This window comes from Oncorhynchus keta, chromosome 20, assembly GCF_023373465.1.
Source record: "Oncorhynchus keta strain PuntledgeMale-10-30-2019 chromosome 20, Oket_V2, whole genome shotgun sequence".
In the NCBI taxonomy this organism is placed as follows: Eukaryota; Metazoa; Chordata; class Actinopteri; order Salmoniformes; family Salmonidae; genus Oncorhynchus; species Oncorhynchus keta.
Window position 1 is genome coordinate 21497178 of NC_068440.1, and position 72089 is coordinate 21569266.

Genomic DNA, 72089 nt, shown 5'->3' on the forward strand with positions numbered 1-72089 from the left:
TGGCCCACTTTAGCTGAGGATGTGAGGATTTATGTTTCTTCCTGTTCGGTGTGCGCCCAGTGCAAGGCTCCTAGACACCTGCCCAGAGGTAAGCTACAACCTCTACCCGTTCCTCAACGGCCATGGTCGCACCTGTCGGTGGATTTTTTGACTGATCTTCCACCTTCACAGGGTTACACCACGATCCTGGTCGTTGTGGATCGGTTTTCAAAGTCCTGTCGTCTCCTCCCTTTGCCCGGTCTCCCTACGGCCTTACAAACTGCAGAGGCCCTGTTTACACACGTTTTCCGGCACTATGGGGTGCCTGAGGATATAGTGTCTGATCGGGGTCCCCAGTTCACATCAAGGGTCTGGAAGGTGTTCATGGAGTAATCTGGGGATCTTGGGTAGGTTTTACCTTATTGCCAGGTGGTTTCTGTAGCTCAGTTGGTAGCATGGGCAGGTGGGTAGTGGGTTTGAACCACCCATACGGATGTGGACTGTAGGTTTGGATAAAAGCGGTCTTAAATGCCAGGATCGGCCGTGGGAGTGGGCGAAGTTCGTGCCCTTGGCAGAGATGGCTCAGAACTCGCTACGTCACTCCTCCACTAACCTTACTCCCTTTCAATGTGTATTAGGGTATCAGCCGGTTCTGGCTCCTTGGCATCAGAGCCAGACCGAGGCCCCTGCGGTGGACAATTGGTTTCGGCACGCTGAGGAAACCTGGGAGGCAGCCCACGTCCACCTTCAGCGTGCCATAAGGCGCCAGAAAATTGGCGCAGACCGTCGGGGCAGTGAGGCCCCAGTGTTCGCACCAGTGGACAGGGTCTGGCTCTCGACCCGAAACCTGCCCCTTCGCCTGCTCTGCCGGAAGCTGGGTCCGCGGTTTGTGGGGCCGTTTAAAGTCCTGAGGAGAGTGAACGAGGTATTGTTATAGGTTACAACTACCCACTCATTACCGTATTAATCCCAGCTGACGCTAATTACCGTATTAATCCCCCTGACGCGCAGCTGGAGCCGCGCGTCAGGGGGGGGGGGTACTGTCACGACTTCTGCCGAAGTCGTTGCCTCTCCTTGTTCGGGCGGTGCCTCTCCTTGTTCGGGCAGTGCTCTGCGTTCGACGTCAACCGGTCTTCTAGCCATCATTGATCCTTTTTTCATTTTTCCATTGGTTTTGTCTTGTCTTCCCACACACCTGTTTTCAATCCCATTCATTACCTGTTGTGTATTTAACCCTCTGTTTCCCCTCATGTCTTTGTCAGAGATTGATTTGTTGTCAGTGTAGTGTTATTGTTTGTATAGGTGCGCGTCGGGTCTTCGTACCCATGTTTTGTTTGTTTGTACATTTAGTGTTATGGAGCATACTTGTGGAACTTTATTAAAAGACTCCATATTTACACTCCATTTGACTCTCCTGTGCCTGACTTCCCTGCCACCTATTACACCTATGCTTGACACATGCCTCTTGTGTCTGAGCCGTTGAATTGAGATTCTACTTTGTCTCTGTACTGACGCTTAGCTTGTTTGATAGCCTTGCGGAGGGAATAGCTGCACTGTTTGTATTCGGTCATGTTACCAGTCACCTTGCCCTGATTAAAAGCAGTGGTTCCCGCTTTCAGTTTCACGCGAATGCTGCCATCAATCCACGGTTTCTGGTTAGGGAATGTTTTAATCGTTGCTATGGGATCGACATCTTCAACGCACGTTCTAATGAACTCGCACACCGAATCAGCGTATTCGTCAATATTGTTATCTGACGCAATACGAAACATATTCCAGTCCACGTGATGGAAGCAGTCTTGGAGTGTGGAGTCAGCTTGGTCGGACCAGCGTTGGACAGACCTCAGCGTGGGAGCCTCTTGTTTTAGTTTCTGTCTGTAGGCAGGGATCAACAAAATGGAGTCGTGGTCAGCTTTTCCGAAAGGGGGGCGGGGCAGGGCCTTATATGCGTTGCGGAAGTTAGAGGAACAATGATCCAAGGTTTTTCCACCCCTGGTTGCGCAATCGATATGCTGATAAAATTTAGGGAACACTGCTACTCCAGCTGCTCTTTCTTCATCTGACTATGTTTTCTCTCATAGTCCGAGAGCATCTGGTTGTCACGGTGCTGGAGATTTTCTATTTTCTCTCTCTCTCTCACCTGTCCATCTCCTCATTTGAATTCCATGCTATCATTGTCACCTGTCCACTCAAGCTTAATATTATTGTCATCTATCGCCCACCAGATGCCCTTGGAGAGTTCCTCAATGAGCTTGACACCTTGATAAGCTCACTTCCTGACGATGGCTCACCACTCTTCGTACTTGCTTACTTCAACCTTCCGACATCTGCCTTCAATTAATTTATTCCAACTCTCTCTTTCCCCTTCTAAACTCGTTTGACCTTACCCTTTCCCAATCCCCTCCAACTCACAAGGCAGGCAATTTGTTTCCTCTTCTGTCTCCTTTTTCTTCAACCCTAACCACTCAGCCTCTACCCAGATGGTCATGTGCCATCGCAATCTTCGCTCTCTCTCTCCCACTACTCTCTCTGAGCGAAAATGGAGAACTAAACTCTCTCAGAACAATCTTCTTAACCAGTCAGGCTTCAAGACGGGTCGCTCAACCGAGACTGCTCTTCTCTGTGTTATGGAGGCTCTCTGCACAGCCAAAGCTGACTCTGTCTCCTCTGTTCTCATCCTACTATATATATCCGCTGCCGTTGACACTGTGAGCCATCAGATCCTCCTGTCCACCCTCTCAGGGATGGGTGTCTCAGGCAATGCACACTCTTTGATTGCATCCTACCTGGCAGGACGCTCCCACCAGGTGACATGGAGAGGATCTGTATCTGCACCACGTACTCTCCCTACTGGTGTCCCACAGGGCTCGGTTCTAGACCCTTTACTCACCTCGCTATACACCAAGTCACTCAGCCCCGTCATATCCTCACAAGGTCTCTCCTATCATTGCAATGCGGATGACACTCAGCAACTTTTCTCCTTCCCCCCCTTCTGACACCCAGGTGGCAACACGCATCTCTGCGTGCCTGGGAGATATATAAACTTTGATGTCGGCCCACCACCTCAAGCTCAACCTCGACAAGGCGGAACTGCTCTTCCTCCCGGGGAAGGCCTGCCTGCTCAAAGACCTCTCCATTATGGTTGACAACACCAGTGTCGCCCTCCCAGACTGCAAAGAATCTTGGCGTGACCCTGGCCAACACCCTGTCGTTCTCTGCAAACATCAAAGCAGTGACCCGCTCCTGCAGGTTTATGCTCTACAACATCCATAGAGTACGATCCTATCTCACACAGGAAGCGGTGCAGGTCTTAATCCAGGCACTTGATCTCCCATCTGTACTGCTGCAACTCGCTGTTGGCTGGGCTCCCCGCTTGTGCCATCAGGCCCCTGCAACTTATCCAGGTTCCAACCTTCCCAAGTTCTCTCATGTCACCCCACTCCTCCGCACACTCCACTAGCTTCCATTTGAAGCTTGCATCCACTACAAGACCATGGTGCTTACCTACGGAACAGCAAGAGGAACTACCCCTCCCTACCTTCAGGCTATGCTCAAACCCTACACCCCAACCCGAGGACTCCGTTCTGGCTCCTCAGGTCTCTTAGTCCTCTCACCGCTACGGGAGGGCAGCTCCCTCTCAGTCCAGTCCAAGCTCTTCTCTGTCCTAGTACCCCAATGGTGGAACCAGCTTCCCCCTTAAGCTAGGACAGCAGTCCCTGCCCATCTTCTGAAAACATCTGAAACCCTACCTCTTCAAAGAGTATCTTATATAATACTCCTCCTCACCTCGACCCCCCACCAAATTAAAATAAATAAACAATAATCATTAATAAACAGCACTTTTCCCCCTAACCCCCTTTCTAGCTCTGATTCTGCTAATAGGTACATTACTGAGGAAAATGTACTTTCTATGCCTGTGCTATGTGGTTGTCCCACCTAGCTATCTAAAGATTAATGCACTAACTTGAAGTCGCTCTGGATAAGAGCGTCTGCTACATGACTAAAATGTAAATGCAAAGATAAAAGCGCCTGCTAAGTGGTACAACTATTATATTTAGGTTTGGCTGGTAATGCTACCTAAGCTCCACTAGAGGGAGTGCGTCGTCTGTAAAATGCAAACAAAAAATATTTAGAGCTGTCTTGATGTTCGCTCATTGGAGGGGAACTCTTAACTGATGCGAGACGAGACTGATGCGTGGAGAACGGACACCAAATTAGAACAGATTAATTTTGGTCCGTGCTCGGGTGGAGTGTGAGACATAAAATGGCCTATTTTCTAATTGGCTAAACAGATCAAATCACATTTTATTCGTCATATGTTTTGTAAACAACAGGTGTACATTAAGTGAAACGCTTTCGGACCCTTCCCAACGATACAGACAAAAATGTGAAATAATAGAAAAGTAATAACACGGAATAATAAATACACAATGAGAATCGATTATATACAGGGATAGCCTATCAGTACCGAGTCGATGTTGGTTCCAGCCTTTGTGCATCTTTACCGCTTGCCGTGCCGCAGCAGAGCAAACGGTCTCGTATTTATTTTTATTTTTTATTTCACCTTTATTTAACCAGGTAGGCCAGTTGAGAACAAGTTCTCATTTACAACTGCGACCTGGCCAAGATAAAGCAAAGCAGTGCGACACAAACAATAACACAGAGTTACACATGGAATAAACAAACGTACAGTCAATAACACAATAGAAAAAAAAATCTATATACAGTATATGCAAATGAAGTGAGATTAAGGGGGTAAGGCAATTCATAGGCCCTAGTGGCGAAGTAATTACAATTTAGCATTTAAACACTGGAGCTATAGATGTGCAGAAGATGAATATGCAAGTAGAGATACTGGGGTGCAAAGGAGAATAAAATAAATTGCAATATGGAGATGAGGTAGTTGGATGGGCTATTTACAGATGGGCTATGTACAGGTGTAAGATCTGTGAGGTTCTCTGACAGCTGATGCTTAAAGTTAGTGAGGGAGATATGAGTCTACAGCTTCAGTGATTTTTGCAATTCGTTCCAGTCATTGGCAGCAGAGAACTGGAAGGAAAGGCGGCCAAAGGAGGAATTGGCTTTGGGTTACATATTCGTCCCATATCCGGATGGTTACATTTCCGTTGTATACCAGACTGGCCTCGCCCTAATCCAGTCATTTCATGTCTGTCTGTGCATGTTGAAGGAACTATGGGAAGGGAAGGGGTCTAGGAACAGAAATGTAACTGGGCCCAAGAGATCTGGGGAATGGGTTTAGCAACAGAAATGGAACTGGGACCAATAGTTTTGGGGAACAGACACATGCTCAATAGTGTATTTCTTCTGATTATGTCTGTCCAATATGAAATATCTTCAATTATGTCTGTCTAAATAATATCTCTTTCTGATGCATGTCTGTTCTACATAATGCATTTCTACCAGTGTATATCCCTATGATGAGTTCAGACAACAATCCCATAATCATGCCCTAACCCTGTCCTGCCCTCTCTTGTTTTTGACTGTGCATTTCTCCTCGTCTTTAATTCTTCCCCCCCATTTTCCTTATTGAAGGATTCCATATTCAGCCCTATTCCATAGATACGTGTATCTGAACGGAGCTCATTGGAATAGGCTACTACTACAGCCAATGCTACGAGATCTGGACCTTAATGACACAGGTGGTAGTGTACTTGCTCCATGTGCAAACCTCGCTTCATCTTTCCCCTCAATCGCTAGGAATATGTACCCAATACATGTTCTAAGCATGTATGGGAGAGTGATTGACCTAATTAAGCAATAAGGCACGAGGGGGTGTGGTACATTGGCCAATATACCACGGCTAAGGGCTGTTCTTAGGCACAACACATCGCAGAGTGCCTGGACACAGCCCTTAGATGTGGTATATTGGCCATATATCACAAATCCGAGAGATGCCTTATTGCTATTATAAATGCACCTACACACAGTATATTATCTTCTTAAACAAGGCATGTCAGACATGGGGGTTTTCTGGAACACATCACTGTTGCATACATGCCGATCATATACCGTACATGTCATACATTTAGTTAGTGTGTTGTTTCCAACTGTGACAAAGCTTCCTGTTGGTTATTTGAGTCAAGTCATTTATCGACACCCCCACACCGAACAATTGTTTTTCCTTGAAGCCCCCATTTTTAGCCAAATTAGTGATAACTTTGCAGAAAATGTAGACAGGCTCGCTGGGCTGAGAATGGACCAGCCCACCTGGAATTTGCCAGAATTGCCCTATGACCAGTTCGTCCCTGACATACACACAAGCACACACGGAGATTTATGTAATATCAAATAAGTAAATCTACAGGGGATTCATGTGTCCCCATTGAACCCATCGATCAGTGACTTTAGCATAAATGTTTACAAAAAGACAGGTGCTTCTAATGGAAGAAAGTTGCATTGTTATTTATGTAATTTAACTAAGCAAGTCAGTTAATAACAAATTCTTATTTACAATGATGGCCTAGGAACAGTGGGTTAACTGACAGCTCGGGGACTCAAACTAGCTATCCTTCGGTTACTGGCCCAACCCTCTAACCACTAGGCTACCTGCCGCCTCAAGTTATTACAACAGGCTAGGCTACAACACATTCATTCATCTAAATTGTTTTACAAGAGGTCCTCCAGACTTGGAGTCGGGGAATAAATAAAATTCTAAATCACCTGTCTGGAAACGTTTATTTATTTTTTGAAAATGTAATTTGCCTGAGCCTACAGCACACGTCCATCACAATGGCAAGAGCCTCCGGAACCCCTCGCCCCCATTCGCAGCACAAGCAATAAACCAAGCCCCTGTCCGTTTCCCTTCCTCTCTCTTCCACTCCACTCCCCTCCCCTCCTCCCAGCCAGGACGGAAGTGTGTGTCCATTCCTCCCAGTAGGATTAAAGCGGTTGGAGGATCAGTCAGCAACACGCGCCCATAAACAAGGACGGGACGAGCGCGTGGCCAGCAATAGGATCGCACAGTGTTGTGTATGTGTCTGTGTTTCAGAGCGCGTTTACCAGAACAGAAAACAGAACTACAGATAGAAAAATTGGGACTACAGAATCGCTATAAAACGGCCTTTCAATTGCAATTTCGGAGTTCCTCCAGGCTTATGCGATTGGAGTGACTCGGAGGCTCGTGCCTTTCCCCCTTTCAAGGTTCCAGAGAGGCGCTTAGAAAAGCCCTGTGCATTCCTCCTCTCGAAGAGAGGGAGGGAGGGAGAGAGAAAGAAGGGGGATACGCATACGTAAATGCATACGTGCCTGGAGCAGGTTTCGACTGTGGGACTGTGCATATAGAAGGGGGGGTTTAAAAACGGAGACGGTTGGGGGTATTTTGTCGCCAAACGGACCTATAGAGCGGCAATCAGATCGAGTTGCTGTTGAGCCAATGCTTTGATGAATAATTTACGGTCTTGTCGGCGGAGAGAGAGCGAACCGAAACCACCGTCTTCTGCAAGCCTCTGACGGCGTTGGAGAGGGCCCGGATGGTGGACTAGAGGGCCGACAACGTTGACGCGAAAACGGGACGAAATATTTGCATTGAGTAGTGTGATGCTGTGTTGGTTGGGGAGGAAAAAGGAGCTTTGGGCACTTTGAGGGGGATCCTGTACAAAATCTGTTTTCGGACTATTCTATAAACCCGCCAGGCCGCGACATCTACAACAAAAACAACAACAAACGAATGAATGAATAAACAAAAACCAGTGAACTCTAAATGTGGCTCTTTTGGTTTTGCCCTCATGAAAATAGCCCACACAAAAAAAGACAGAATAGATTTTAGGCCTATGTAAAGTTGGCCATAATTGTAGTGAGTAGCCTGTAATAATTATTCTAAAGCCGTATCCAAGTGAAGATATTGTATCATTGTGAACTGAAATTAATGTTGCTAATTTGATTTGAAGAGAATCTTCTAAAAGGGCGGACTTTATTTGCGTATCTGGCGTCAGTTGACGGTTGTTTTTGGGAGATAACACCTATAGGGTCTATCCTGTGTATGTGGAGCATTTTGACTGTAAAAAACGACCAACCTCAAGAACCTGTTTTCCACAGAAGAGAACACAAGGGGAGAAACAAACGTACGTTTCCCAAATGAATACCCCAGTAATACCTGAGTGGATGTTCTTATAAAGTGTAGCCTTGTTTAAAACTCCTCAGATGGCTTCATACTCAGACTCCGACCTACAAACCTGTCCTCTCTGCAAGGAGCTCTGTGGCTCCTCCTCCACTCCTATTTCCTCCAACTCCTCCACCTCATCCTCCTCATCTCATTCCTCCTCCTCGTCGTTCTCCTCCCGGCGCCTCCATGTCCTCCCCTGCCTCCACGCCTTCTGCAGGCAGTGTCTGGAGGGCCAGCGCAGCCCTGGGGACCCTCTCAAACTCAGCTGCCCCACCTGCAATCAGAAGGTCTCCATCTCTGAAGCCGGAGTGGACTCCCTCCCTTCCTCCAACTTCCTCTTCAATAACCTTCTGGATGTGGTGGTGAGCTCCGAGGAGCAGCTCCAACTCGCCCAGAATATCAACGGCCACCACCGGGGGGTCAGCGGGGGCTCCATACCCGGGTTCCACCACCCCCACGGCGGACTCCTCCGCCCACACCGCCTGGGAGAGCCTACGTGTAGCTCCTGTGACGAGGGGAACCCGGCCGGCTCCCACTGCCTGGACTGCCAGGAGTACCTGTGTGATAACTGCGTCCGTGCCCACCAGAGGGTCCGGCTGACCAAGGATCACTTAATTGAGAGGCTAGCTGAGAGCCTGCACCAGCACCAAGCGGGTCGAGGCAAGATCATCCCCATCGGAGGAGGTGGAGAAGGGGGGGGAGGCGTGGGCATCTCCCTGGCCCAGTCCTTTCACTACAACTTCTCCCTGCTACCTTTGTTCCAGGACAGGATGAGCTTCTGTCAGAACCACGACAACGAGGTAGGGACACAAACACACACACACGCACACACACACACACATTCAAATGGAAATGAGGCCTTGGCCAACAGTGTATGGAACAGGAGGTAGTGCCTTCACTCTGTGGATCCACAGGGTTTCTGGTTCGAGCACTGCTTCACTACACTGTTACACTACTACACTGTTCTCCCTAAATCACTACACTGTTCTCCCTAAATCACTACACTGTTCTCCCTAAATCACTACACTGTTCTCCCTAAATCACTACACTGTTCTTCCTAAATCACTACACTGTTCTCCCTAAATCACTACACTGCAGCTATAGGTTTAGTCCTTACAGCTGGTCTTCATATGGCCATAGGTGTGGACTTTAGACACTCTCACATTAGCACACACACACACACACACACACACACACACACACACACACACACACACACACACACACACATGTCAAAAATAAACACTAACATTAACTGTCTAAAGCCCAGCAGTTCTGTCTGTAATGCCAGCTAGTTGAGTGATACCAGGCAGCTTTACCCCTGACCCCCTGGTACCACAGTGTAATAGCATTATGTGTGTAGTAACCACACACACAGCTTCCTGCCCTGTAATAGCATTATGTGTAGTCACACACACAGTGTAATAGTATTAGAGTAAGTGTGCCGTAGCCTGGGCCTCACAGAGGGCCATATGGCCTGGAGTTCAAAGACGAGCTCAGTGGCTCTTCACCTACTTCCCTGGAGACACAGGCATGCACGTGCACTGTACACACACTGATTACGCTGTACCCCACCGGCCAGAGGGAGAGGCCCCTCACTCCAACACCACACATGTTTCGCTGACGGCAAAGAACCCCTAGGCAGAGGGAAGAGAAGACTGTAGTGGCTCAGCGAGGTAGTAGAGAGGGCGTCCAATAAAACATTAACATTGGAGCAAATGTAAACCATGCTGTTTTCACATGCAACTGCACCTTGGTGTCTGTGATATCTGTAATGGTCAAGCAGAGACATTCCACAAGAGCAACATTACTTAAAATCAAGTCTTGGTTGTCCTCACTCGTTATTATACGTCTAGTTTACCAGATGGCCTCTGTTGGAGGGAGTGACTCACACACATACATACAGAAATGTCAAATTGTCAGTAAGAGTTCAAGTTTCCAGTAAGGGCTCTGTTTTCCAGTAATGTCTCACTCATGACTCACTCAATGGTGTGTTTGAACCGTGATGTGACTGCCTCTTGTCCTCTAGCTGATGATTAGTTCTCGTGGTTTTGTTTATTTTAGATGTCACTGCCTATCTCACCCCTCCTCTCACCCTGCCTCACCCCTCCTCTTACCCTGCCACACCCCTCCTCTCAGCCTGCCTCACCCCTCCACTCATCCTGCCACACCCCTCCTCTCAGCCTGCCACACCCCTCCTCTCAACCTGCCACACCCCTCCTCTCACCCTGCCACACCCCTCCTCTCACCCTGCCACACCCCTCCTCTCACCCTGCCACACCCCTCCTCTCAGCCTGCCACACCCCCTCATCCTCTCAGCCTGCCTCACCCGTCCTCTCACCCTGCCACACCCCTCCTCTCAGCCTGCCTCACCCCTCCTCTCACCCCGCCACACCCCTCCTCTCACCCGTCCTCTCACCCTGCCAGACCCCTCCTCTCAGCCTGCCTCACCCCTCCTCTCACCCCTCCTCTCACCCCTCCTCTCACCCTGCCTCACCCCTCTTCTCACCCAATCTCACCCTGCCACACCCCTCCTCTCAGCCTGCCTCACCCCTCCTCTCAGCCTGCCTCACCCCTCCTCTCACCATGCCACACCCTTCCTCTCACCCGATCTCACCCTGCCTTATCCTAACTCCTCTCTCACTCTCTCCCTGCCTCACCCCTCCCCTCACCCTATCTCACCCCTCCTCTCACCCTGCCTCACCACTCCTCTCACCCTACCTCACCTCTCCTCTCACCCCTCATCTCACCCTGCCTTATCCTAACTCACCTATCCTCTCACCCTGCCTAACCCCTCCTCTCACCCTGCCTTACCCTACCTCACCTCTCCTCTCACCCAGCCTCACCCTACCTCACCTCTCCTTTCCAGATACAGATACACACACAGTGACCCAGTTCTCCAACCTTTGCCGTACACACTGGGGTCTGTACGCAGATGAGGAACATCAGTACAAAGAGGAAAAGTGACCTTTAGATCTGTAGAGACTCTGGAACTCCATCAACCATACTGACCAGATGGCTGCACACTGCCCCCTCGCCAGCACACTGCCCCCTCGCCAGCACACTGCCCACTCGCCAGCACACTGCCCCCTTGCCAGCACACTGCCCCCTCACCAGCACAATGCCCACTCGCCAGCACACTGCCCACTCACCAGCACACTGCCCCCTTGCCAGCACACTGCCCCCTCGCCAGCACACTGCCCCCTCGCCAGCACACTGCCCCCTCGCCAGCACACTGCCCCCTCACCAGCACATTGCCCCCTCACCAGCACACTGCCCACTCGCCAGCACACTGCCCCCTCACCAGCACACTGCCCCCTCGCCAGCACACTGCCCCCTCACCAGCACACTGCCCCCTCACCAGCACACTGCCCACTCGCCAGCACACTGCCCCCTCACCAGCACACTGCCCACTCGCCAGACACACTGTCCCCTCGCCAGCACACTGCCCACTCGCCAGACACACTGTCCCCTCGCCAGCACACTACCCACTCGCCAGACACACTGCCCCCTCGCCAGCACACTGCCCCCTCGCCAGCACACTGCCCACTCGCCAGACACACTGCCCCCTCACCAGCACACTGTCCCCTCGCCAGCACACTGCCCCCTCGCCTGCACACTGTTCCCTTCGCCAGGCACACTGCCCCCTCGCCAGGCACACACATTCACAAACACTATATGCACACACATTAGACACAGACAAACTAGACACACGTTCACACACACACAACACACTGGAGTTGGAGGCAGGTGTTGGGGGTAGAGTTGAGTAGTGTAAAGGGTTGGTTGGCATTCAAGTGGGGGTGGTCTCTTTTACAGGCCAACGTGGAATGCGAGTTGTTTGGAAATGGACAGCTATGTGTCTAGTGTGTGTGTGAGCGTGCACTCACACACCACACACGTGTAACCGACTCCCCTCTTAGAAGTCTTGATCGAAGAGAGGGGAATGTTTGGGGGGTGGGGCAGAAAATCTATTGTGGGGAATGCTGTGTGTCCGGAATTCACACACATACACACACCAGTACACAGTAAATATTACTCAAATTGAATACAATTATACTCTACAAAAGATAACATTTGGTCCCAGTCTAAATAGAGTAAAAATTACTCTTGTTACAGAGTTCAATTTTCAGAGTTATTTCTACTCTATTCGGTGTCTATTCGGTGTTTAACTCTACAAACTGTAATTTACTCTATTTAGCTTAACATGGAAACAACTCTACTGCCAATTCGCTCAATATAGAATTTTATATTATCTGTGGAAAGTGTCATTTCTTACTCAAATTGAATACATTTTTACTCAAAGATCACATTTGGTCCCAGTCTAAATAGAGTAAAAATGTATCTTGTTGCAGAGTTCAATTTTCAGTTATTTCTACTCTATTCATTGTTTATTACTCTATTTTGCTTAAAATAAAAACTCTGCCAATTCACTCAATATATAATTTAATATTATCAGTCAAGAGTGGCATTTGTACAACTAAACTTAACGTCAATAAATCACAAGTCCGTATTTAATCTTATGGCTTAGATCCCGCTAACGGGATTGATATGACAACAGCCAGTGAAAGTGCAAGGCGCCAAATTCAAAACAACAGAAATCTCATACTTAAAGTTCCTCAAACATACAACAGTATTTTACACCATTTTAAAGATAAACTTGTTGATAATCCCACCACAGTGTACAATTTCAAAAAGGCTTTACAGCGAAAGCACACAAAACAGAAAAACAGCCATTTTTCCAGCCAAAGAGAGGAGTCACAAAAAGCAGGAATAGAGAGAAAATGAATCAATAACTTTTGATGATCTTCATCAGATGACACTCATAGGACTTCATGTTACACAATACATGTATGTTTTGTTCGATAAAGTTAATATTTATATACAAAAATCTGAGTTTAAATTGGCGCGTTATGTTCAGTAGTTCCAAAACATCCAGTGATTTTGCTGAGAGCCACATTAATTTACAGAAATATTAATCATAAATGTTGATGAAAATACAAGTGTTATGCATGGAACTTTAGATAAACTTCTCCTTAATGCAACCGCTGTGTCACATTTAAAAAAAGCTTTACCGAGAAAGCACAGCATGCAATAATCTGAGTACAGCGCTCAGACAACAAAATAAGCCATACAGATATCCGCCATGTTGTGGAGTCAACAGAAGTCAGAAATAGCATTATAAAAATGCTTCTTGTTCTTCATGATGCTCTCTTCGCTTTTAACGGACCTCTGAGACTATCACAGTGCAAGTGCATTTATACAGAGACTTGATTACACACAGGTGGATTGTATTTATCATCATTAGTCATTTAGGTCAACATTGGATCATTCAGAGATCCTCACTGAACTTCTGGAGAAAGTTTGCTGCACTGAAAGTAAAGGGGCTGAATAATTTTGCACGCCCAATTTTTCAGTTTTTGATTTGTTAAAAAAAGTTTTAAATATCGAATAAATGTCATTCCACTTCATGATTGTGTCCCACTTGTTGTTGATTCTTCAAAAAAAAAATACAGTTTTATATCTTTATGTTTGAAGCCTGAAATGTGGCAAAAGGTTGCAAAGTTCAAGGGGGCCGAATACTTTCGCAAGGCACTGTATATGCATTAAAATGCTAATCAAGACATATTGTTATTGCAAAAGTAACCAACAGTAAGTAACCTCTCATCTTTAACAACAACATGGTGGATTTTCTGAAAAACTGGCATCTCACAATGTTCTTTAAGACAAACAACTAAACCTGAACGATACATATGTCCATGGTGTTTGGCCCATTTAACATTTAAAACCGTGGTGTCAATTGGTACCTGAAGAGTCTCAGCCATCTTACAGCCACAGTCCACCACATTTAAAGATAACATTTTACCTGGACCGATCATGACTCTGTTGGGGTCAAATGTCTGCCAACTGTCTGCTATTTGACTTTGGTGTTTTTTTGCCAATGTTTTAGTTACATTTTTAAAGCTTTTTAATTGTTAAAAAAAAAGAAATGATGCTTTGCTTCATAGCGGATGCACCAGCTATGCAAAACTGGTCCAATTTTAAGCCTACATGTGGGGTAATGCACCATAAAATGATGCTTCGGTAGCAGCCTCTTTTTTGGAAACAATTGCTTGAATAACCTGTGGTGCTCTGCGATTAAGAAAAATTGTAATAACCTTAGTAAACATTTAATTTTCTCCATTGATATCAATCTGAAGCAACAGCAACAGTAAAAGCAGTGTAGATCATTGGGACAAACTAAGTCTCCAAAGAGAAGTGGTAGATTGAGAAGTAAACACCAGGACTGGATAGCGTTTAACCCCAAGTCATTAGTCCTCTCCTAAATTCACTACAGGAGGTGTGTTGTTTTGCTCCATGTAACCATAGTTAAAGCTCTTTATTCTCCTGCCTGTTTCATTTGATGTTGTGTACTTGTCTATCAAGTGCAGTATTAGCAGTTATGTCATATTGTGCCAATCCCTCCCAGATATCATGGATAATATCAACAAGGAAGTTTTCAGATGTATTCAAGTACTGTAAGGAGTTTAGAATGCAAGAACGTTTAACACCCATCACAGAGGGAAGACTGGGATTTGGCTCATTTTTGGGGCAGAGTCCTGCATGAAGTGCTTGAGTTCGCATAACTATCTTGGGTGAATCTTCATCAAATGCAGTTTGAAAGTCCTCTTTCTCAGCAAGACAAAAGCAGCAAAAATATCTGAATGATTCAACAAAACCAGTAACTTGGACAATAGTTCCATACACTGGTTGATCATACAAGGGGACCATAATTACATCCCTCTCAAGTACTGTAATATCCTGCACAACTGGATCAAGTATTTTAGAAAAGCCATATGTTTTAATGTCTTGGGCATGAAATAAAGCCCACCAAATGAATATTAAGCAGAAATTAGTTGAACTTTGGAGAAAAATTCCGTAAATTGACGTCGTTTGCTCCTAATGTATGTATTCCCCGTTATGATCCAAGAGGATTTGCAGTTTCAAAATCATCATAGAGAAGCTGTATCTGAATTGCATGCTTCTGTTTTGAAAACAGAGCATGGCTCTCCATCACGTCAGTCATAAAGTCTTCTTGAACTGGAATCAGTCTGCATTATCTCCTTTATGTTCAGGGTGTTTGTAAATAAACTGTCATGTTTTCAAAATGGGGATGTAAACAAATGGATCAGTAACAACAATTTGATCATAGCCTCCAGTAGTCAGTGTCGTGTATCAAATCTAGTACCAAGAACGTATTCAACTGGGTCTACCCTTCCCCACTTTTCTGTAAAATACTGCATTCTCTTACTTTCAGAATTTAATACACCAAAAGGATTTGACATTTTTTCAAAACACTGATCAATTTTACACTCAATGTCACTTTTAATAGGCTCCTGTATAGACACACTTCTTCACAGATTCTTTAGCTTGAATATCATCAACCGTCTCTTCCATGGAAATGACCAAAGAGTTAATGGTTGTTTCACCTACACCTGCCACTGTAAGGTCAGCTATGGTTGCAGCGCAGCTGTCTACAAGACTCTTATTGACAAGGACTGAGTCAGAAGGGGAACTTGTTGATGGCAAGTCATCAAAATGACTTAGTGCTACATATTCAGCTGTAGAGGGGCCTTCACCATGATCAGAACAAGGCTCATGTGCTTTATACAGATGCTTTGTACGAGGTACCGAAGACAAAATGAGCTTTGAAAAGCTCATCAAAACAGGCAAGAGAGTCTGGTGACTTACAAGGTATTGCATGTTTATCAATCACAATGAATTACTTGTGAATCGCACTCCTCTGGGTCCCCACAGCAAGCAGATAGGGTTGAAGGCTTTCCATGACGCTCTCCAGATGCCCCTGGATGCTGGTCCCAGTCTGGGACACAAGAACTTCATTAGTGTGCTATTAAAATGAATCACGGTTCGCAAACATTGTGAAAATGTAAATTACAGCTACACACGATCTTACCATGATTTGTCCATAATCTTAAAAGTAGTTATTAGGATTAGGAATGGGGACAGAACAGTCAACTGTAACCTCATCTTGATAAACTTCACAATGTGGTCACTGGTGTGTCTGGCTGTGGTCTTTCCTGGTTTCTTGCGGCCATGAGGGGACGGTGGCAGAAGGTGAACAAGGACCAAAATGGAGGACATGTCACTGTCCCGTCCTGAAAGTACACATCATTCCATTCTGCTTTCAAAAACAATGCTCCCTTCCATTAGTATAATCATTTTATTCCAGCAGACCATTTTCCACTTCTGTTGTGGATCCAGCATTTTGAACCAGGTCTTGCAGGTCGCCTGTCTGTGTGAGGCCACTGCTTTGGTCAATGACTTCCTGCTTATAGAGAGTAGGCCACTTCTCCAGGAACTTTGCAGAGGTTGCATTACCAAACATCAGACTGAAATCTTGCTCAATCTGCAGACAAGATGGAATAAGTCAAGACAGAACAGTAAACATTATGGTGTGGCACTATCATCATGTAATATATCACAGTCCTAATCAGACTGTTGTAGAACAGTAAACATTATGGTGTGGCACTATCATCATGTAATATATCACAGTCCTAATCAGACTGTTGTAGAACAGTAAACATTATGGTGTGGCACTATCGTCATGTAATATATCACAGTCCTAATCAGACTGTTGTAGAACAGAAAACAATTGTCCTGATAGTTTCAAGGCAGTCGAAGATCCACATACCATTCCTGCTATGTCTTGGAATCTTGGAAACTGTGAATATTTCAGAGGACTTCACTGGGTCATGAACCATCTTTTGGCGATATGCGAAGGTCTGCTTCATCTTCTCCTTTATAATTGGTTCAACAGCTGTATTCTTCATCAGGGCAATGGCCTCAACACAGGCTTTCTGTTGTTGGATAGTTTCTCTCTGAAGGGGTCTATCTGCTTTTGGACCACCTGTAATATGGTGAAACATTGACAGATTACTGGGTTTGTCTGCTCTATACAAGTATATGGTAATGTGTCATAAGATATAAAAACTAGGCTCAGAAACTCTGCAAGGGCGGCCATGCATGCAGTAAAGCCACCAGATGAAAAGTAGGATTTATTTGACTCAGAAACAGAATTAATACTAAGTATCTTACTCTTCAGTATTCAGTATTTCTAAGAAACACTTGCTTATACAAATCAAATTTATTTATATAGCCCTTCGTACATCAGCTGATATCTCAAAGTGCTATACAGATGTTTACATACAACTATTCTCTGGTCATTTGTCATGAATGAGACTTAACTACAATCAAAATCCCTTACACGTCAGTGACTGATGCATGGTCTTCTGTCGTCTGACGCTTCCCTTTGAACAGATTCCAGTCTACATGCTAGATATCCACTCCCATCTTCTGCATTGTAATAATGCTCCTAAAGTAAAGTACACTGCTAAAAAAAAGGGAACACTAAAATAACACATCCTAGATCTGAATGAATTAAATATTCTTATTGAATACTTTTTTCTTTACATAGTTGAATGTGCTGACAACAAAATCACACAAGAATTATCAATGGAAATCCAATTTAGCAACCCATGGAGGTCTGGATTTGGAGTCACACTCAAAATTAAAGTGGAAAACCACACTACAGGCTGATCCAACTTTGATGTAATGTCCTTAAAACAAGTCAAAATGAGGCTCAGTAGTGTGTGTGGCCTCCACATGCCTGTATGACCTCCCTACAATGCCTGGGCATGCTCCTGTTGAGGTGGCGGATGGTCTCCTGAGGGATCTCCTCCCAGACCTGGACTAAAGCATCCGCCAACTCCTGGACAGTCTGTGGTGCAACGTGGCGTTGGTGGATGGAGCGAGACATGATGTCCCAGATGTGCTCAACTCTATCACGTCTGTCAGATGTGCTCAGTGTGAAGAGCACAGGGCACCAGTGGCGAATTTGCCAATCTTGGTGTTCTCTGGCAAATGCCAAACGTCCTGCACGGTGTTGGGCTGTAAGCACAACCCCCACGTGTGGACGTCGGGCCCTCATACCACCCTCATGGAGTCTGTTTCTGACAGTTTGAGTAGACACATGCACATTTGTGGCCTGCTGGAGGACATTTTGCAGGGCTCTGGCAGTGTGCCTCCTGCTCCTCCTTGCACAAAGGCGGAGGTAGCGGTCCTGCTGCTGGGTTGTTGCCCTCCTACGGCCTCCTCCACATCTCCTAATGTACTGGCCTGTCTCCTGGTAGCGCCTCCATGCTCTGGACACTACGCTGACAGACACAGCAAACCTTCTTGCCACAGCTCGCATTGATGTGCCATCCTGGATGAGCTGCACTACCTGAGCCACTTGTGTGGGTTGTAGACTCCGTCTCATGCTACCACTAGAGTGAAAGCACCGCCAGCATTCAAAAGTGACCAAAACATCAGCCAGGAAGCATAGGAACTGAGAAGTGGTCTGTGGTCACCACCTGCAGAACCACTCCTTTATTGGGGGTGTCTTGCTAATTGCCTATAATTTCCACCTGTTGTCTATTCCATTTGCACAACAGCATGTGAAATTTATTGTCAATCAGTGTTGCTTCCTAAGTGGACAGTTTGATTTCACAGAAGTGTGATTGACTTGGAGTTACATTGTGTTGTTTAAGTGTTCCCTTTATTTTTTTGAGCAGTGTATAATTCAGTTTGAGTGAGCAGGTTAAAATATCTTCATGTTCATTCTTATCCTTAAAACTACAGACACGCCCGTAGATGAAGAATTGCTCATTCAACAGGTCTGACTCTCGCAGTGCAGAACTTAACTAGGCTTTTATACCACCAGAGTTGAGCTTAGGAGAGATGGCAGATATGGTGGGCATACAGACATCTTAACAGATCTTTAGTTTAAATAAAAACATCACCCAACAGTAAAACAACCATTTGAATATTGACATTCTGAAAAATGTTTAAGGTGTAAGAGAGTTGAAAAGGTTAGACTTAATTAATTAATTTACTTACATAACTTGCTCCTAGGATCAGCCAGGCAATGATGACCATGGCGTGGTCCTCTTTAACATGCCTTGTCCTAGACACACACACACTTTACTGTTTGAGATCCAAACAAAAATATTGATGTGTAAATCACAACTTCTGCTAAAAATTGTGTTAGGTGGTAAGGTACAGTATGTAATGAGTATATGACATATACCCATGTTCACTTGTCATTTGTGCAACCAATATCTTGACCACATCGTGTCTTCTGCTATCTGTTAGGCTTTTTGTCCGAGCATACTCATTCATGATCCTCTCTCCTCCAGGTTTGTTCTTCAGAATGTCTTCAATCGTCTACGTTGGAGTAATTTAAAAAAGGAACACACTAACACATTTAAAACAGCAATGAAATAGCAAGTATAATAAAACACACCATGATCATCCTCTCACAACTTTCATTGGTCATTTATCACTCAATCTTCAAGTTTGGCATTTGTTTAAACTGGAAATGTGCAGTACTTACATGAGAGACGATTATCCTCGGCTGTCTGTCTTGTAGCAGGACTCTGCTGCAATATAATGGTGTCCTCGGAGTCCCCCTCATTGTCACTGCATTTTGATAAGGAGCTGCTTGCAGAGGAGCTCAACGAATCTAGCAATCATGTTAACATTTAACTGGTGTAATTAACACTGTAATTATAACACATTTAGGTGGAAACATCCATTATCATGATTAGAGGACTTTTGTTGATGACAGGCGGAATGCAAAAATGTAACATTTTGAATTGATTAGGCCCACTACTGTTCTAAAAGGGGTGGGAGAGGTCAGTACAGAAACCAAAAACCATTTTAAAACATCAAAATGAGAAAAGAAATCAGCAGGTATATCTGCTTGTCTCACATATTCAGAACATGTGTTAGTCTAGCCAGGACTGTATGGATGAATGTGAAGCTCTAAGCTCATATGCAACTCACCATCGGGATTTGGGTTTTGGGGTCAACAAACCTCCAGCACACCAAGATTTTGTTTCTTTAGAAGAAACTCAAACACCTCCTCATCAACTTCGGTCTTCAATTCATCATAGACTTTTAAGTCCAAGGTTGGAATGTCAAATTTATTGGCAACTGTGAAGACAAAAATAGATTGCACAACATTATTGATTAAATATGTTGTGTATTTTTAGAGAAAAAAAAAAGAACAGAAGACAGAAATCAAGAGGTCACCTTACGTGAACATCGTAACCCCAAAACTGACTTTGTGCTCCTTTCCTTGTCAATTCCAATTATATGCCGTCTACAGCCTGTCTACTACTGCCACGTACTGAATTGTTACAACAGCAGTCTGAGTATTATAGCAATACACCACAGATAGCTATCAACACTGAGAGTCAGTATAAGTATGTTGTTCCATAGGATATTGTGTGAAATTTGAAATGTTTCACTCACCACAATCCAAAAAGGATTTGAAGGTCAGTTGCCCCTCATAACAAATGTATTTCTGACAATCCCTGTACTTCACGCGTACAGCCTGCAACCTTGATGACAAGAAAAAAAGGTTTATTTAAATTGCATTAACACAAATATACACATTACAAGAGAGCAGTGCTCTGTTTAGAGTAAAACACACGTGTTGCACCAACCAAACAACAGCTAAATACTGTCTACTAACAGCTCTCTTTTCAGAGTAAAACACACGTGTTGCACCAACCAAACAACAGCTAAATACTGTCTACTAACAGCTCTCTTTTCAGAGTAAAACACACGTGTTGCACCAACCAAACAACAGCTAAATACTGTCTACTAACAGCTCTCTTTTCAGAGTAAAACACACGTGTTGCACCAACCAAACAACAGCTAAATACTGTCTACTAACAGCTCTCATTTCAGAGTAAAACACACGTGTTGCACCAACCAAACAACAGCTAAATACTGTCTACTAACAGCTCTCTTTTCAGAGTAAAACACACGTGTTGCACCAACCAAACAACAGCTAAATACTGTCTACTAACAGCTCTCTTTTCAGAGTAAAACACACGTGTTGCACCAACCAAACAACAGCTAAATACTGTCTACTAACAGCTCTCATTTCAGAGTAAAACACACGTGTTGCACCAACCAAACAACAGCTAAATACTGTCTACTAACAGCTCTCTTTTCAGAGTAAAACACACGTGTTGCACCAACCAAACAACAGCTAAATACTGTCTACTAACAGCTCTCATTTCAGAGTAAAACACACGTGTTGCACCAACCAAACAACAGCTAAATACTGTCTACTAACAGCTCTCTTTTCAGAGTAAAACACACGTGTTGCACCAACCAAACAACAGCTAAATACTGTCTACTAACAGCTCTCTTTTCAGAGTAAAACACACGTGTTGCACCAACCAAACAACAGCTAAATACTGTCTATACTGTCTACTAACAGCTCTCTTTTCAGAGTAAAACACACGTGTTGCACCAACCAAACAACAGCTAAATACTGTCTACTAACAGCTCTCATTTCAGAGTAAAACACACGTGTTGCACCAACCAAACAACAGCTAAATACTGTCTACTAACAGCTCTCTTTTTTCAGAGTAAAACACACGTGTTGCACCAACCAAACAACAGCTAAATACTGTCTACTAACAGCTCTCATTTCAGAGTAAAACACACGTGTTGCACCAACCAAACAACAGCTAAATACTGTCTACTAACAGCTCTCTTTTCAGAGTAAAACACACGTGTTGCACCAACCAAACAACAGCTAAATACTGTCTACTAACAGCTCTCTTTTCAGAGTAAAACGCACGTGTTGCACCAACCAAACAACAGCTAAATACTGTCTACTAACAGCTCTCATTTCAGAGTAAAACACACGTGTCGCACCAACCAAACAACAGCTAAATACTGTCTACTAACAGCTCTCTTTTCAGAGTAAAACGCACGTGTCGCACCAACCAAACAACAGCTAAATACTGTCTACTAACAGCTCTCTTTTCAGAGTAAAACACACGTGTCGCACCAACCAAACTGCTCTAAAACTGTCCATTAGCTCTGTTCAGAGTAAAATGCAGGTGTCGCACTGACCAAACTGTTCTAAAACTGTCCATCAGCTCTATTCAGAGTAAAATGCAGGTGTCGCACCGACCAAACTGTTCTAAAACTGTCCATTAGCTCTGTTCAGAGTAAAATGCAGGTGTCGCACCGACCAAACTGTTCTAAAACTGTCCATCATCTCTGTTCAGAGTAAAATGCAGGTGTCGCACCAACCAAACTGTTCTAAAACTGTCCATCAGCTCTATTCAGAGTAAAACACAGGTGTCGCACCGACCAAACTGCAGCTAAAAACTGTCTAATAGCTCTAAACTTGAGTGAGAAACACATGTAGCACAGACCAACTGCCGCAAACTGTCTGCTAACAGCTCGCTTTTCAGAGTAAAACACATGTTGCACTGACTAGCCTGCTGCCAGAAGTCAGTAAAGTCCGCTAGCTACTGATAATAGCTAATACCGCTCTGTTGAAAATTTAAAACAGGTGATGCACTGATCCACCGGGTGTACATACTGTCCATAAACCACTAAAAGTGGTATAACTTAATGTTACTGTAGCTAGCTAGCTAATTAGCTCTAGCTAGATGCTCACATGAGCATCTGACTATTCAAATCGTGCAGTAACAGTAAGCCTTCACTACAATGCTAGCTAGCTGTAATGTTGCTCAACAGTTTTAATTTGCACACAACGTTGACCAATGACAGTGAACTTACCTGGAATTCTAATTAAGTTTAGAAATGAAGAAATTCTGTGGTTCTGTGAATGACTTCTGATGTTTGGCGGATCCTCACTCTCGATCTGTCCACTCTTTCCATGGGCAATGGCAGCAAAATCTAAATTCAACCAACATTAGTGGGCGTAGTCATGCTGTTTTACTCCAATATAATTTATTCTGTATTTTTGCCAGATGTGAATGTCCTTGGCTGGCGTGGTTACACGTTGTCTGTGGTTGTGAGGCCGGTTGGAGGTACTGCCAAATTCTCTAAAACGACAGTGGAGGCAGTTTATGGTAGAGACTTTCCTGCAGTCAGCATGCCAATTGCGCGCTCCCTCAACTTGAGATGTCTGTGGAATTGTGTTGTTTGACCAAACTGCGCATTTTAGAGTGGCCTTTTATTGTCCCTAGCTCAAGGTGGGCCTGTGTAATGATCATGCTGTTTAGTCAGCTTCTTAAAATGCCACACCTGTCAGGTGGATGGATTATCTTGGCAAAGGAGAAATGCTCACTAACAGGGAGGTAAACATGTTTGTGCACAGACTTTGAGAGAAATACGATTTTTGTGCGTTTGGAACATTTCAGGGATCTTTTATTTCAGCTCACGAAACATGGCACCAATACTTTGCGTTTTATATTTTTGTTCAGTGTAAACATACATGTAAAATGTAACATCTCGCAAGAGACATGGAGAGTTTGAATTCCACACACTGGGTTTCACTTACTCTACCTGTTTGAAAACTTGGCCAGAATGTTAGTGAACAAATATGGCATAGGCATGATTTTAATCACAAACTCATATTCCTCACAATTGATCAATTAGTCCCTCAAACTCAACTCTGCACCTCAATGCCAGTTCCACTGAGTTTTCACCTTGTTGACCTCTCACCACTAAGACACAAATTTCAATAGAGATATAACTTCTGCAGCTTGGGGAATGCGTAATATTTGTGTTTAAAAAATCTCACTACAAGTAGCTTGTAGCTCACTACAAGTCCAAATAACCAGTTCAGTTGGTCAGATTGATTATTTGATTCATTGCAGAATAAAGGGTTTGCCATGAGAATGTTGTTGTGCTTTATAGTTAGTCGTCATGGTGGTCAGCTTCTCTCTAGTCAACATCTTTTCCGTTATATGATATCTACTTGGTTGTGTAAGATGGAGTAGCCCACACACTGAGGGGATTAGATCAATGCCCCGGGCCTGCCCCGCATGAACCGGGTTAGCTTTGATTGTGGAATTCCGGCCTTGAGCCAGGTACCCCGTTTTGGCCGACAAAGCAAAAGTGACATACAATAGGTTAAGCACGTGCAGTAATGAGTAGGATTCTGGGTTTTCACATCCAAAATTGAAATGCTTTATCTGCCTTCCCAATAAAAAGTAGTTTGAAAATTCAAATATATGCTTAATATATAAAACGCTTTTGCCCAGTCACTTCACCAGCCATAGCCCGGTTCACTGCGGTTCAGCTTTATCAAACTCCCTCGCTGATAAGCGTGTGTGTGTGACAGATCCCTGTCATCCCTTCTTCTCATGGGCTCTGTCATGCAAGCAATGGTGATTGAAAATTGGACACACACACACACACAGCTCTGTCCAAAGGAGGAGCTATGCTATTGAAAGGACGCCATTATTTTCGCCCCCAACACACACTTCCCATCTCTGGGTCTTTTTTTAGCTGGGGGTCAGAGGTGAGGGGTGAAGTGTCACTGGGTTAGGCTGGGGGATGGACAGATGCGCGTGCTCGGGCGCACACACACACACAAAATCTGCACTGTACGGGTGAGGCCAAATGTTTTAACTAATCGGTTTCATGCTCTTCCCCCTGTCCCATGGGAGGTAGGTTTTACACATGGGCCTATTGTTTTAATGAAGAAGAGTGTCCTTGTATTGTAGCTCAGTGTAACATTCATTTCCACATCAACACACAAGTCACTCTCATTGTTACTCTTTCTTCACACACCTCCCCCAACCTCCATTTCCTTGTCTACTTGTTGATCAGTATGTTCAGCTACTTCTACTACTGGTTGTTAGGCTAAAACCAGTTCTAGAGATTAAAAAAAAACACTTGCACACATTTCGCATAACACAAGCATTTCGCTGCACCCACTATAACATCTCCTAAATGTGTGTATGCAACAGATACAATGTGATTTGATCCACACCATTGTGTTGTTAGTGCCCAGCAGGATTGGATTGCAGCTATCGGGCCTCCCACAGAGTCTATTTCTTTGTCGTGCTGAAATGATTCCCCAAGCGAATGACTGGTTTTAGGTTCCTACTGCCAGAACACGATCAGAGAGAACACATCAGAAAGGAGAGCTTTATCTGACAAACACACACACACACGCAGAGTCAGTTTGTGAGGCCTTAGGTGGAAACTCGACCCAGAACTGAGACCGATACAAGAGCAAAGGAATTCCCGTAACTGAATTTGGGCCTCCTCAAGTTCTCTCTCCCTTTTACACACACACACACACACATATATATATATATATACACACACAAAAACACATCTGCGATTTCCCCAGCTCTCTGCAGGCCTGTGTTTCTCATCAGCAGTTTGTTGAAGACAATTGTGATTATTCCTTGGAGGGGCTGTTGACTGTCAATACACCTCATGGAAATGTCTTTCTGTCTGGCCTGGGTGTGTTTGTGGAGGGCAGGCATTGAAGTTTCAGAGTTCCTTCTTCGTGTATCTTCCATCTGTGGGCATTTATCCTCTGAAGTGTGTGTGTGTGTGTGTGTGTGTGTGTGTGTGTGTGTGTGTGTGTGTGTGTGTGTGTGTGTGTGTGTGTGTGTGTGTGTGTGTGTGTGTGTGTGTGTGTGTGTGTGTGTGTGTGTGTGTGTGTGTGTGTGTGTGTGTGTGTGTGTGTGTGTGTGTGTGTGTGTGTGTGTGTGTGTGTGTGTGTGTGTGTTTCTAAGCGGCCAGCAGAGTTAGATTATGTGGAGTTGGAATTCCAGGGCCTTAATTCACAACATGTGCCTCACAATTAGAGAACTGCCCCAATGTGTGCGTGTGTGTGTGTGTGAGTGAGTGTGTGTGTGTGTCCCTTTGTTGCGTTCCCCTCTGACAACACACTTTCTCTGTCTTAGAGAGATTATTTTTCTTAGTCTACTCTTCTTCTTTTGTCATAATTTCTTTAACCTGGTGATCTCATTGGGAGTAAAAAAAAATCTGTAGTTTTGTTTGTGTTGTTGGTGTGTACACACACACACTGTCATTAAATGAAGCTTATTTATATCGACTGCTCATTTTTCTGTGTGCGTCTCTTCCATGCATGTGTGTGTACTATGATACTCTTTGCTCACCGAGGCATGCACTCACGTGGAAGTGTCAGCTTCCTTGTGTAAGCAGGACACTTCCATGTACGGATCAATCTCTTTAGGCTGACACGCTGGTGTGTGTGTGTGTGTGTGTGTGTGTGTGTCAGGTCTCATGGTGTCACTGATGGAGGATATCTGCCTGACCCTTGACCTCACAGACCCAGCTCCTGCACACACACTCAGTGTGCATGTCAGACAAGCAAAACAAAATACCTACCAGCTGCTTCAGTTCTCTTTCACTCACCCAACTTTGCTCCGTTAGAATGGTCTGTGCCTCCTCACACCAGGAGCAGGTACAGTGCAATTTGGAAAGTATTCAGACCCCTTCAATTTTTCTAAAATGGATTAATCAATCTACACACAATACCCCATAATGACAAAGCAAAAACTGTTTTTTAGAAGGAAAAAAACAGCAATATAACATTTACATAAGTAATCAGACACTTTACTCAGTACTTTGTTGAAGTACCTTTGGCAGTGATTACTGCCTCAAGTCTTCTTGGGTATGACGCTACAAGCTTGGCACACCTGCATTTGGGGAGTTTCTCCCATTCTTCTCTGCAGATCCTCTCAAGCTCTGTCAGGTTGGAACGGGAGCGTCGCTGCACAGCTATTGTCAGGTTTCTCCAGAGATGTTTGATCGGGTTAAAGTCCGGATTCGAGCTGGGCCACTCATGGACATTCAGAGACTTGTCACGAAACCACTCCTGTGTTGTCTTGGCTGTGTGCTTATGGCCTTTGTCCTGTTGGAAAGTGAACCTTCGCCCCAGTCTGAGGTCCTGAGTGCTCTGGAGCAGGTTTTCATCAAGGATCTCTCTGTACTTTGCTCCATTCATCATTCCCTCGATCCTGACTAGTCTCCCAGTTCCTGCCGCTGAAATACATTCTCACAGCATGATGTTGCCACCACCATGCTTCACCTTAGGGATGGTGCCAGGTTTCCTCCAGACGTGACGCTTGGCATTCAGGTCAAAGAATTCAATCTTGGTTTGATCAGACCAGAGAGTCTTGTTTCTCATGGTCGGAGAGTCTTTAGGTGCATTTTGGTCAAACTCTGAGCAGGCTGTTATGTTTTTAAATATATATTTTTTTATTGCACCTTTATTTAACCAGGTAGGCCAGTTGAGAACAAGTTCTCAAATGCAGGCAAACTTAAATCCATTATACCTAATTTCTTCCAGCCAGGGGGAAACTCTTGTGCAACCAGGGGGGGAAACTCTTATGCAACCAGGGGTGGAACTCTTATGCAATCAGGGGGGAAACTCTTATGCAACCAGGGGGGGAAACTCTTATGCAACCAGGGGTGGAACTCTTATGCAACCAGGGGGGAAACTCTTATGCAACCATGGGGGGGAAACTCTTATGCAACCAGGGGGGAAACTCTTGTGCAACCAGGGGGGAAACTCTTGACCACCTTTACTCCACACACAGAGACATGAACAAAGCTCTCCCTCGCCCTCCTTTTGGCAAATCTGACCATATTCTATCGTCCTGATTCCTGCTTACAAGCAAAAACTAAAGCAGGAAGTACCAGTGACTTGATCAGTGCGGAAGTTGTCGGAAGATGCGGCTGCTTTGCTAGAGGACTGTTTTGCTAGCACAGACTGGACTATGTTCCGGGATTCATCCAATGGCATTGAGGAGTACACCACCTCAGTCACTGGCTTCATAAGTGCAGAGACGACATCGTCCCAACAGTGACCGTACGTACATATCCCAACCAGAAGCCATGGATTACAGGCAAGGTCCACAGCGAGCTAAAGGCTAGAGCTGACGCTTTCAAGTAGCACGACACTAATCCGGACTCTTATAAGAAATGCTTATTAGCAGACCCCCATAGTCCCAGTGGCCAAGAAAGCGAAGGTAACCTGTCTAAATGACTACTGCCCCGTAGCACTCAGGTCGGTAGCCATGAAGTGCTTTGAAGCACTGGTCATGGTTCACATCAACCCCATCATCCCGGAATCCCTAGACCCACTCAAATTCACACACACACACACACACACACACACACACACACACACACACACACACACACACACACACACACACACACACACACACACACACACACACACACACACACACACACAATTCGCCCCAACAGATCCACAGATGAGGCAATCTCAATCGGACTCCACACTGCCCTTTCCCAACTGGACAAAAGGAATACCTATGTGAGAATTCTGTTCATTGACTACAGCTCAGCGTTCAACACATTATTGCCCACAAAGCTCATCACTAAGCTAAGGACCCTGGGACTAAACACCTCCCTCTGCAACTGGATCCTGGACTTCCTGATGGGCCGGCCCCAGGTGGTAAGGGTAGGTAACAACACATCTGCCATGCTGGGGCCCCTCAGGGGTGCGTGCTTAGTCCCCTCCTGTATTCCCTGTTCCCCCACGACTGTGTGGCCAAGCACAACTCCAACATCATCATTAAGTTTGCTGACCACCCAACGGTGGTAGGCATGATCACCGACAACGATGAGACAGCCTATAGGGAGGAGGTCAGAGACCTGGTAGTGTGGTGCCAGTACAACAAGGTCTACCTCAATGTGAGCATGACAAAGGAGATGATCATGGACTACAGGAAAAAGTGGGTTGAACACACCCCTATTCACATCAATGGGGCTGTAGTGATTTTCAAGTTCCTTGGTGTCCACATCACCAACAGATTATCATGGTCCACACCAAGAAAGTTGTGAAGAGGGCACGACAACGCCTTTTCCCCCACAGGAGACTGAAAAGATTTGGCATAGGTCCCAAGATCCTCAACTAGTTCTACAGCTGCACCATCGAGAGCATCCTGACCAGTTGCATCACCGCCTGGTATGGCAACTGCTCGGCATCCGACCGTAAGGCGTTACAGATGGTAGTGCCCCAGTACATCATTGGGGCCAAACTTCCTGCCATCCAAGACCTATATACTGGGCAGTGTTAGAGGAAGGCCCCCAAAAAACTTTACCCCCACCTACGTGTACAAATGACCTTTTTAGTAAATATTTTCTTAACTCTATTTTCTTAACTGCATTGTTGGTTAAGGGTATGTAAGGAACCTTTTCACGGTAAGCATTACACCTGTTGTATTCGGCGCATGTGACAAATAACATTTGATTTGATATGACCCCCTTTCAGACCTCCACTTATTTACACCCATTTTATGGGGGGGGTGTTATATCATGGAGTCTGTTTTGTATTTCAAATGAGGGAGGTGTTAAACACTAGAAGTATAAATTAATTTACCTGCTAAAAAACAGAGAACCATTCACACAGACTCAACGCCTGTATTTTGGTTACAGGGTCTGTGAAAATGCAGGAATCATGACTAGGTCTTTAGTGGGGTTCAATTTACCCTGTTTTTGTTTTTTTACCCCATTCCTCTTTGAGATATACAACAAAGCAGACATGGTACATTTGTGGGATGTTGGTCTGTGTATGAAAGGGATAATGTGAAGCAGTCATGGTTGTTCTACAATTCTTTTTTACCGTGTTTTACAGTGTTTCAGTGCCTTTCTCCAAGGCAGGTTGAGCTTCTGACACCATGGTGTGATGTTACTGGCTATTCAACCCCCTCCCCCGTATCCCTTTGGCTACAAGGAATGTGAATTCCAGTCCTAACTACAATGCTATTGCCAACCTTTTATATTTGTTTACCAGAGAGCTAGCCACCATGCTTGCCAACCTTTTAGTTTTATAAACCAGAGTGCTAATAGCCACCGTGCTGCTAGCCCATTAGCTTTCTTTACCAGAGAGCTAGCAACCATGCTAACCTTGTAGCAAACCAGACAGCTAGCCACCATGGTAACATTTAGCTTTGTATACCAGAGATAGCCATTAGCCACCATGTAAATCGTTTAGCTTTATGTTACTGTTATTATTCTACTTTGAAACAAGGAGGTTTACCTGTGTGTGTGTGTGGGGGGGCTTTCTGTGCTTAGGGGGAGGGGGAGCAGTAAAGTCCGGTGCACTAATGAAATACAATAACTCACTTCGCTGTAGCTCTGCAGTGAAGGGTTTTTATGTGTGTGTGTGTGTGTGTGTGTGTGTGTGTGTGTGTGTGTGTGTGTGTGTGTGTGTGTGTGTGTGTGTGTGTGTGTGTGTGTGTGTGTGTGTGTGTGTGTGTGTGCGTGCGTGAGCGAGCGTGTCTGTGTGTGTGTGTGTGTGTGTGTGTGTGTGTGTGTGTGTGTGTGTGTGTGTGTGTGTGTGTGTGTGTGTGTGTGTGTGTGTGAGCGAGCGTGTGTGTGTGTGAGCGAGTGAGCGAGCGAGCGTGTGTGACATCCTTCCCAGAAGGCTCCCAGGCTCCCCAGTCCACAACCCATTTCACACACCTTCCATGTTTTCCTTCCTCTGGTGTGTGTATTTATTTGCTGGGTTTATGTGCAATGTTTCTGCTTAACGTGGATGAGTGTATGTGTGACATGCATGCATGCATACATAGAAGGTCAAATATGTGTCATTCTCTCCTGTCATTGGCAGTTGTACTATCACATACCATAGGGGCGGCAAGTAGCCTAACGGTTTGGAGTGTTGGGCCAGTAACCGAAAGGTTGCTGATTCAAATCCCTGAGCCAGCAAGGTGGGAAAAATGCCCTTCTGCCCTTGAGCAAGGCAGTGGACATTGATTTAAGGCAGCTCACCCCACCTCTCTGATCCAGGCTGTATCACATCTGGCCGTGATTGGGAGCCCCATAGGGAGGCGCACAATTGGCTCAGTGCCGTCCGGGTTTGGCCAGGGTAGGCCGTCATTGTAAATAAGAATTTGTTCTTAACTGGCTTGCAAAGTTAAATGAAGGTAAAATATGTATATATTTTTTAATTCAGAGGGGTTGGGTTCAATGCAGAAGACACAGTTCGGTTGAATGCATTGAGTTGTGCTAAGTATCCCTTTTCCCTTCCCTTTCCCATAGGAACCTGTCTTTCTTTTCTTCTTTTAAAATAGTAATGCTTTATTGGGATCTGAGAGCTGAACTCAGGGAGCAGAGAATAGAGCCTGGTCTTGGCTTTATGACTTTATGGTCAAGGGTCACACAGCCTGCTTAGTGGGGTCATAAACAGTTATAAAGCCTGCATAAATGGTTACAATAGCTAGGAGGACAGTGGTTGTGATCAGGAGTGGATTGGGGTGGTGTCTGTGCGTGACTCTGTGAATTATTTGTCCCTAAAGGCCTCCTTTGGTTCTAGAATGTTCTGTGTAGATTACAACCCCCGCTAACGTGGTAGCACACCTATGATGTTTTACACCTAAACACATCTTGTTTTTCATGTTTCTGTGTCATGTGCTTTCTGTGTGTTTGTTGTTGTCAACGTGTGTGCATTGTGTTGTCACTCAGGCCCATGGAATGCCTAGAGAATATGTGTGTGTGTTTGTTTAACTATGCTTATGGGTACCAGAAGACCTCACACAGATACTAAAACAAGGAAAATTCAGAAATGTTTGGTCCCTACTAGGATTGTTTGTGTGTGTGTGTGTGTGTGTGTGTGTGTGTGTGTGTGTGTGTGTGTGTGTGTGTGTGTGTGTGTGTGTGTGTGTGTGTGTGTGTGTGTGTGTGTGTGTGTGTGTGTGTGTGTGTGTGTGTGTGTGTGTGTGATGTATTCTTGGAGGCTATGAATCTGGGGAATTGGGGAATCTACTCCTCCTGCTAGTGGATCCTGTGTGGGTCAGTCGATAATATTAAATCCATTCCAGGTGTTATGTAATCCACAAGAAACCCCAGCCTGTGTGTGTGACCTATTGTTACAGCCGACATGATAGTGGTGGTGAAGTCCCTTTAGTAATTGTTTTATACAACTAGCCATGTAATCTATCTACAGTGAAAACATGACACCACTGTTCTCTCTGTAAATCTCATCTCAACATCGCAGCCATGCTTGACACAACAGCCAGTTCCTGTCTCTTCCCAGAAAAGCAAAACTGTATTTTGTGTGTCTAATGATCAATTAGAATATGTAATTAAAGGAATGCTGAATGCTCAATTATGTTGCTTTTTCCTCCATATTGAAATATCAAAGTCCAATCTATCTGATGTCTTTGAAAAGAGGGAAAGGAAAAACAACATGATAAGAAGAGTGAAAAGCAGATGTGTTTTAGGATCTAATGATCAGGATGATTCAGCTCATTGGTTGGAGATGGAAGACTTTCTCTCCTGTCTGACCCTCACCCCTCCATCTATACGCAGCTGCATTCCATCCTTTTGTTCTGCCCTCCCCTCGGAGAGGTTGAAGAAGCGGGGTGGGGGGAGGTGTGGAGGGGCTGGAGGAGGAAAAGAGAGGGATGGAGCAGAGGATAAAAGGAAAGGAGTAGCATAAAGTAAAGTGTGTGTGTGAGTCATTATATCATGCCTCCCCTGGGACCGTAGCCATTATTGATGGATTGATTGCTGTTCCCACCCCCCTCCGCTCTACTCACATTGGACAACATTGATCCCTGTCGCTCTGGGATTTGTCGCTCGGCGCATATTTAATTAGTCTTTTGTTACCAATCACAGTGTATAGGAAGGAGTTTGGGGTAATTCTAATGGTTACGTGTGACTATCAATGAGTCAGCATTAAATCATTTCTTAAAAATATTATATTTAAATATAATTCAATGCGTTGAAATGATAGATGTATCAATGCATCAATTAATGTATCAATGCATCAATTAATGTATCAATGCATCAATTAATGTATCAATGCATTGATTAATGTATCAATGCATCGATTAATGTATCAATGCATCGATTAATGTATCAATGCATCGATTAATGTATCAATGCATCAATTAATGTATCAATGCATCAATTAATGTATCAATGCATCAATTAATGTATCAATGCATCAATTAATGTATCAATGCATCAATTAATGTATCAATGCATTTTGTTATGATCAGTTGTTGATGATATTTTTGGAGGTTTTCACATAGTGAGTCAGTTTCTTGAAACCAAATATAAGCTTATGTGTGTGTACGTGTGTGTCCTAACCCTTCTTATTGGTGTATTGATCCATAAAGCCCCATAGAGCCCTGTCTTATCTCACTGTCAGCCCTCTGAGCCTGAGGAGGATCAGGGGATGTGTTCAATCAAACTGCAGCACTTACATGTCAACACACCTCATAGTCAATAAAAAACATCTCCCAATGGTTTCTGATCTCTTACACTCACCATGACAATTAATGCGTAACATATTAAAGCACTTAACCCGTTAGAAAACCATATATTATATATTTGATCATGTTTTGATAGCATGATTTAATGAACTCTCCCTCTCTCGTCTAGGTGTTTCTGTTTTTCTGTGAGACGTGCTCGGTGCCGATCTGTAGGGAGTGTAGTGTGGGCAGACACGTGGGCCACAGCTTCGTCTATCTACAGGATGCTGTCCAGGACTCTAGAGCCATCACCATCCAGCTACTGGCCGACGCACAGCAAGGAAGACAGGCTGTACAGGTGAGTGTCTGCGTGTGTGTGTCAAATCGAATAAATCCTATTTTATTTGTCACATGTGCCAAATACAGCCTTACTGTGAAATGCTTACTTACAAGCCCTTAACCAACCATGCAGTTTTGAGAATTTAAGAGAATATTCACGAAAATAAAAGTTGTAAAAAAAGGAACACAATAAAAATAACAATAACGAGGCTACATACAGGGGGTACCGGTACCGAGTCAGTGTGCAGGGTTGTTTTTGTCCCAGCACCAGTTTAGAAATGTGGAATATTCTGCATATCACCCACACACTCCTATCACTGTAGCATGGGGTTAGACATAGCCAGCTGGCCCTGGGAGGGGGTGGGTTGCCTGGGGTGACGGGGGTAGGGGATAGGACTGGGGGTCAAAGGGGAGGGAGTGGATAGGGGGAGGAGAGGAGGGGAGGGCAGAGAATGGCATTTACGCAAGTTACGCATGTGAAAGAGAGGAAGTGAGGGGGAGGAGGTGAGATGGGGAGGATGAGAAGAGGAGAGAGAGAAGAGGGAAGGTAAAGCAGGATGAGGGGAGGGGAAGAGAGATGGTGAAAAAGAGGGGAGTATAAGGGGAGACGGGTAAGACGGAGGAAGGGAGAGAAGATGGGTGTTACTGATTATGCTAGATAGTATCTAGTCAGCCATGGTGTTGATACCCATGTCCTCCCACACAGCCACGTGTTCACTGACAAGCAGCTGGCTCTGAGACTGAGAAAAATGGTATCCAATTTTATTGGTCGTGTACATACATAGATTTGCAGATGTTATCGCAGGTGCAGCGAAATGCTTGTGTTTCTAGCTCCAACAGTGCAGTAATACCTAGCAATAATAAGATAAACAATACACACATAATAATCATTTTTTAAAAATTATATATTAGAACGGTCAAAACTTTTACACATAAATAGTATTCTATTCATTCTATTTCTATGGTTATAGAAAATCTTTACTTTATGAAACGTTGCCTTTATTGTTGTACAGTGTTGTGTTATTAGTTATGGATTTTAAGAGTAGGTTTGCCTATTAGTACCAAAGGGTTAACTGTTAAAAAACAGTTACTAATGTAATCACTCTGTCTGACACACATTCTCTGAATGTCCACTGGAGACCGCAGAATTATGTTCACTCCCTCTGAACTGTTGAGAATGGTTTAGAAACAGATGGGTATGATGCTGAAAGGGATGCTTTGTTACAGTACTTCGTGGAAACCAGAGTTACCAGGAGTTGAGAGAGATTTTATGTGTGAGATTTTATGTAACCTCCATGGAACTTTGGGCAATGTTGTGAACTTCGACACAGGAATGTGTGTGTAAAGGTGTACAGTAAACGACTTTCAAAATCCTAAAATCGCTGAGACTCTCACATGAAACAATCATCTTTCCTTTCGTTTTTTTTGTCTTGCCAACATAGTGGCGCGCACACTGAACAATGTGGAACAGACAGGGGGCACACACTAAAAGATTCTTCACTTGGTTGTGAGGAGTCTCCATACCACGCTGTCTCGCTAAAACAATGATGTGATGATGAGATTAGATTTTACGGAGCTACAACGAGCTGTGGCTCAAAGCAGCCTCTGAAATATTTTCAATCAGACATTCATGCCATACAGAGTTGTAATATCTAACTAACATTTTGAATTGAACAACATTGCTTGTGAACTTCAGAGCTGTAACGATTTGACACGTTAGCTTTGGCAAGTACAAACGCATACTAGTAGTAGTCATGGCCCCTGCTCGAGAGTCTACACATTCTGGGTGATGCAAAACAATGTCATCATCTCACTGGTTTCTTCTCGGGCGAGCTCTCATTGGCTATGTCTGATTACCCGTCTCGAAACGTGTCTTTGCAGATCTCACGCTACAAGAGTATTGCAAATTTTGTGTCGATAAAATCAAACGTGTTTGAAAATATTGGGACATCAAAGATGAGATCTGGAGCCCTCAGATTGCGTCTCATTAAAACAAGCGTCGGTGACGGCCGTTTGCACCGAGTAGCAACGACATGGGGATTTTGTCTCCAATCTCAAAAACTTGTCTGGGACAGCTAAATCGGGGCCGACATCGTGTAGTGTACACCTGGCTTTACTCTGGTCAGTACTGAGCGTAACCCTGAAACACTATCTAGTCCAGCAAGCCAAGGTTACGTTATGTACGTCATAAGAAGAGTCCACATTATTCTCACTCTACAACTAGTCCCTCTCTTTATATTCTGATACAGACCTCGTACAGGCACACACACCACCTTTGTACCAGAATAGTTCTGCCCACTCCACATCCATTATCTCCTCTGACCTCCGACCCTGGACTTGTGACCTGCTGGTTGGCCGGAGCTGCCGTACGTTGCTTTCTGATTGGTCAATTTTACCTCCTGTGTCCCGAGCTGCTGCTGTATTGGCCACATATACCATGATCAGCCATATCGATGCTTAACAGTTGAATACATTTTACATTAAATATATATTTATGTTATTTAGCAGACACTCTTATCCAGAGCAACTTACAGTAGTGCATGCATACATTTTCATACTGGTCCCCTGTGGGAATTGAACCCACAACCCTAGCGTTGCAAGTGCTAAGCACTACCAACTGAGCCACACAGGACAAGGACCACATACTGTATCTCCCAGTTCATTAATTCAATATCATTTGAGTTACACATTTGAGCTTACAATTAGTCCTAAATCTCCCTCTCTCTCTCCTATTACTCTCTTGCTCTCTCATTCTCCCCCTCTCTCTTCCCCCCTCTCTTTCTCTGTCAGTATTGATGAAGCCATTCCCCTCCTCCCTTCCTGCTGTTGTCTCCAGGGGTCCTGATATAGCTGAACCTTTAGCTGCTAGTCCCAAACGGCCAGCGGGAGAAGAAAGGACCCTGCTGTCAGGCTTTGTTCCCCAGGGTGTGGGTCTTTAGCCATGGATCAGGGGTCAATGACCTCAAGGGGATTTAGGTGACCTTTGACACTCCACTCCTGGTGATGTCACAAAAGAGCCCTTCCCCCCAACAGTGTGAGGTCCAAATCACCCCTGACCCCCCAAATGAAGGAGGGAGAGGTACAGACTGATAAAGGGGGAGAGAGTGGAGGAAAAGAGTGATAAACAGAGGGGGAAGAATAAGGAGAGGGGGGGAAAGAAATGGAGGGAGGGAGAGAGAGAGAGACATAAATGACTAACAATATACAAAACATTAAGGACACCTGCTCTTTCCATGACATCGACTGACCAGGGGAATCTATGTGAAAGCTTATTGATGGATTGTGTATGTGGAGGGTAAATGGGCAAGACAATAAATTGAAGTGCCTTTTGAAAGGGGTATGGTAGTATGTGCTAGGCGCACCGGTTTGTGTCGAGAACTGGAACGCTGCTGGGTTTTTCACACTCAACAGTTTCCCATGTGTATCAAGAATGGTCTACCACCCAAAGGACTTCCAGTCAACTGGACACAACTGTGGGAAACATTGGAGTCAACATGGGCCAGCATCCCTGTGGAATGCTTTAGAGACCTTGTCCATTGAGGTTGTTCTGAGGGCAAAATTGGGGGGTGCAACTCAATGTTAGGAATGTGTTCCCAGTGTTTGGCATACTCGGTGTATACCAGTAATATAGAATTGAATGTGTTTGAAAATGATTTTCCATACATTTTCATTAGGTCCCCTTGACGATTTTTACCACACTATTTTAACATTTATGCAGTTTCCTTTAAAATGTAACCCCTCATCAGTGGTTAGGGTAAATGGGTAAAAAAGTGGAGGGTAAATGCTTTTTACACATCTTTTGTATTTGGCGCTAGCATTTACCTACCTTTTGCGGAAAAATGCATTGAAAATATAGGAAGCATTACTTTACTAACAGTGAACGGCAATAAGTGTTTACCCAACTATTTCTCAGATTTTTTACCACTACATCACTTCCCCTCATATAGAGTGAGAACAACATGGTGGTCAATGTGACACTACTTCCTCTACTACTTCATATCTTCTTACTCACTCTTCGACTTCAAAGGCCACTGCTCATGTTGAGAAAGAGTTGGGAACTACCAGCAATGTTAGGAGGGATGTAGTGTCATTGTGTTGTGTGAGGTTATGTGCTATTCCTGACCTCCAGATATCCTGTGTCCTGTCTATTTCCTGTATTTTAGTATGTCATAACAGAGCAGGTGCCTTGTCACATAAGAGGGTGATGATGTGTCATAGAGTGTCTTTAAACGGGCACTGCAGTTGCTACATCCATTTTTGGACTTGTAAATTAATGATATGTACCCCAATGATTCTTGATATAACAAATAAGTAAATGCTTCATGAGCTTAGTTCAGCTGTCATACCCCATCAGAACTCAAAATATTGGATTGTTTTACTCCAACATTTGTAAATGTAAACCAACATTGTATAGCCTCAAAACCTTGTTAAATCTTTTGATAGCATGGATGGTCAGTCCTTGCATCTACAGCTTTGTCTATGCGTTTGAGAGAGTTTCCATCCCTCAGCTTTTTACTGAACACTTTCTTATTGTTTTAACTGCGGATTACACCTTTCAATCATATCTCCTGGCCACTTCCTGTTTCCTGCATGATGTAGTTGATATTCCTATGGACCAACCAGAAGGAGGTGTGTGATTGTTCAAACCCCCTGTTATATTCTATTACCTCTGCTGTAGCTGAGTATATGAAGAAGTGTGCTATTTATGACCTTGTTGGTTCTTCTTCATTTGAGAATGAGGCAAGTCCAGTGGTGTTGTATGATATTTCTAACCCTATCATGTTCCCCTGTTCTAGCTGAGTATGGAGAAAGCCCAGGCCATAGTGGAGCAGGTAGAGATCAAGGCCAAGTTGGTTCAGACAGAGGTGAAGAACATCATCCTCAGACACAAGAAAGCCCTGGAGGAGAGAGAGTGTCAGTTACTCTGGAGGGCAAGTCTTTTCTTTTCTCCACCTGTTTTGTCTGTCTCTGTGTGTCTGTCTCTGTGTGTCTGTCTCTGTGTCTCTTGTCTTCTCTCTCTCTCTCTCTCTCTCTCTCTCTCTCTCTCTCTCTCTCTCTCTCTCTCTCTCTTTCTCTCTCTCTAGTTTACATGGTTAAAGAGCTGGTTTGACAGGTGTTCAGTTACTGTTTGACTGACCTGTTTTAAACAAAAGGTGTGTTTCTACAGTAGACATGTTATGAAGTGGGAATCACAGGAGGTTGTTGGCACCTTAATTAGGGAGGACGGGCTCGTGGTATTGGCTGGAGTAGAATGGTATCAAATACATCAAAAACATGGTTTCCATGTGTTTGATGCCATTCCATTTGCTCCGTTCCAGCCGTTGTTATGAGCCGTCCTCCCCTCAGCAGCCTCCACTGTTGGGAATCTGTTCACACCTCTAGACACTGATTCCACATGTTTGGTTCTACATGTCTGCATACCCACCTAACGGTGTAGGGGAGTATTTGCATGTAGCTGGAATGTGAGGTGTGGTATGTTGGATTTTTACACGTGTTGCCTGACACAGGTATGACCATGTGGCCCCAGGCCTCAGAACCAGGAAGCGGGGGCCTAATTCTCCCTGTCCACCAACATCACTTAGACTTTACTAGTGCTTTGTGTGTGTTTCTGTGTGTGTTTGTGTTTGACTCAGCCAGTGTTTACGAACCTCTCTCTTTACCTGGCCTAAATGCAGAGTGAAACCTGACCCATTGAAGATTCAATAACAAACCGAGTAAGCTGTACCCAGTATCTCCAGACTCTGATACACAACTCAATCTGACTCTGAAGAGGAAGTCTTGGATTTAGAATAAAAATGGGCTGCTGTTGGAGCTCAATAATAAGATATATCAACTCATGTGAAACCCAGAGAGCCAGTGGTAACATATGCACATACTCACAGACAAGTTAAAGGAAAATATGATTTGATTTAAAGGGAAATGCAAAGGGAAATATCTTCATATTCATCATCTTCAGCACCACCATCAACATATGTGAAAATGTCATGTTTCTATGTTTTGTAGAAAAAAAAGATAAAGGAAGATAAATGTTTCCAACAGCATAATCATTATAATCATATACATTATGCGATTTTAACCAATTATGAGTAGGCCTTGCTTACTAATTGCTGTTTACACATTTGGGGTCGTGCTGGCGATGATGAATATCAAGTAGATTTTTTTTTAAATGCAGAATACTCATATTTGTGTGAGCGGGTATGTTTGGTTGTGTGTTCGAAAGGTTTAGGGGCTGGCGAGAGGAGATCATGGTTTTCATCATATATTCAAAAGGACACTTGCTGGCCTGCCACACGCACACACACCCTTCATGTCTTTACCTGTCAGGTGTGGACCCATAGCTTTAACCTGATCCTCACCAGTCTACCATTAAAACCAACCTTTACTCATAGCCTTCCGCTAGCAGCATTAAAAGCTGCAGCTGCTGACGGCGTTTGTGTCCGCGCATGTTAGACCTGGGACGATAAACCGAAAATGACCTTAAAGGATCCCTTATCGGCATTTTGCTGATATCGTTCATTGAGTAGCCACGATAAGTAGCCTATACTAGAGAAATGTGACATTTAAAATAAATATGTTTGCTAATATGGGTGATTATTGGGCCAATTTATGGCTACAAGCATCAAACTAGTAGTAGTAGTAGTAGTTTTTTTTAAAACTATGGTTTATCGCATAAATTCAGGCAATTTATCGCGATATAGATTTTTGTCCATATCGCCCAGCTTGTGTGTGTGAGGTCAGAAAATAATAGAGGAGGTTTTCACTTACCTTGCTCTCTCTTTAAAGCCCTCATATATACCCACAGAACCCAGCTTCACTTTTCTCTCCTGATAAAGTCATTAAAGGCTAACCCCGTTACACACACACACACTCGCTCTTTCTCTTAGAAATCTAAGCAGTCTTTTGTGTGTGTGAGTGCGCGTGCATGAGTGAGGGATGGAGAAGGAGTACACCTAAAGAGGAGATAGTGAGATTTCTGTTGTGTGGTTTAACCATTAATTGTGCACGCATGTGTGTGCAAGTCTGTGTGTGTGAGACAGAAAGATCCAGGTTGGGGGCTCCTCCCGTCTCCGTAACAGGATTATCCCTGATTCAAACCACACTTCTACTTCCAACAGGGTCTAACAAAGACCCCCTCTCTCTTTTAGAGCCTCCTTTGTCTCTGCTAAAAGGCTCTATTTAACATAGAACCAGACCGGCTGGGGGTTTAGTCCTTCTCTTTAACATAGGAAGAGGTTGGCCTTTTGTTAAGTTTTGTGTAGTAATGTTATTACCCCCCCCCCCATCCCCCATCCCTCCTTCCTCTGTTGAATGGTCTTTTCAGTCAGTAATGTCACTGTATTACCCTTTACATACTTTACGGTATGTTGCCTGTAAACAAAACAAAAAATCTGCAGTTTTTTAGAGCCCAATTCCTACAGTCCCATTTTTACCACATGACCCCTTCTATATCTCCCGTGCCCATGCAGTGTCGTATAGGACTGGGAATAGAGTGGGCCGATGTGGGCGGACGCCTATTTGACTAAAATCATTGAATGTACACAATCACAAAGAAATCCATTATTCATTAGTTTAGGCAGGTCCTAAGAAACATTACCAATAAAATGTATTTTCAAAAGAATAGAAGGGCATATTTTGAGTTTGATGTTACTGGTGTGTGAAGCCTATAGGCTACATGGCTCTGCAATGCACATGAAATCAATAGTTATTTTGTTCGTTAAACAGACAAGACACAGTTAGGCTCCCCTGATCACAGTCAGTGGTGGGAAAAAGTACTCAATTCTCATACTTGAGTAAAAGGAAAGATACCTTACAAGAAAATGACTCAAGTAAAAGAAAGTCAGCCAGTTAAAGTCTAAAAGTAGTTGTATTCTGCCCTCACAAGAGTCCCCTTCTTAAGCTCAGCAGATAGATGAACTCGGTACAGCTACTGTGTTGATTTATTGCCACCACTTCGTAGATACAGTAATAGTGACAGAAATTAGCAAAACTGAAATATAGAAAGAAAAGAACAATGAGTATGACTTAAATTGGATGTAAATGATTCCCCAAGACATGACAAGATCAAATGCACTGAACAGACATCCATGTGGCTATCAAGAAGATTCACGAATCTCATTAAAAACAACCATTCATACAAAATATCATCATGAGTTGAATGCCAAATATGTTATGATTAATTTTACTTTCAGGCAATGCTTCTACAAAATGATAGCAAGAAGGATGGAGTTTCATAATGTCTGCAGCTCCACAATGTGACTTTCACCATTTTGAAATGTAAACCATTTTTATTCTACAGGATTTAGCGTATTAAAGGAACAACACACATCAACACAGGATAGTGGCCCCCATGTGGTCATCAATGGAATCACACGATAGCCTAAACAAATTCAAACCCAACTACAGGGGCCAGAACAATTGTGTTTGAAATATACTTAAGTATAAACATTTTATGTAGTTGCTAATATATACTTAATTATCAAAAGTAAAAGTATGAATAATTTTTAAATCTCTTATATTAAGCAAATCAGACGGCACAATTTAGTTGTTTTATTTTTTTATTTACGGATAGCCAACACTCAGACATAATTTAAAAGCAAAGCATTTGTGTTTAGTGAGTCCGCCAAATCAGAAGCAGTAGGGATGACCAGGGATATTCTCTTGATAAGTGTGCGAATTGGACCATTTTCTGTCCTGATAAGCATTCAAAATTTAACGACTACTTCTGGGTGTCAGAGAAAATGTATGGAGTAAAAAGTACATAATCTTGTTTAGGAATGTAGTAAAGTAAAATTTGTCAATGATATAAATAGTCAAGATACCCAATAAAACTACTTAAGTAGTACTTTAAATAATGTTTACTTTACACCACTGATCACAGTCAACATACATGTTTTATAGTAGGCTAAGAATATAATAAAATATACCGGATCAAATACAAATAATATTTCCCCAACATACATATTTTCCCCATGCGTCTTTGATACACGTTTCATCTCTTTCCTACTCTTACTCAGCTTTGTTTGGCAGCAGGCGTAGGGACTTACATTCAATCAAATCAAATGTATTTTTAAAGCCCTTTTTACATCAGCGTAAACCCCAGAACAGCAAGCAATGCAGATGTAGAAGCATCATCAAGATACCAATAGAAAACAATAGCAATCTATATTTTCAAAAGCATGTGCGTCTAGTGTTCATATTTCACAACCTCTGCGGGATTTTGAAGTTGCCTATCCACGACCGATCAAAATAATAGACCTACACTTGATTTTGGCTACATTATTGCATGCTAAATGTTTCTGATCAGCGATAGATATTTTCCCAACCAGAGAAACAAAATCACATTGATGATTAAGACAAGTCACAGGCTTTTGGTTGAGAGTAGTCCTAGGTTACTAAGCGACAGAGTGAAGAGCAAAATATTCCACTCGATAAGTTACATAACATGCTGGAAAAATGTTCTGATGAGCAGCACTTACCTCAACTTAGCTAACATTTCCACAGCCTAGTTGTAGCGTAACCAATATTCAATTGGAGATTCCAGTGATGGATTTATCAAAACGAGTCCCCACGCGTGTCTCCAAGCAGAATACAACGGCTCTGAAATAGTTGAACACACACTGGTAGGCTATTGCTTCAAATATATTGTAACAATTGGATGACTTTTGGAGTTTCAGTAAGCAACAATTTGATGCCTGTATTTGCATTAGTCCACTTTATTTCAATATTTTCATCAGTGATATTCATCCCGCAGTAATTCTTTATTGATCCATCCAGTTGTGGTTAAGAAAACAGTGCATGTGGTGGGCTATGCAAAGAGATGGGTGAAGTGACATGCCTTGCAAAGTTTAGAACTGGTAGGAATACAGTAGTAACGGGCGCTGCCTAGCAACCATCAAGAGCGTAGTGCGTGCCAATTTTGCCGCGGCATTACGACTCCATTTCATACTAAGCCATAGGCAGAACTTTACTACAATCATGACTTGGTCGGTTGGCGGCAATACCTTTAATTTATAAATAGATGTCAGGATGTTGAAGATAGTGGGAAAACCTCTTGGTTTGAAAGGTCTTTGAAAGGTCACTATAATCTGTATACTGATTTACATTCTACACTTTGTGTCATTTAGAGCAGGGGTCTTCAAACATTTCTTGCCCAGAGACCCCTATCCAGGCAAACTAGCTACCCAGGGATCCCTGCCCAGGCAAACCAGCTACTCAGGGAACCCAATCATTTAGAGCAGGGGTCTTCAAACATTTCTTGCCCTGAGACCCCTATCCAGGCAAACTAGCTACCCAGGGATCCCTGCCCAGGCAAACCAGCTACTCAGGGAACCCAATCATTTAGAGCAGGGGTCTTCAAACATTTCTTGCCCAGAGACCCCTATCCAGGCAAACTAGCTACCCAGGGATCCCTGCCCAGGCAAACCAGCTACTCAGGGAACCCAATCATTTAGAGCAGGGGTCTTCAAACATTTCTTGCCCAGAGACCCCCATCCAGGAAAACTAGCTACCCAGGGATCCCTGCCCAGGCAATCCTGTATGTATTGCCTTCTCACCAGATGAATGATAATGGAAAGGAGAAGTAATCAACATTTAAAAATGTATAGATTTGGTAAATAGCTTTTCATTATTTTGACGCAAAGAGGAAGTATAAACTCTAACATAGCCTATTGGCTAGAAAGGAAACTCCAAATATATTTTTGCTAAGAGCAGCTGTTTAGCTGGTTAAACAAAGGTTAGTCGTGTTGGCAAAAATGTATGTTCAAGTGAAGAAAGCTTACCAAAAGCCAGCTGCACTCATGTCCACCTAATCATCCCCAGCTTCCAATTCATTCATCCTCCTCTCCCCTGTAACTATTCCCCAGACCATTGCTGTAAATGAGAATGTGTTCTCAGTCAACTTACCTGGTAAAATAAGGGTAAAATAAATACATAAAAATAATAATTGCTGCGACTGGTTATTGCGGGTGCTTTTTCAAAGCCTATGTTAGTGTAATTAGCTTCAATGAGTGTCATTTACTCAATATTGGGAGTTGAGAAATGAAGTGGAAATAATATCTCTCCTCTTTTCTACTCTAGGTATGTCATTCTGTTGCTATCCATATTCATAAAATATATATGCAGTAAATCATACCCCTGATTGAGAGCAAAACCATTTTCACACTACTGGAGGTTGCCCTTACCCAATGAATGAATCTCTCTCTTTACCCTTCTCCCACCCTCCCTCCCCTCTCCTGTTCCCTCTCCCCCCTCTCCCAGGTTGAGAAGATCCGCCAGCTGAAAGCCAAGTCTCTGTACCTGCAGGTAGAGAAGCTGCATCAGAACCTGACCAAGCTGGACAGCACCATTGCAGCCGTCACTCAGGTATGGAAGAAGTTGCATGTCCCCCTACAGGGGGGGACGCAAGGCGAACAAGTTTTAAATACAATGTCCAAAGGCATTAAAGTCATTATATGGTGTCTGTGTCTTCTCACTTCATAACTTAACATCAGGTGCTCGACGAGGGCCGTCACCTGGACGTGCTGCTGGCCAGAGAGCGCATGCTGACCCAGATCCAGGAGCTCAAGTCTCTCAGAGGCCTGCTGCAGCCACAGGAAGACGACAGGTTCATGTTCATGCCTCCAGACCAGGTAAATAACCGCATTATGTTAGAGATATGTGGGCTCTCTGTGCACTCTGAGCCAATGTTATTGACTGTTACAGTAATAGTACAACACTGCTGCCAAATTTCTGGTCTCTTTGGACTAATGAAATTATTGACTTGTCTGCCAATTTCTTGTACATCATTTTTCTGTATCCACTCGTCCATATTATTGATATGATATCATTATTATCTCTCCCAGGCCCTGTACATAGCCATCCAGTCCATGGGGCTGATCAGTAGCGGAGCGTTCGCTACCGTCACCAAAGCTCATGGAGAGGGCCTAAAGACCGCACTCCGTGGCAAGCCTGCCTCCTTCACCGTGATTGGCTACGACCATGACGGGGAGCCCCGCCTCTCGGGCGGTGACGCGGTGTCAGCAGTAGTGATGGCAGCAGTGGATGGTAACCTGTCGGCTGCCGAGGTGTGTGACCACCTGAACGGGTCATACACAGTCAGCTATCTGCCCAAAGCAGAGGGAGAATATCTGGTGTCAGTTCTGGTCTGTAACCAGCACATCATGGGTAGCCCCTTTAAGGTAAAATGTATATTATTGTTTTAGTTACAACAACCAACTAATATATATATAACCATCTTAAGCCAGTGGTTCCCAAACATTGGGGCGTGCCTTTTTTTTTAAGGAACTCATTCCGTCTTTCAACTTACTCTTGAAAGTTGTAATAGTAGAATGCACAACAGTCATTTTCTAAATTGGGCAGTGCATCATCAGTTCCTCTTGTCATGTCAGACCTCAGAGAGGCATTTATAACTTGTCAGAAATGTCCAGATCAAATAGCCCATTTCAGCTAACATTTTTTAGTTAGGTTTTTTAACACATATATTTTGTAGTAATATTTGAGTCTCTCAAATATCACATGAATACACATTAGACATGGCAAAATGTATCAAATTGCAAGATGCAAGAAAATGCAACATTTTCTCTGCACCCCATCATAAAATGTGTAGAATTGCAGGAAAAAAGCATTAAACCTGCATAAGGTCCTCTCTGCCAACAAGAGGGGTGTGAACCGTATGTATCATGAACCGTGCTTGTTCTCATAGAAATAGACGTGGCTCATGTGCGCGCACACAGGGGGGGCTGGTATGTTCCCCAATGCTGGGAGTTGGGCCTGAGTGAAAAACTTGGGGAACCCCTGTCTTAAGCAACAATAGAATAATTCAACTTTAACATTGCAGAAGGTAATGTAGAATGTTAAGTTAGAATGTTAACATTCTCCCTGCCTGTGTTCTAAGGTGCTAGTGAAGTCTGGGCGGAGCTATGGCGCCCTGGGGTCCCCGGTGTCTGCATTCGGTGGTGAGGGGGAGGGGGAGGGGCAGCTGTGTCGCCCCTGGGGGATCAGCGTGGACAAGGAGGGATACGTGGTGGTGGCCGACCGCAGTAACAACCGCGTACAGGTGGGTTTCATTCATTTCATGTCGTGGATTGGTTTGGTGTCAGCTGTAATCCTAAGGAGAAATGTTGTTTCTATAGTGAGAGCTGAAGGATTGCGTGTACAGTGGCAACCTAATATCAAGTAAAACAAAAAAAATGTCCTTCTGCTACTACTCCTATCGTCCAGATCTTTAAGCCGTGCGGTGCCTTCTACCACAAGTTTGGCTCCCTGGGTTCTCGCCCCGGTCAGTTTGACCGTCCAGCGGGCGTGGCATGCGACAGCCAACGCCGGATCATCGTGGCGGACAAAGACAACCACCGCGTGCAGGTGTTCACTTTCGACGGGCAGTTCATGCTCAAGTTCGGCGAGAAGGGCACTAAGGTAGAAACTCTCAATCAAATAAAATCCAAATCAAATGTTATTTGCCACATACACATGTTTAGCAGATGTCATTGTGGGTGTAGCGAAATGCTTGTGTTTCTAGCTCCAACAGTGCAGTAATATCTAACAATACACACAATCTAAAGTAAAGGAATGGAATTAAGGATATATAAATATTTGGACGAGCAATATCAAAGCGGCATAGACTAAGACATGAGAATAGGATACAATACTGTATATACATATGAGATGAGTAATACAAAATATGTAAACATTATTAAAGTGACTAGTGTTCCGTTATTAAAGTGTATATAGGGCAGCAGCCTCTAATGTGCTAGTGATGGCTATTTAACAGTCTGATGGCCTTGAGATATAAGCTGTTTTTAAGTCTCTCGTGGCTCGGGTGGTTGTTGTCCTTGATTATCTTTTTGGCCTTTCTGCGACATCGGGGCTGTAGGTGTCCTGGAGGTCAGGTAGCTTACCCCCGGTGATGCGTTGGGCAAACCGCACAGGGCGGTGCAGTTGCCGTACCAGGCGGTGATACAGCCCGATAAGATGCTCTCAATTTTGCATCTGTAAAAGTTTGTGAAGGTTTTAGGTGCCAAGCCAGATTTCTTCAGCCTCCTGAGGTTGAAGAGGTGCTGTTGCGCCTTCTTCACTACACTGTCTGTGTGGGTGGACCATTTCCGGTTGTCAGTGATGTGTACGCCGAGGAACTTGAATCTTTCCACCTTCTCCACTGCGGTCCCGTCAATGTGGATGGGGGTGCTCCCTCTGCTGTTTCCTCAAGTCCATGATCAGCTTCTTAGTTTTATTGACGTTGGGTGAGAGGTTATTTTCCTGGCACCACACTCCCAGGGCCCTCACCTCCCTGTAGGCTGTGTTGTCATTGTTGGTAAACAGGCCTAATTGTTGGAGGCATGCATGGCCACGCAGTCATGGGTGAACAGGGAGTAAAGGAGGGGGCTGAGCACGCATCCTTGTGGGGCCCCAGTGATGAGGATCTGGGAAGTGGACGTGTTGTTTCCTACCTTCTCCACCTGGGGCGGCCCGTCAGGAAGTCCAGGACCCAGTTGCACAGGGCGGGGTTCAGACCCAGCGCCTCGAGCTTAATGATGAGCTTGGAGGGTACTATGGTGTTGAATGCCGAGATATAGTCAGTGAACAGCATTCTTACACATGTATTCCTCTTGTCCAGATGGGATAGGGAAATCAGTCTCTCTCTCTCTCTCTCTCTCACACACACACACACACACACACACACACACACACACACACACACACACACACACACACACACACACACACACACACACACACACACACACACACACACACACACACACACACACACACACTCTTACTTACAGTATATACACACAAACTTTTAGAGCTTAACTAATAATGATATTCTACTCTACTCTATTGTAGAACGGGCAGTTCAACTACCCCTGGGATGTGGCGGTGAATTCTGCAGGGAAGATACTGGTCTCTGACACCAGGAACCACCGTGTCCAGCTCTTTGGCCCTGATGGGTCCTTCATCAACAAGTACGGCTTTGAAGGCGCTCTGTGGAAACACTTTGACTCACCGCGCGGCGTCGCCTTCAACCACGAGGACCACCTGGTCGTCACCGACTTCAACAACCATCGTCTGCTGGTGATCCGGCCGGACTGCCAGTCTGCCCGGTTCTTGGGCTCAGAGGGAACCGGTAACGGGCAGTTTCTGCGTCCGCAGGGCGTGGCTGTGGACCAGGAGAACCGGATCATCGTGGCTGACTCGAGGAACCACCGGGTGCAGGTATTCGAGCCCAACGGGAACTTCTTATGTAAATTTGGTATGCAAGGGAGTGGCTTTGGACAGATGGACCGCCCCTCCGGTGTTGCCGTGACGCCTGACGGAGTCATCGTGGTCGTCGATTTTGGAAACAACCGCATCCTCAAGTTTTGAAGAGTTCTAATAACTTTTTGCTTTCTTTCGTTCTTTTTCTCGCTTTTTTTGCTCTCTGTTTCTCAGTTTGGGAGAGGAAATAAAAGAGAGGAGGAATCAACAGACAGACACACAGAGAGGACAGTTTAAACAGAGAGATGAACAGAGCAGACGGAAATACTTTATTACGAAATTAAGGGAAAACGAATTTGTTGATTATTGTTTGTATTTCTTTACATTTAGCTTCAGATTGTGGTATACTGTATGACAAAGGGGACCACTAAGATGATTGATAATCATTAGTGAAAGTGACAAAAAAGATATCCGTAATTTCTATTTTTTCTATCTCAACTGCTCAAAGCTCTCTCGCTAAACTCTCCTCAAATCGCCATCTCAGGGACTTTTCTCACATTTCTTGAAATATTGAACCCACTGCTCCACCACCTACCTCATCTAGTTCTTTATGAATGTACTCACACTCTCCGAGCAGAGGTCTAGTCCGTCAAGTTTTACAAAGAAGAAAAGAAAGTCTACCTCAAAACTGAATTTTATTTAAAGAGCAACATAAAAATGTTTTTTTTATATATATATATATATATATATATATATTTGCACAGGATTAATAGGATTCATGCTGTGCATCTTGGGTAATGTGTTTTGTTGCTGAGACACTCGGATGCTGTAGTTCTACGCTGCATGTTTAGTTCTGGTTTTAGAAGCCCGACCTGACCTGTAGTGTAGTCTAGAGCGTTCAGTGGTGTCATTTTATGTTATCTAGATTTAGGGTAGCTTGTTAGTTAGTAAATCTCTGTTTAGAATTGCCCCCTCATCTCTCAATGTGTAGTGTCATGGCACTGTCAAAAGAAGAAGAGAGGGTTTTATGTAATGCCAACCCTGTTTAGACTGATTCAGCGTTAGTTAAATAGTTAGTTAGTTAGTTAGTTAGCTCAAGCCACAGGAGGAGACTGATGTTGAGGTAAAACTGATCAGTAGAATCAGAAGAATCTCCTTTAAGTTTTACTAGTTTATTGATTATAGATCGCAGCGGAACTGGGGCAGATGCGGTTTGATGATTGGTTGGAATCACGAGGTAGTCGTTGTTGTGGGGAGATTGTCCCTGCTGTCCCAAATGATCCTATTATCAATTGACTATTGTTGATTCCCCTGTCAGGCATCAAAGTATTACAGGAATATGTTCATGATTGATTAAGCAAAGCATGCTGGATCTATATACAGTATAAGAAAAATAATGAAAATGCAAAAAAAAAAGAGTGTTTGTCTACTCTGAAACAGAGGGCCCACCAAAGTATTTCAGAAGTTTATCTGGAGTTATCAGGATGTTGTATCAGTTATTGATTAGGAATCGTGTCGGAGTGACATCTTGTTGTGAATGATGCAGGTGGAGAACGATGCCTCCATAAAGAGAGCATCTTGAGTAACTGTCCACAGGACGTGACCGACAACAGTGAGAGCTAATAAGAGATCAGGGTTGGATTGTGTGTTGATTTGTGGGGCATTCCGATTTGCCCTTGGGGCCTAGAATTGAATCTAATCCCCTTGTGATGTCACTGCAAAGCCCCTCCCTATTTATTAACTTCCAGTCTGGAATGCTGGAGAGAGAGAGTGTTCCGGAACATGTGCATAAAAAAAGTTATTGGAAATGTTTTTAAACCGTTGTCTTAAACTCAGGGCCGTGAGAGAAGAAAATCTAAAAAGCAATTGAACATGTTTAATTCACTCACAAACTTCATCTGAAAGTTTCAGTATTGATTATTTTAAACCCAAGAACATATTTTAGAACAGTAATCTCAGTAAGAAATATGCTAACATGATTGCAATTGCTAGCTAGATAGCTAAAATGGTTCCCTAGCAACAAACATCTTAAGATTTGTAAGAAGATATTTGAGAAGTTCGTAAGAAAATCATTACATCTTAAGATATTGTTGAGGAATTGCACTTACGAACTATCTTATGAAATTCTTATTTTCTTTCTTAAGAAGCTTCTTAAGTTTTTGCGTAAGAAGTGTTTTGTGAATCTGGGACCTGACCTCCAAAAGATGGAGGTATATACCGGTAGAGCCCAGCTAGTGGAGTCAACCAAAGATAGAATTTCTGCACAACGGCCACCTGTAGGTTTGGCATCTAAAGAACTACAAATTGAAAGAAACACTTTGTTGTTTAATCATTAGTGTTGGAGGTCTAAAACCCTCCAACTCTCACCAAAAAGATGCATTCAAAGCACTGCCAATGCTGTCAATCACAGTCAGGTGGGGAGAAGAGGAATATAGGGCCAACTGTGGTGAAATATTATTAACATTCACACAGTACTGTAACATCCTGTTGAGACAAGAATCCCAGCCATAAAAAACTCAATAGGTTTATGTAGGTTTGATTTTGAAGTACTTTTCAGGCCCACGTCTGAGGAGAACGTTGTAGAAAGGTCTGAAACCAGACCATATCGCACAGCAACCAAAGAGTATATGTGTGTGATTTCAGTCTAGCATCACCACCTATGTTAACGTGACACTGACTCATAACTAGCATCCCTTATTAGCATTAGCATCTCAGCCTACACAACCATTGAGTGCTAACAGATTCCTGATTTATCACCTCTGAGGTGGAACTGTTAGAGGGGTTGTAAATACCCCTTTCCCTTGTAAAGTTAGCCACTCCCTTAGCATATCCTAGCCCAGCGGTATGGGCGCTATTAGTGGGTCGCTGACTGAACTTCTTACCTCAGAGGAAAGAGTAGGCCTGCACTTTCCATCCTAATTTACATCAACTTACACATCTCTTCATTTACCTCAACATATATATACCTCAACTTTCATATTCCTCACATTTACTCATGTGTATCTCAATTCTAATGTAGCCTACCTCAACCAGTAACTTGCATATACATATTGTTACAGGACCTATATTCTCAGACCTCATCAACATACAAATGTCATTTTGCAAATATACCTCAGCACACATTTGACCTCACACTTGAAATGCCTCATGTTACATACAGTACACATAGGCCTACCTCTCAAGTATGTTGACTAGTAACTTATAAACATAAAGTCTCTCTTATGGACTGTATACCTTAGTTTCACTTTACTTTACTTTTTAACATACCTCATGTTACTTTTACCTCAACTCACAATTTAATACATGTTACCTCACCTGTCAGACCAAAGATCTCCATTTAATTTGAAATTACAAGTTACAAATGGCCTTCTCTTCACACTGTGTCCATGAGTGGGTTGTTTAGAAGTGTGGTGAATTATGCCTTTTAATTATATGGAGAAACCAAATAATGCAGATCTGAGAATTGTGCCAAAAAGATATCTGTGAGAGTTTGGTGCCAAATGGAGTTGGCATCAGAGTGACACTGTCATAGATGGAGAATGTCATTGGACCATTATATCCTAGATATGTGTTTAGCTAATCAAAGCAGTTGGGGACAGATCCCTGTGCTTTGATTGGATGCACTTAGGGGGGCTGGCCCCCTTTTGCTTTACCTCATTTTGCAGATCAGCAGAGCTGTAACCTGATTGTCCAACAGTGAGAGTGATTGTGATGTCACTGTTGGCTGATTGGCCTTAGAGTCTTAGTGATGTCAGAGGCACATGATCATGTAAGATACCCCTTGTCATTTGTTGCCATGGGTTAGCGGGAGAGGGAGTGTTCTCTCTAAAGAGTTAGGACCTCCATCTTACTCCCCTTAGATGTACAAGAATGACCTCTAATTTCAACACAATACACCATTTCTCCTCAGTAAGAACATTTACAAGTGTGGACTTTAGAGTTAGCGTAGTGTTGGTTGAGGAGGATAGTAATTTATTTTGAGATGAGTGTAAAAGTCAAACTCTTTGACAAAGCAAAACTGTGGTGTATAGGAACACATTGAGTGAATAAGATGTTTATTTCACATTAATAAGCCTGTTTATTACATGTTAATACAGTGGAGACGTTAGCACATTAAAGGGCAAGTGAGTTGGAGTCCCCAGACCCTGCTGCTTAGAACCCACAACCGCTTCACCGATATGATCTGTCGATGGGTTTCAGTATTACTATATGAAATGTGTAGTCTGCATCAATCTTTTTTTAAATTAAGTTGCAGGAAATCAATCTTTTTTTTTTTAAAATTAAGTTGCAGGAAATTCTATCTTTAAGATCCTTAGGTCTTCACTCTTAAAGAGGAAAAACATGTATTTTAAACTGTTTTGTTCATTGTTTTTATTTTCATTTGTTGCATTCTTTCAAAATTCTCTACAGTGAACCAACGCCTCACAGATAAATGGGTGTTGTAAACTCAGATGGGTGGGTTACTGAATCTGGATGATTTTATCATGATTATATAGCCAAAGATGTGTGTTAGGAGTACATTGGATGTATTTAACCTTTTGACCTTTGCGAATGTATTTCCTGTAACCAAGAGGCTCTGCAGAAGCCAATCAGTGCTCGACTGGCCATGTCTTGAATCCTGAGATGGGGAAAAAAACAGCTCAACTCGCCATCCCTTAAAACAGAGATGTAGCAGAGCCGGTTAGTACAACAACAACTTGTAAAGCTGCACAGTCAGCTTTTTTTAACCCCCCTCTAGTGTTTTTTGCAACCTCATACACTATCTGTGAAAAGAAGCTAGGTTTATTGACAAGTTTAGCTGCCTAGCATCGCTAGAATCGCTTGATTCCCCCTCATTGATATCCGGGAAGTGTGGTGATGTCTTCGGAGGATGTGATTGGTCGCCTGTACTCCTGTTGGGCGGGGGTTTTATTGGCCCCTGTGGTTCTGTCCACCATTTTGTTTCAGGCCTCTCTTAGCATTAAGAGAAAAGAAAAAGAAGAGATGTTTTTAAAAGTGAAACTGCACCAGCTGGAAAGTCTGCAAGGTCTTAGACATCTGTCAATGATTGTATCATCTTTAAAGAAAATAAAAATATGAAAAAAAATTGAAAGATAAAAAAGAAAAGAAACTCAGGTAGTTCTATGTCCCTACCTTGTGGGTGTCACAGTGTAACATGTCTCCCCAGTGATGCGGGTGTCACAGTGAAACATGTCCCCCCTTGTGATAATGTAGTGAACCTTTCTGTTATGACCTCAGTACTGGTCTCATTGGTCACGTTTCAGGACATTCTTGTTTTGCATTTGCGCTGTGCAAACAATGAGATTTCTATATGGTTCCTGTGCTTTTAAACACCTCTACAGGCTTTGTGAGATGTGCAGCACGACTGTGGTAAAGACGGGCTGGAACGCGACCAAAAGTTCTATGTGTGTGTCCGTTTAGCATAGTACACATTAGTTTTCAATCTGGAAAATAACCATATAATTTTTGGGGGGCTTTTTAGATAATCTCCCTCAAATGTACTCTTTTATTTTCATGTTTTATTTTTTGTTTCATTTTTCAATTGTTTGATTAACACAAAAGGACAAATACTCCAGACCACACGACTCTCTGCGGCCCTTTTGGAATGTATTGCTTTTAAAGAAAAGGGTTTGTTGGGAGTTCATGTTGATTTTTGATCACACCCTATCCGCTGCTAGCAGGAACACAGGACAGGACTGATACTGTACTACCAACCAATCAGAGTCTGGAGAATTAGAACGGATGCCACATTGTCATCCAATATTCCATGCCAATGATGTTCCACTGAGTTGCAATTTAGAATGTTACAGTCATGGAGCTTTTGTGACAATATGGCATCTTTAAGAATTTTAAGTCTCAGTTTATCAACACTTAGACTCTTTGTAAGCCTATTCCTCCAGGGCTTAGTAATGCACAGCTAATTCAACATCACAGCTTTTAACAAGGAGTTGTCCTAACAAGTTGTCTAGATAAAACAAGGAGTTAACGGCTAGAGAAGTGGCTGTGTCTTAAAATAGTTTGACCCTGTTCTGTTTTGTATCCTGTGTGGAGGCAGGTAGTGTGTGTGTGTTTGTGCGCTGCATCGTGTTGTTGAAGAGAAATCCACTGAATGTATTCTCCTCTCAGTCCACGAGGTAGGAGGAAGGCAGGGACCAGCCAAGTTTAGATGGGTGCTGCTGGTGCTTCTATATGTGTGTGTGTGTGGGGGGGGGGGCGCACATCCATGAGTGTTTTGTGTTGGTGTACTTTCGTGTGTGTATGTGCATGCGCATACCTGTGTGCGTTTGTGTGTTTCCCCCTTTCACACTGTGGTTGGTGTGGAAGTGCCGATGTCAGGTCTTCAGTCTAAATATGGCAAAGTAGACTATAATATATCGGTTACCTGCTACACTCTGTCTTCTGTGGACTTTAAACGTTTCCTATGCAGTTATTTGGTTTACACTTAAATAAACTTGTATTTCATTGATTTCTGTCTGGAGCTCTTTTTTTCTCATAAATTGCAAGCTATCTCATGATTAAGTGTGAAAGTTTGACCATTGTTATGATTATTTATTGTTTATTATAATTCAAGAATATCCTTCACAAACACTCATGGAGGAATCTCACCCCTTTTGGAGAGAAATGTCCTCTTGTGCCTCTATTGCTCCTATATTGTCCCTGAAGCAACGGGGAGGACAATAACCACATCGGACCAACTCCTTGGTTTGCAGTTGTCTAAAAAAAATGTTTTGCTCAAAATGAAGACAGAAATCTCATCAACTCAACTGAGCTCCTACGTTGTGTAAGAGTTAGTATCATTCTTGTTCGAAGCGATCCTTGAACTCTGGTACCCTCTCCTGTTGTGCTGCAGGGGACAGAGCTGCATGCGTTCAAGGTCATATTATTATGGATGTATGTAGGCTGTGCTACTAATCTCATCTCTCTCTCTCTCTCTCTCTCTCTCTCTCTCTCTCTCTCTCGCACAGTCATGTATAAACCATTCATTTTCCCTGTATCTCCATTCAGAAAGCTTTTGGGAAATGCTCATATATGTAACTGATTTAGTGGAGTTCTTGGAAAACAAGAATAGAAAGGAACATTGGGCATCTAGAACTCTGATGGTGCAGCGGAGTAGACCGTCATCCATCAAACTAGCATCCAGGTCCCGTGTGGTCAGTCGGTTGAGCATGGCGCTTGCAACGCCAAGGTTGTGGGTTTGATTCCCACGGGGGATCAGTATGAATAAAGGTATTAAAATATATGACCTCACTACTGTAAGTCACACTGGATACTTGTCTGCTAAATGACAGTAATTAAAAAATGTAGTGGAATGTACATTTTGTACACTGTGCCCCCTAGTGGAGAAGGGGGAAGTTGCAGGATATGTGAATTCCCATCCTCAAATCAATTAGGGCTAAATCCTGAAATACTTGTCTATAACTGGATTTTTTTGTTGTTGCACAAATCTCCTATCAATGTTGTTGCATGATTCAAATACAAATTATGCATACACATCTCAAGTTGCCCATCCCTTCCGTACCAGACATTGTGTTCAACAACTCTGGTCCAGGGATAATTCACACCTAATGCAGTTTAATCATCAAACCATTCAATGTGGTGATCAAAAAGTGTCTTATTGCTGGGCTGAAGCTAAAGCCTGCACACTTTTAACTGATCAAAGTAGGTGACCACTGGTTTACTCTGTACCAGCTGTAGTGGTACCAGCTGTAGTGGTACCAGCTGTAGTTGCCTCTCTCTACAGCTTGATGTCACTATTGCCTTAGTACATTTAACCAGATAACGTAACATGTCATACTGTTTCAATGGTGCACTTGAGCACACACACACACACAGTCCAGAAAGAGTTTCAGTCACGACTCAGATGACAGTAGGACACAACAACCCACAATACACCTGGTGAAACCCACCAGATGGTGGGGAAGTGCCTTTTAGTACACACACCATTAAGTATGACTGCACACACACACCAATCAACACACTGCGTGTGTGCGCAGGCGAGTGTGTGTGTGTGTGTTTTTTTCTGTGTATGTATGATTTTCAGTGTGTGTGTGTGTTCTCAGAGGAGCCAATTAGCTGTACAGGGCTTATCTTGTCTACAAAGTGCCAGAGAGATGATCCAGGTTGCTACGCCTGAGTAAACACACACACATTGTCATTCACACACACCCAATCATCCCAACAATCTGTTTGTTGTTCAGCAAGAAGTTTTCTGTTGACAGAGCTCTACAATGTTCTCATGTCAGACTAAGGGCTCTATTCAATCAGATCCGTTTTAGCTGACGTCCCCATAGCGGTTGATTTGGTGGTGTTGGAGATGGAACTGTGGCTCCTGGCATTATACCTAAAGCATTATACCTAAAGCATTATACCTAAAGCATTATACCTAAAGCATTATACCTAAAGCATTATACCTAAAGCATTATACCTAAAGCATTATACCTAAAGCATTATACCTAAAGCATTATACCTAAAGCATTATACCTAAAGCATTATACCTAAAGCATTATACCTAAAGCATTATACCTAAAACATTATACCTAAAGCATTATACCTAAAGCATTATACCTAAAGCATTATACCTAAAGCATTATACCTAAAGCATTATACCTAAAGCATTATACCTAAAACATTATACCTAAAGCATTATACCTAAAGCATTATACCTAAAGCATTATACCTAAAACATTATACCTAAAGCATTATACCTAAAGCATTATACCTAAAGCATTATACCTAAAGCATTATACCTAAAGCATTATACCTAAAGCATTATACCTAAAGCATTATACCTAAAGCATTATACCTAAAGCATTATACCTAAAGCATTATACCTAAAACATTATACCTAAAGCATTATACCTAAAGCATTATACCTAAAGCATTATACCTAAAGCATTATACCCACTTTTATTTGATTTATTTTACCTTTATTTAACTCGGCAAGTCAGTTAAGAACAAATTCTTATTTTCAATGACGGCCTAGGAACAGTGGGTTAACTGCCTTGTTCAGGGTCAGAACGACAGATTTTTACCTTGTCAAACCTTTCGGTTACTAGTCCAACACTCTTAACCACTAGGCTACCTACCGCCCCAGGTTATACCTAAAGCATTATACCTAAAACATTATACCTAAAACATTATACCTAAAATATTATACCTAAAACATTATACCTAAAACATTATACCTAAAACATTATACCTAAAATATTATACCTAAATCATTATACCTAAAGCATTATACCTAAAACATTATACCTAAAATATTATACCTAAACATTATACCTAAAACAGTATACCTAAAACATTATACCTAAAATATTATACCTAAATCATTATACCTAAAATATTATACCTAAACATTATACCTAAAACATTATACCTAAAATATTATACCTAAATCATTATACCTAAAATATTATACCTAAATCATTATACCTAAAATATTATACCTAAACATTATACCTAAAACATTATACCTAAAACATTATACCTAAAATATTATACCTAAAACATTATACCTAAAATATTATACCTAAAACATTATACCTAAAACATTATACCTAAAATATTATACCTAAACATTATACCTAAAACATTATACCTAAAACATTATACCTAAAATATTATACCTAAAACATTATACCTAAAACATTATACCTAAAACATTATACCTAAAACATTATACCTAAAATATTATACCTAAACATTATACCTAAAACATTATACCTAAAACATTATACCTAAAATATTATACCTAAAACATTATACCTAAAATATTATACCTAAAACATTATACCTAAAATATTATACCTAAACATTATACCTAAAATATTATACCTAAAACATTATACCTAAAATATTATACCTAAACATTATACCTAAAACATTATACCTAAAACATTATACCTAAAATATTATACCTAAAACATTATACCTAAAACATTATACCTAAAACATTATACCTAAAATATTATACCTAAAACATTATACCTAAAACATTATACCTAAAATATTATACCTAAAACATTATACCTAAAACATTATACCTAAAATATTATACCTAAAACATTATACCTAAAACATTATACCTAAAACATTATACCTAAAACATTATACCTAAAATAGGCATTGCCATTGTTTACTGGGTGACTTGTGATGTTTTATTTGTGCTTCTCATGACTGTGTTTTTTTTGTATTTTAATGTGTATACAGTGCATTCATAAATTATTCAGACCCCTTGACTTTTTCCAAATGTTTCCAATCTCATCAATCTGCACACAATACCCCATAATGACAAAGCAAAAACAGGATTTTAGACATTTTTGCTATTTTATATATATATAAAAAACTGAAATACCACATTTACGTAAGTATTCCTACCCTTTACTCAGTACTTTGTTGAAACACCTTTGGCAGTGATTACGGACTCGAGTCGTCTTGATGCTACAAGCTTGGTACACCTGTATTTGGGGTGCTTCTCCCGTTCTTCTCTGCAGATCCTCTCAAGCTCTGTTCAGGTTTTTCCAGAGATGTTCGATCGGGTTCAAGTCTGGGCTCTGTCTGGATCACTCAAGGACATTCAGCGACTTGTCCCGAAGCCACTCCTGCGTTGTCTTGGCTGTGTGCTTAGGGTCATTGTCCAGTTGGAAGGTGAACCTTCACCCCAGTCTGATGACCTCAACTGTTGACGTTGAGACTGGTATTTTGCAGGTACTATTTAATGAAGCTGCTAGTTGAGGACAGAGGCATCTGTTTCTCAAACTAGCCACGCTAATGTACTCGTCCTCTTACTCAGTTGTGCACCGGGGGCTCCCACTCCTCTTTCTATTCTGGTTAGAGCCAGTTTACCCTGTTCTGTGAAGGGAATAGTAGACAGCGTTGTACGAGATCTTCAATTTCTTGGCAATTTGTTGCATGGAATAGCCTTCATTTCTCAGAACAAGAATAGACTGAGTTTCAGAAGAAAGTTCTCATGACTCCAACTATAGTTTGTTAACAAGACATTTGTGGAGTGGTTGAAAAACAAGTTTTAATGACTCCAAACTAAGTGTATGTAAACTTCCGACTTCAACTGCATATACAGTCATTAAAACTCGTTTTTCAACCACTCCACAAATTTCTTGTTAACAAACTATAGTTTTGGCAAGTCGGTTAGGACATCTATTTTGTGCATGACACAAGTAATTTTTCCAACAATTGTTTACAGACAGATTATTTCAACTATAACTCACTGTATCTATCATGCCCTGACCTCAGAGAGCCTATTGGTTAGGCCAGGGTGTGATTTGGGTGGTCATTCTAGTTTTCTATTTCTTTGTTGGGCGGGTATGGTTCCCAATCAGAGGCAGCTGTCTATCGTTGTCTCTGATTGAGAATCATACTTAGGCAGCCTGTTTTCCACCTGAGTCTGTGGGATCTTGTTTTTGTTCAGTTACTGTGTAAATGATGTCATGGCTTTAGAAGCTTCTGATAGGCTAATTGACGTCATTTGAGTCAATTGGAGGTCTGCCTGTGGATGTATTTAAAGGCCTACCTTCAAAATCATTGCCTCCTGGTATGACATCATGGGAAAATCAAAAGAAATCAGCCAAGAGAAAAAATTGTAGACCTCCACAAGCCTGGTTCAACCTTGGGAGCAATTTCAAAACGCCTGAAGTTGCCACGTTCATCTGTAAAAACAATAGTACGCAAGTATAAACACAATGGGACCACGCAGCCATCATACCACTCAGGGAGGAGACACATTCTGTCTCCTAGAGATGAATGTACTTTGGGGTGAAAAGTGCAAATCAATCCCAGAACAACAGCAAAGGACCTTGTGAAGATGCTGGAGGAAATAAGTACAAAAGTATCTATATCCACAGTAAAACGAGTCCTATATCAACATAACCTGAAAGGCCACTCAGCAAGGAAGAAGCCACTGCTCCAAAACCGCCATAAAAAAGCCAGACTACGGTTTGCAACTGCACATGTGGACAAAAATCGTACTTTTTGGAGAAATGTCCTCTGGTCTGATGAAACAAAAATAGAACTGTTTGGCCATAATGACCATCGTTATGTTTGGAGGATAAAGGGGGAGGCTTGCAAGCCGGAGAACACCATACCAACTGTGAAGCACATCGGTGGCAGCATCATGTTGTGGGGGTGCTTTGCTGCAGGAGGGACTGGTGCACTTCACAAAATAGATCACATCATGAGAAAGGAAAATGATGTGGATATATTGAAGCAAAATCTCAAGACATCAGTCAGGAAGTTAAAGCTTGGTCGCAAATGGGTCTTCTAAATGGACAATGACCCCAAGCATACTTCCAAAGTTGTGGCAAAATGACTTAAGGACAACAATGTCAAGGTATTGGAGTGGCCATCAAAAAGCACTGACCTCAACCTGTAGAAAATGTGTGGGCAGAACTGAAAAAGTGTGTACGAGCAAGGAGGCCTACAAACCTGACTCAGTTAGGTCAGGAGTATTGGGCCAAAATTCACCCAACTTATTGTGGGAAGCTTGTGGAAGGCTACCCGAAACGTTTGACCCAAGTTAAACAATTTAAAGGCAGTGTTACCAAATACTAATGGAGTGTATGTGAACTTCTAACCCACTGGGAATAAGATGAAAGAAAAGCTGAAATAACTTATTCTCTCTTCTATTATTCTGACATATCACATTATTAAATTAAAGTGGTGATCTTAACTGACCTAAGATGGAATTTTTCTTGGATTAAAAGTCAGGAATTGTGAAAAACTGAGTTTAAACATATTTGGCTAAGGTGTATGTAAACTTCCGACTTCAACTGTATGTATTTATTTGGGTATAATGTGTATATTTATGTTGTATTATACAGGGCATATTTGAAAAAGAGTCCTTTTGTTCTCAATATGTCTTTCCTGTTAAATAAATATAAAAAATTGTTTGCACGGAGTCGCATTAAGAAAAATCCCATGCAACCTGGTTTACAAGTTCAAGCACTAGAACGTGAGATGTAATCTAAGCCTCGATTAGGCTTATAGAAACCCTCATTATTTTGTTAAAATGTTACATTTGCGCATAACTATTTCTATATAGCCTACACTTTCTCGTTCTGAACTTCTAACACCAGTGTGACTTTCTGACAATTATTAAGAACAGATGCTTACTAATTTGACAGCTCCAACACAGTTCTGCCTCCAACACCATCAAAACATCAGCTATGTGGGTGTCGGCTATCGTCGGTTAACTTTTGATCTGATTGAGTCTGGGCCTGAGTCTTCTGAAGAGCACGTGTGTGCGTATGCGTGCATGCATGTGTGTTTGTGTGTGGTGTGTTTGCGTGCGTGTGTGCGTTCAAGAATATGTGTGTGTGTGGCGTTCACTCTAATTGAGAAAGTCACACACATCCACAGTAATGTTGACCTGGCTCTCTGGCTGTCAGGTCCGAATAGCTGACCTCACTGACCGCGTGATGAAGATGCCAGTGAATAACCATCCCTGTAAATGGTAGAGAGACGTGTCTCGTAAAAAACTGAGCAACACTTCTTACGCAATACTGTTGTTATTCATATATCCCTGGGTACTGTGATATTCTGAGTATTATCAAAGATGTTTGGTCAATTCCACTGTGACAAAGCTTTAAGACGCTGCAGTGGCACTGGCAGATGTGACGACAGGAGAGAAGCACAGTTCTGAAAAAGAGAGACAATAGAGAGTACGCAGAGAGAGAGAGTATGGAGAGAGCGAGATGGATGGGGAGAGAGATGGATGGAAGGAATAGAAAGCCGGAGAAGAGTGTTCATGACAGCTGTCGTAGGCTTGACATAACCCTGACGTAGGAGTGGCGTATGTGTGACATAGATGAAGCTTGTAGGACCTGATTGGCCATGGCGCTCTCACAGCATCATCCCACTCAGCCAATGGAGAGGGGAAAGAGGGAGGGAGAGGGGCAGAGTGAGATGGAGAGGACAGAGAAAAAAAGAGAAAGAGACAATCAGACAGTGAGAAAAAGAAAAAGAAGAAGAGATATGAGGAAGAGAGAAAGCTCCAGGGAGTTGTCTGAGATTTCAACACAAACATTGTTCCAAGCTCCTCTCTGTCCCAGCCAATCAACTGACATTTCTACAATATTGACCAGAGCCCTTTCATAGGTCAGGGATAGCCTTTACCCTTTTCCCAGGTCATGCTTCCTGTGCGGCCAATCCTACCCCTAGCTTCACATCTACATCCTGGCCTTAACAGTAACCCTAACCCTAATTCTTACATGGGACACTGAACCCCGAGTTGCGCAGCGGTCTAAGGCACTGCATCTTGGTGCAAGAGGTGTCACTACAGTCCCTGGTTTGAATCCAGGCTGTATCACATCTGGCTGTGATTGGGAGTCCCATAGGGCGGTGCACAATTGGTCCAGTGTTGTCCAGGTTTGGCAGAGGTAGGCCTTCACTGTCAATACGAATTTGTTCTTAACTGGCTTGCCTAGTTAAATAAAGGTTACACACATCATTCAGGAGAGATTTGTCTCTGTGTTGCAAAAAGCAGTCTGTAGCTATGCTTCCATTAACTTGTCCAGTGATTTTTTTGTCGACATTTAGAAAGTTTGCATAGAAAATAAATGTGACATTTCAAATCAAATCAAATGTATTTATAAAGCCCTTCTTACATCAGCTGATATCTCAAAGTGCTGTACAGAAACCCAGCCTAAAACCCCAAACAGCAAGCAATACAGGTGTAGAAGCACGGTGGCTAGGAAAAACTCCCTAGAAAGCACAAAACCTAGGAAGAAACCTAGAGAGAAACCAGGCTATGAGGGGTGGGCAGTCCTCTTCTGGCTGTGCCGGGTGGAGATTATAACAGAACATGGCCAAGATGTTCAAATGTTTATAAATGACCAGCATGATCAAATAATAATAATCACAGTAGTTGTCGAGGGTGCAACAAGTCAGCACCTCAGAAGTAAATGTCAGTTGGCTTTTCATAGCCGATCATTAAGAGTATCTCTACCGCTCCTGCTGTCTCTAGAGAGTTGAAAACAGCAGGTCTGGGACAGGTAGCACGTCCGGTGAACAGGTCAGGGTTTCATAGCCGCAGGCAGAACAGTTGAAACTGGAGCAGCAGCACGGCCAGGTGGACTGGGGACAGCAAGGAGTCATCATGCCAGGTAGTCCTGAGGCATGGTCCTAGGGCTCAGGTCCTCCGAGAGAGAGAAAGAAAGAAAGAGAGAATTAGAGAGCGCATACTTAAATTCACACAGGACACCGGATAAGACCGGCAACCCAGACAGGAAGATCACGTCATTTGCCTGTTACGGTGTGTTTCCATTTACAATCTTGTTTTGATAAAAACAGCTGGACATAATTACATCACACCAACAAAACTTGGTGACAGTCTGTATACCCTCCCACCTGTCTGTTTCATGTCTCAGTTTAAACACAAAAGCCAGTATGGATAGATTGCAAGAACTGATTAAGATTTGCCATATTCTAATAATTCTCATGTGCCAATTTATCGCCATGGTCCCTGTCATGATGAAACCTGTGGATTTCAAATAATTGAATGGTGAAAAGCAATGCAAAGAAATTGAGGCATTCTTGACCATCCTTGTCCTGCAAAGAAACACTTTTTTATACAGTTGAACAAATTAATTTTGTAAGCAGTAGGAATTTAGAATTAAATGTGCAGTGGAGTTTTATAGTTATGAGATGACATCACGTGCCCCGCGTACCTTAAAAATGATTTTGCAATCATAATTTATTCAACAAACAGTTTCATCATAATTTGTCGCAATAGAGTGAGACAAAATAAAAATCCACACATGTCGAAAGGATAAAAATGTTGTCGATCTTTAGAAAATGTTCCTGTATCGTCCGTTTCCAATTGACATGTCGCAATGTTTTTCTTGAGACATTGCTTTTGTCAAATTAACCCGGGTCTTTGGAAACCTGCCTAGGCAGACATACAGTCATATCATCTGACCCTCTCTGTTCCTCCTGCCATTTGCATACCTGTCGTCAGCTACTCACTACCACAATACAGATGGACACGCACATGCGCGCGCACACACACACACACACACACACACACACACACACACACACACACACACACACTGTTTATCTGCATTAGTGACACAGAGCAGAGGAGACAAACAAGGCCGGAGAAAGAGAATGTTTTCTCCTCTTCTCAGTAATGTAAGCTCACCATCTACCTTCCTCCTCTGTGATGAAGGATCAACTGAATCGGAAACAATATTCTACTGACTCTACTGAATCTGAAACAATATTCTACTGACTCTACTGAATCTGAATCAAAATTCTACTTACTTGATCTCTCTGTTTGGTACAGTTGATGGGAATAACCAGGAAGGGAAGGCTGTCTCTCTTTGTACTCTATTAACCAAAAGGTTCATATTGCAATTTTGAAAAATGGAGACTGTACTAACCTTTGAATTGTGGTTATGGGATTGAGGGAATGTAATGCATATGGAAAATATTTGATACAATACCTCCAATAGAAGTCCAACGTTTTACAAAATATGGCAGCCGATACTGGATAAATGGTCTAGTCCCGCTTCATAACTGGGCTGACGATCTGCTGCTACTCTGTGCTGTACTCCACTCAATATTTATTTTTGGCTTAACTGCACTGCTTGTAATGACTATATGCTGTCTTCTTATATACATTTGAAGTCAGAAGTTTACATACACCTTAGCCAAATACATTTAAACTCAGTTTTTCACTGAGTTTGACATTTAATCCCAGTAAAAAAAAGTCCCTTTTTTAGGTCAGTTAGGATCACCACTTTATTTTAAGAATGTGAAATGTCAGAATAACAGAAGAGAGAATTATTTATTTGAGCTTTTATTTATTTCATCACATTACCAGTGGGTCAAAAGTTTACATACACTCAATTAGTATTTGGTAGCATTGCCTTTAAATTGTCTAACTTGGGTCAAATGTTTCGGGTAGCCTTCCACAAGCTTCCCACAATAAGTTGGGTGAATTTTGGCCCATTCCTCCTGACAGAGCTGGTGTAACTGAATCAGGTTTGTAGGCCTCCTTGCTTGCACACGCTTTTTCAGTTTGGCCCACAAATTCTCTACGGGATTGAGGTCAGGGCTTTGTGATGGCCTCTCCAATACCTTGACTTTGTTGTCCTTAAGCCATTTTGCCACGGCTTTGGAAGTATGCTTGGGGTCATTGTCCATTTGGAAAACCCATTTGCGACCAAGCTTTAACTTCCTGACTGATGTCTTGAGATTTTGCTTCAATATATCCACATCATTTTCCTTTCTCATGATGTGATCTATTTTGTGAAGTGCACCAGTCCCTCCTGCAGCAAGCACCCTCACAACATGATGTTGCCACCCCCTGTGTTTCACGATTGGGATGGTGTTCTTTGGCTTGCAAGCCTCCCCCTTTTTCCTCCAAACATAACGATGGCCATTATGGCCAAACAGTTCTATTTTTGTTTCATCAGTCCAGAGGACATTTCTCCAAAAAGTATGATCTTTGTCCCTTTGTGCAGTTGCAAACCGTAGTCTGCCTTTTTTATGGCGGAAGAAGCCACTGCTCCAAAACCTTGCTGAGCGGCCTTTCAGGTTATGTCGATATAGGACTCGTTTTACTGTGGATATAGATACGTTTGTACCTATTTCCTCCAGCATTGGAAATTGCTCCCCAGGATGAATCAGACTTGTGGAGGTCTACAATTTTCCCATGATGTCAAGCAAAGAGGCACTGAGTTTGAAGATAGGCCTTGAAATACATCCACAGGCACACCTCCAATTGACTCAAATGATGTCAATTAGCCTATCAGAAGCTTCTAAAGCCATGGCATCATTTTCTGGAATTTTCCATGCTGTTTAAAGGCACAGTCAACTTAGTGTATGTGTCACAGATGTTGTCTGGAGATAGAGAGAAGGACCAAGATGCGGCGTGGTAAGTGTTCGTCATTTTAATTGAAAAACAGAACACTACAAAGTGACAACCATGACACTAATCAAACCACTATGCTAACAAGCAACATAACATAGAGACTCACCCACAATGACAAAACAGGCTACCTAAATATGGTTCCCAATCAGAGACAACGACTAACACCTGCCTCTGAGAACCATATCAGGCCAAACACAGAAACAGACAAACTAGACATCCAACATAGAATGCCCACTCAGATCACACCCTGACCAAACAAAACATAGAAACATACAAAGCAAACTATGGTCAGGGTGTGACAGTATGTAAACTTCTGACCCACTGGAATTGTGATACAGTGAATTATAAGTGAAATAATCTGTCTGTAAACAATTGTTGGAAAAATGACTTGTGTCATGCACAAAGTAGATGTCCTAACCGACTTGCCAAAACTATAGCTTGTTAACAGGAAATTTGTGGAGTGGTTGAAAAATGAGTTTTAATGACTCCAACCTAAGTGCATGTAAACTTCCGACTTCAATTGTATGTACCTCATAATAGGATTTTGTTTCATTGTACGTGTGAATTAAGCTTTGTTTTGTCAATGTTTGTATCTCTGTTTTATATTTTTCATTTTTTATTGGAAAATAATAAACATATTATTAAAAAAATAAAAATCATTCTACTGACTCATACTGAATCGGAAACATTCTACTGAATCTGAAATGTTTGATTGACTACTGAATCTGAAACAACATTCTACTGACTACTGAATTTGAAACAACATTCTAATGTCTCATACTGAATCTGAAACAACATTCTACTGACTACTGAATCTAAAACAACATTCTACTGATTCATACTGAATCTGAAACACCATTCAACAGAAGATAATCTGCTCTCTGATAACTTGGGTTTTCTTTGTAGATTATATGAATAACTTCAAACTCCCAACAACATAACAGTATAAGAGATTAAATCTAGAACACTTAATGGTGAAACAGCCATGTCCGTTTCCTATATTACACCAGCAAAGAAGTCACTGCAAACAACGAGCACTGTTTTTCCCCTTTGATGTCATTGCACTGATGATGGAAGAGCACAATATCTACAGTAACAACAGTGGTGGGGCGGCCAGTGGTGCTGTTTCCCCTACTGCGGATTCCATCTTTAAAGGGATAGTTAATTTATTTTAAAGTTTTATCTTATTATAGATATTTTCTGGCGGTGGGTGGTGTATGCCTTATGATTAACAACTCCTGGTGTAATCATAACAACGTACAGGAACTCAAGTCCTTTTGTTCACCAGACCTAGAATTCCTTACAATCAAATGCCGACTGCATTATCTACCAAGAGAATTGCATTCGATAATAATCACAGCCATGTATATCCCCCCCCCAAGCAGATACCTTGACGACCATGAAATAACTTCATTGGACTCTATGTAAACTGGAAACCATATGTCCTGAGGCTGCATTTATGGTAGGTGGGGATTTTAACAAAGCTAAACTGAAAACAAGGCTCCCTAAATTTTATCAGCATATCGAATGCGCAACTCGAGCTAGCAGCATTCTGGATCATTGCTACTCTAACTTCCGCGACACATACAAAACCCTCCCCCCCGCCCTCCTTTCGGCAAATCTGACTACGACTCCATTTTGTTGCTTCTAGCCGATAGACAGAAACTAAAACAGGAAACGCCCGTGCTCAGGTCTGTTCAATGCTGGTCGGACCAATCGGATTCCACGCTTCGATCACGTGGACTATGATATGTTCCGGATAGCCTCAGACAGCAACATTGATGTGTACGCTGACTCGGTGAGCAAGTTTATTAGCAAGTGCATCGGGGATGTTGTACCCATGGTGACTATTAAAACCTTCCCTAACCAGAAACTGTGGATTGATGGCAGCATTTGCGCAAAACTGAAAGCGTGAACCACTGCTTTTAAAGCGAGGCGACCAAAACATGACCAAATACAAGCAGTGTAGCTATTCCTTCCACAAGGCAATCAAACAAGCTAAGCGTCAGTATAGAGACAAAGTAGAGTCGCAATTCAACGGCTCAAACACGAGACGTATGTGGCAGGTTCTACAGACAATCACGGATTACAAAAAGAAAACCAGCCCTGTCGCAAACACCAACGTCTTGCACCCAGACAAGACATTCATTCTGCTCATGGGTTATCCATTTATAAACTACACATGGACACATCCGCCAGCCCAAAATGGGAGGTTTAAAAAGTACTTACAAGTTGCCAAAGTACTGGAGCATGTCTTTAAAATGGATGAAACACTTATGAAATGGACAAAACAACAACAGCCAAGGATAATACTCACAACAACAAAAAACTGAAGAAAACAATTGAAAATAAGCAAAAAAATCTAAAAAGTGAACTATCTCTTTAAACCTCAGAAGGAAAGAAAGTGATAGGAAATCTAGATGACTAGGGTTGTATTACACAGTGTTCCCCTCTTTGTCTGCTTTGAAAGATGTTATATAAGGCCTTTGTGCTATATTCTCAGACATCATCAGGATTGGGTATGGTCAATGTGTGTGTCTGCATGTGATGTGTGTCTCCAGGCCAGTAGGTACATTACCTGATGTTCTCTCAGTAATCGTATCCCATCATATCCCATCATTAGAAATCCTGTTTCCAGCCCGGGAGTCACAGTGACCTGATTACTATGAGATGGTTCGTCCTCCCCTAACTACCCAAATACGATGGCCGCCCCATCGTTTCCCAAATATGGTGTACAGTTAGAAGAGTAGCCTAGCGTTGGTGATCTTCCCTAAGAGTGGAAGTTCGGTGCCACGTTCAAAAGTTTGGGGTAACTTAGAAATATCCTTGTTTTTGAAAGCAAAGCACATTCTTTGTCCCTTAATATCAAGTGGATCAGAAATCCTGTGTAGACATTGTTAATGTTGTAAATGAGTATTGTAGCTGGAAACGGCTGATTTTTTTATGGAATATCTACATAGGCGTACAGAGGCCCATTATCAGCAACCATCACTCCTGTGTTCCAATGACACGTTGTCTTAGCTAAACCAAGATTATCATTTTAAAAGACTAATTGATCGTGAAGTTGGCCTTCTAGGCAGAGTTCCACTGTCCAGTGTTATTTTGCCTATCTTAATCGTGTCTTTTTATTGGCCAGTTTGAGATATGTCTTTTTCTTTGCAACTCTGCCTCGAAGGCCAGCATCACAGTGTCGCCTCTTCACTGTTGACGTTGAGACTGGTGTTTTGTGGGTACTATTTAATGAAGCTGCCAGTTGAGCACTTGTGAGGCATCTGTTTCTCAAACTAGACACTCTTATGCACTTGTCCTCTTGCTCAGTTGTGCACCGGGGCCTCCCACTCCTCTTTCTATTCTGGTTAGAGACAGTTTGCACTGTTCTGTGAAGGGAGTAGTAAAAAGTGGTGTACGAGATCTTCAGTTACTTGGTAATTTCTCGCATGGAATAGCCTTCATTTCTCAGAACAAGAATAGACTGACGAGTTTCAGAAGAAGTTCTTTATTTCTGGACATTTTGAGCCTGTAATCGAACCCACAAATTCTGATGCTCCAGATACTCAACTAGTCTAAAGAAGGTCAGTTTTATTGCTTCTTTAATCAGAACAACAGTTTTCAGCTGTAACATAATTGCAGAAGGGTTTCCTAATGATCAATTAACCTTTTAAAATGATAAACTTGGATTAGCTAACACAACGTGCCATTGGAACACAGGAGTGATGGTTTCTGATAATGGGCCTCTGTACACCTATGTAGATATGTAGCCATTTCCACCTACAAAAGTCATTTACAACATTAACAATGTCTACACTGTTTTTCTGATCACTTTGATGTTATTCTAATGGACAAAAATGTGTTTTTCTTTCAAAATCAAGGACATTTCCTAGTGACCCCAAACTTTTGAACGGTTTTGTATGTGCACATGCAAACGCGCACACACACTCATAGACGCATGCACACACACAGACACAGACACAGACACAAACATACACACGCACAAACACAAACACACAGCCTGACTATCACACCAAGACTAAGTAAAAGGATTGAACCAGACAGAAAAACAGATAGGTGCCTGATTGAGCCAGCAGAGTTCATTAACCACCAGTCTATCTGTTGTGAAATGAACCATAGGAGAGCAGGGATGAATCATAGTGTGTGTGTTCAATTACAACGAGTTCCATCTATGTCTCGTCGGGTCAACAGGAAAAGTCGCTGAACTAACGGCAAACAGATTGATGCGTGGGCAGAGACAGTTGTGTCTGTGTCTGTGTTGCAAATATGTGTTTATGTGCATTTCTGAACAAAATCTTCAAGTGATATTTTTAATGAAAATATTTGATTATCTCACAAGCACAGTTCAACCAAACATAATGATCAATGTAAAGTACATGGCAAGGGATTGATTTGAGTAAATATAACTTCTAGAATCATTCTAAACCTCTGACTCTTATTGAGACTTGACATTTCAAATAGAAGTGAGCTTCTAGGTAGAAAATTATATTTTAAAAAACTACAATTATATTTCGGAATAAATTGTACTTCTTTAAGTCTTCGATTGGTATTTTAATTCATTAATTCCAAATTGACAGAATTGGGATGAAATTGACCCCAACCCTGACCTGCACTATTCTTACTGGAGTGTGTGTTCTCATTATTAAGCATTACATGATTCTCTTGCTCTGTCATCTACACGTTATTTCCATAAGACTCATTAGCAAATAGCAAATGTTTATCTAAAATTGATTTTTTTGTACCCCATCTTAATGTAAAATGTGGACTTTCTCCTTTTCTCTACTCATTTGCCAGGCAACAACAATCCTCGTGGTCCAAACATAATGACTGTAACAGCTTGAACTGTTCACAAATATGCACATATTTTCATATTCCCCATTATTAACATGAATATTTATCAGGTATATTGACTGTTGGAGTATCTGTTGAACTTTCCAGAACAATTCCAGAACCGAGGTAGCATGACAATCAGAATTGCTAATACACACCCCTAGGATAGCACTAATTCGCCCTCGCTCTCCCGTCGCTTTTTTCTTCTCTCTCTCTCTCTCTCTCTCTCTCTCTCTCTCTCTCTCTCTCTCTCTTTCTCTCTCTCTCTCTCTCTCTCTCTCTCTCTCTCTCTCTCTCTCTCTCTCTCTCTCTCTCTCTCTCTCTCTCTCTCTCTCTCTCTCTCTCTCTCTCTCTCTCTCATTGTTTTTTCAGTTTGAATTTCATTGTCTTTGTGTTATGAAAATAAGACGATAATTGGCTCCAGAGGAGATGGGTCTATCAGAGTCTATTTGATGTGAAAAATGTGATGACTTCAGAGTTTGACTTCATCCTCACAGCCCTCAGGCTCTATGTTAATGACATGGGATTCAGGCCGATCTAACTCTTATCTCTTTCGAATAGACATGATGAAGTGGTGAATGTATTGTATGTTTCTTCAATATGTCAACGCACACACACACACTCACAGGAACACAGTCGGGTGGGTGCACACACACTC

The 72089-nt window shown here is 42.7% G+C and overlaps 1 protein-coding gene across 1 annotated transcript; it reads left to right on the forward strand.

Moving 5' to 3' along the window:
• Nucleotides 1–6825: 6825 nt before the first annotated feature.
• Nucleotides 6826–55159, forward strand: LOC118399543 (E3 ubiquitin-protein ligase TRIM71-like). The gene is made up of 9 exons (XM_035795711.2): nt 6826–8901; nt 33350–33517; nt 38295–38429; nt 44755–44859; nt 44988–45125; nt 45339–45674; nt 46391–46552; nt 46717–46911; nt 48343–55159. Exons 1-9 carry the CDS (start codon nt 8140–8142, stop codon nt 48859–48861), a joined length of 2520 nt encoding a protein of 839 aa, XP_035651604.1. The 5' UTR covers nt 6826–8139; the 3' UTR covers nt 48862–55159.
• Nucleotides 55160–72089: the final 16930 nt, after the last annotated feature.

Bases quoted from the DNA above. Each gene is read 5' to 3' on its own strand.
- LOC118399543 (XM_035795711.2), top strand. From the start codon at position 8,140: ATGGCTTCATACTCAGACTCCGACCTACAAACCTGTCCTCTCTGCAAG. The intron at 44,860-44,987 runs GTATGGAAGAAG...ACTTAACATCAG, and splicing joins CCATTGCAGCCGTCACTCAG to GTGCTCGACGAGGGCCGTCA. The intron at 46,553-46,716 runs GTGGGTTTCATT...CCTATCGTCCAG, and splicing joins GCAGTAACAACCGCGTACAG to ATCTTTAAGCCGTGCGGTGC.